General features: G+C 37.6%; 1 protein-coding gene across 2 annotated transcripts; it reads right to left on the bottom strand.

The window, feature by feature from the left end:
* Positions 1–7,428: 7,428 nt before the first annotated feature.
* On the bottom strand, positions 7,429–57,880 carry PPP4R2 (protein phosphatase 4 regulatory subunit 2). 2 transcript variants are annotated; one of them, XM_065933280.1, is made up of 9 exons: positions 57,629–57,880; positions 56,599–56,680; positions 23,027–23,197; positions 13,132–13,225; positions 11,604–11,641; positions 10,764–10,838; positions 10,390–10,527; positions 9,435–9,724; positions 7,429–9,179 (listed from the first exon to the last, which is right to left on the bottom strand). In XM_065933280.1, the coding sequence occupies exons 1-9, from the start codon at positions 57,660–57,662 to the stop codon at positions 8,863–8,865; spliced, it is 1,239 nt and encodes a 412-aa protein (XP_065789352.1). In that variant the 5' UTR covers positions 57,663–57,880; the 3' UTR covers positions 7,429–8,862. The 2 variants fall into 2 exon arrangements, with proteins under 2 accessions (XP_065789352.1, XP_065789351.1); XM_065933279.1 differs by lacking the exon at positions 57,629–57,880 and adding an exon at positions 57,266–57,545.
* Between the last annotated feature and the right edge of the window lie 3,068 nt (positions 57,881–60,948).

Raw genomic sequence — 60,948 nt, forward strand, 5'->3', positions numbered from 1 at the left:
CTTGACTATTTAAAAAAATCTAATTTAAAAAACATTTCCACTTGTTTATTTTTATTATTTTTTTTATTTTGGCAATGCTCTGCAACTTGCAGGATCTAGTTCACCAACCAGGGATTGAACCCAGGCCAAAGCTGTGAAAGCACCAAGTTCTAACTACTAGACCACCAGGGTACTCCGCACTTGCTAATTTTTAAAAACTTTGGGCAATGCCCCAGGCTCATATTAATACATGAGTGAGGGTGAGGGGTGGGGAGGTAAGTGAAGAATGTGATGCATCGTCATATTTTATCTATTTCCACATATTCAAAAAGGAATCTCTTTGATGCAAATGGAAAACAATTAAGTCCCATTATTGAGAAGACAGACCTGGTTATTAAGTGGAAGGGCATGAGTATGAGAAAGAACAAAGAATCCGAGAGATCTCACCAAATAGTGGCTGCCCTTTAGGAAGCAGAGCCCCTCTGTGGGGCATGACCACCACACTCAACACAAAATGTCATTTCAGAGACACCCCAATATAAGATAGAATTACTGCTGCCCACCCCCATCTGCCCGTCCTCCTCCCCTGCTTTACCTAAGTCCTTAGCGCTGATCACTGTCTTACATATATTTCTACTTATCTTGCTTATCTTCATTAACTGCTGTTCCCCAGGCCTAGGTTCATAAAGTGAAAGTGAAAGTCGCTCAGCTGTGTCCAACTCTTTGCAACCTCATGGACTATACAGTCCATGAAATTCTCCAGGCCAGAACACCGGAGTGGGTAGCCTTTCCCTTCTGCAGGGGATCCTCTTAACTCACGGATAGAACCCAGGTTTCCCGCATTGCAGGTGGATTCTTTACCGGCTGAGCCACAAGGGAAGCCCAGGAATACTGGAGTGGGTAGCCTATCCTTTCTCCAGTGGATTTTCCCGACCCAGGAATAGAACTGGGGTCTCCTGCATTGCAGGTGCATAAGTACCCTCTTAATAAATATGTTTGGATGAGCAAAGGAGCAAGTCAGTGCCTGGGTTGACTGATGGCCCTTTCAGAGATACTGGATTCCAGCATGCTGCTTTTAAATTCTCCCAAGTCTAGATGCATCTCAAATGCTGTGGGCCAGTGAAGGAAGCGATAGCAGCAGCCACTGTGAGAGCGTGTGCAAAGTGGCTGTCCTTCACACTTGAGCAATGTGCATTGCTTGTGCACGATGTGTGTTGAAATTAATTGCTAATGAAAATGTCTTTAAAAGGCTCTTGCTGTAGTCCTCCATCAAAAGTTTTCATGTCCCCCAGCTAAAAAAATAAAATCCTGTATTTTCTTGCCAACCAACCACCAAGACTTTGCTGAGTCTAAGAAAGAAAATATTGTATACTCACAAAGAGGTGAAGTTGTGTTTTCTTTCATCGCAGGACTACCACAAGCCCCCTCAGGGCAAACAACCAGCAACATTCGCCAGGAGGCTGTTGTGACTGATGCAAGCTCTGTGCAAGAATATCACTAAGCTTGTCCCATGCTTCAAGCCTGTCCCATGCTTCCACGGGCGACTTATTTTCTTACGACACAATTTCGATGGCTTGAAATAAGGTTTGCCTGACAGATAATTCCCCATTCTTCCTTCCACCACATTGCTAGGGGCAAGGATGTCTGTTTTACACATAATAATTCTTTAAAGATTGGGACCCAAATAGCTCGGTTACTTTTCGTTGTTTTCCGGAGAAGGGGGTTGGAGGGGCTGATTTTAATATCCCAGGGTCAAACCGCTCACACTGAGCAAACTGGCCACAAGACAAAGGTCACTTGAGGTCACCTGGTTAGATAAACTGTGGATCATCTACCACTGAAATACTATGTCCCAGTTAAAATGACTGCAGTGGCTTTCCAGGCATTGATAGAGAAGAATTACCACACAAATGTATTAAACAGGGAAGGGGAAAAAAAGGCCAAGGATATCTCACTGTGTGTAATGTACGACCACGATGAAAAGGGAAGCCGGGGAATAGGAAGGGACCAACACTGTGCTTGCAGTGGAATTGGGTTAACTTTGTAAAATTTCTTTACAATGCTGTTTTTGAACTCATAGTCACCAGGGAATATGCATGCAGTGCTTATTACTACATGTCAAGCTCTTCTAACGATTAAACCTCATTACAGCCTTGTGAGGTTGGGACCTCACCTTCCAGTCACACAGAGGCACACAGCCAGCAGAGGCAGAGCTGGGACTGAAACCCAGGGAATCGACCCCAGATCTCTGCTCTCCAGTCCTAAACTGGATGGTACTGGGCATCTCCCTTCCGGTTCAGGTGAGAATATAATGGAGGGATCTGGAAGCAACGGAACGGAAGTAGGACAATAACTGTCTGGTATATACTGTTCTATTTGAATTTTTGCCAGGTGTGTGTGCACTAACTTTTAAAATGCATTAAAAAACCACCACTGATCATGTACTCTGAATGTCTAGCTGGAAAAACAAGGGTGGTGAAAGAAAAAAACATGAAGTTAGATGGTGAAGTTCATGCAGTGTGAAACCAAGAGCTTGGGTTTGTGACTAATGAAGCCTTGGGTCTGTTCAGGTACATGGGCAACTCTGAGTGTCTCTGTGAATCTTCAGATATTCGGAATGGCATCCTCTCTGTTGCCCTCATCCTAAGTTTACAGGTCTCCCAAGACTAGGCATCGCCTAAGCATAATTGATAACAATCATTGGGCTTTGGACTTACCATCCACCTTCAAAGGGCTCCAGGGCCAATTGCCTTTAACTCAAGTATCTCATCTGTAAAATGGGGATAATGTTAAGCATCTCATAGGGTTGTTGGGGAGGTTAAATGTGACAATGCATGACACAGCTGACACACACAGACCATGAAGTCAGTGCTCAGTTGGAGCTTACTATTATTACCAGGTATTGACCAGGATTGAAACTTCGATTCCTGCAAAGTCGTATTCCCCAGGGACAATACCTGTCTCCCCATACACGACTCTCCTCTTTAAAAGAAACTTCAGGTCCTGAACTAGGTCTAGCTTTAAACCCATAATTACCTTGAATGCTCCCAATAACCCTACCAGGAAGACAGTTATTTCCCCCACTTTATAAATGAGAAAATTCGAACTTTCCCAAGGAACCTCAAGAGGGGACGCAAAGGTTAAGACTCTGTGACTTAACCCACACCTCTGTACTCCTGACCATTTATACCATGCGGCCTCCTCGGTTGTCCTACTCACCCCTCAAGGCCAAACCAAACCCCACCCAAACCGAGAGGACTTCCCAGACTGCCACAGCTGCACTCATGTCTGTCCTGTGCATCTCTTCAAGTCACAAGTTGCCCTTGCTAAAGCCCAGCACTTATTGTTCTCCAAACACAACTGAATGGACTGAGTCTACTCTTCTAGCTCTCCTAATACACAGCAATTCATACAAGTTTCCACCTAAAAATTTTAGGTGCCCAGATTGAAAGTGGGAGGTTGTATATACCCTTGAATGCATATGGGAATTCTCTTAGTCACCATCAACTAAGCTTGCCTTCCTGTTCTGTAGCATCACAAGCAATGGAGAGAAAAACAATACCTCAAAATGAAGACAGCCAAATAATGACCATGTGTTTATCCCTCAAAGTCTCAGCAAACACAGGCACTGTGAAGGCTTGCAAAACTACTCTAACAGTAAAGATTTCTTGAAGCAACGCATTCTTGACCAAATGTCAAGCCCCACCATAGATTAAAGCAGGACTTTGCTAATGACACAACCTGCCACTTAAATAAACACCTGACCCTACCAGGCAAGGGTGTGGTGTGATGACTTTGTATAGGTCAGACGGAGCTGGTCACACACTAACCTAAGTCTGTTTGTAGGAATCACGTTTCCTGGTGATTTGGTCTAACTGGCCCCACATTTCAAGAACATCAAATGGTGTATACTGATCCCAAACCTAACAGCAATGAAGGGCTTCAGGGATGAACCTAGAATTCTTTAAAAGCAGTCACTGCAATCTGAAGTGTGCCGCCAGTACCCGCAAAGCCCTTAACTTGAATTCTTACCACTTGCCAAGCACAGGACTAGCTTGCCAAGATTATAAAAATGAGTAAACCAGTGGAGTCTACCTTCTAGGACACAGGGAATTCCTGGTAGTTTTTATTTATTAAGAAAATGCACTGCCTTTTCTTTTTGAAGAAAAAGTTTTAAAGTGTACAAATAAATCCTAAGATCCCAGACTCAACTGATGAATTTTACACTGAAAGGAAAAAAACAAAACCAGGCTGCTGCTCTCATTCTGTCAAAATATGAGAGTAGTGCACTCTTCGTTCTAAATGGGCAGGTGGGCCAGAGATCATGCATCTTATTCCTCGTCAGGAGAAGAGTAAGTTTTCCTGCCAGTAACCCCAAAACTCTGTACTATCTATATTTAATACTGGAGTGGGTAGCCTACTCCTTCTCCAGCAGATCTTCTCTACCCAGAAATTGATCTGTGGTCTCCTGCATTGTAGCGGGACTCTTTACCAGCTGAGCTACCAGAGAAGCCCAAATAATAATGTTGGCAGAAGTGAGAGATTAAGTATGGATAAGCTGCAATTCAATATTTAAAATTCAAAAACATGCACATTTGTACTGTGTTCTGAGTTCAGAGTCACAGATGTCATTATTTCCTATCACCTACTATGCAGTACCAAGTATGAAGAAATGAGAACCCAGAACTGAAAATGGAATGCCTTTTCCCCTTACGGTGACTCTACACTCCTAAGTAGATGTCTAAAACTGACACTTCTAAAATGACTCTAATAAATATGTACATCTGTACATGCCAACGAGCACCAAATTACACCAAGAGAAATTTCTGCATGTTAAGTCTGGGTTTTTCTAGGTATCAGGTTTGAGTTGCTCAGATGAACCATCTCTGCAGAAATACCATTGTCACTTAAGCAACAAGAGCTGTAATGAAGCCATGCATTAAGCTCTTCTCCCTATGGATCAAGAAATGCTTGTGAAACTTGAAAACCACCTAAGGTAAGAGAAGACAGGGGGCTGGATGGAGGAGCAAAACAAATCTACACTAGCAAAACAAAATACTCTGAACCTCCATGATTTAACAGGCCACTCCTTCTTACCCAGAATTTCTGGGATGCCTTTCCAAGCCAGAGGGTTTCATAGCTCTGACAGGCAATTCTAATGCTCCACCCACACTTTTCAAAAGCATTTAATAAACCACAAAGGGGATTAAATCTAATAATCAACATTCAAAATAGCACATTTCCCACTGCTCATCTGTTCATATTTTCAGAACTGAAAATGTATTTTTATTAATTTCACACAATTATGGCAAATAAAGTAACTCCACACATAGATTAATTCTTCTAATTTATATTTTATTGCATTATGAAAATAATACATTTATTTGGCAAAGTAATCTAGGCTCCAAGTTGAAATAAAAGAAAACTCTGAAGAAAGTGTACTAATTATTTTTAAAATGTGAAATATTAGATGTATGCTAACCAATACATACTAGCATTCTTATTAGGCCAATAATCCAATAAACCTAATTATAATAATTCCATATGAAATTACAAGGTGTTTTTGCATTCAATCATTTTATGATTAGCACAAATCTCAAGAGAGAACTGAGATTTGATCATTTGATCAAAACCAATGTATTTAAGAAACTCCTGTTCAGAAGACATGTTGAAACACTATCCAGAATTTTTATTTCCTTTGGTTCTACAAGTTGCATTTTTGTCCTTACCACAAGTTACATTTCTCAAAATCAAACATCATAGCTTTAGATTCTGCCCCAAGTACCTTTATAAGTAAACTAGTATATTACATTACATTATCTGAAAAATTGCTGATTTTACAAATGCAAAAATGCACAAGTACATGCCTATCTACACCAGCAAAACAAAATACTCTGAACCTCCATGTTTTTAATAGGCCACAACTTCTTACCCAGAATTTCTGGGATGCCTTTCCAAGGCAGAGGGTTTTTATAGCTCTGATAGGCAATTCTAATGCTCCATCCACACTTTTCAAAGGCCTAGTTACAATAAACCCTAAGTGGATTAAATTTATCTAATAATCAACACTTAAAATAGGACACTTCCCATTGCTCATTTCTGTTTGCCAATATTTTCAGAACCAAAGATTTATTTTTAAAAATGTTCTAGGATGCTTTTACTTTTTTAAAAGGAAAGTGCTAAAAACATCACATGTATATTCTCAATCTCATCAGCTCAAATTATTTTACATGCTGGGTTCAGAGTCTAGAATCTAACAGGTAAACAATCTGCTCAAGACAAACAGAAAAAATATTTTTAATCAGAGGTCTTATTTCTTCATTTAGATCTTTTAATATGACTTTGCTGATGTGTGTTAAGAAAATGTTCCTAAAATTAGCCTTTTAAAAGTACACATCTGATTCAGTTACTATCAGAACTGACATTTTCATGAAGCAAAGTCTATGTAAGTGCATCTATGCATACATGAGGAAGTTTACTTCCCACCAGACATCAGTAACCAGCTGAACAAGGTTTCCCAGTTTAACTACAGAAGTATCCCATCTATCCTAAAGAAAATATTCCATGAGCATTCTACAATTATCTGTATAAACAGCAACAAGTTTGATCTATGATCAACATAAGAATATCTAATAAATATTAAAACTATTACACTATAGATTAAAATGCAGATCTCTCATAGAGTTGAGTGATGGCATTTTGGTACATTCACCATTATTGTACTTTATTTAATAAAGAAATACATTTGCCCTTGCAAAAATAGCAACTGCAAGTATACAAATAAAACCACAGACCTCAAAGTCATGATGCTAAATCTTCAACTTATATCCAACAGAAGTAATTCAGTTTACAAGTGGTCCATGGCACAATTAAAATAAAAAATATCAAAAGGTCACAGGATCTTAAAGAATAGGTTTATTGACAATGATTTCATAAATATTCTAAAGAAAATTTCAAAATTTCTAAACTTAAAATGTTTAAAATCTATTCTCATTGGCAAAATATCCCTTAACAAAATAAAGGTCACTACAAATGAATGTCACATTTAAAATTTGTTTTAACATTTTTGCAAAGTTCTTAAAAAAATTTACAATGTGTGATTTTTCTTCTCTCTTGGATACAGTAAATAAATCAGTACTCAGTTTTTATTTCAACTATGAGACATATTTCACAAATATATCATCTAGCTGCTGTGAATCTGACAGTCAAGTCAGTCAGTAGTATAATACCCTACAGACATAAACAGAGCCAACTCATTTTGGTATTTTTAGTCATAGCAATTGAAGTAGTCAAAATGCAAAACTTGTGGTGGCTGCCCAAGTCACCCCAGAGCATATGATACAGTGTGAGAAAATGTTTGCATCGGTTTTATAAGTTCATCTGTGTACTTCAGGTATCTGAAATTAAAAAAGGGATTCTTGTATATTTTGATAAAAATGTACTCGAGTATTTCGTAACATTAATATTTATTGCTTTATATGAATACTGTATTGAAAGCCCAAGCATTCAGTTTACACACAGAAATTATACAATTATATACCGCTTCACAAAGGCAGTGAACACATTACATTCTACAAAATCTACTTTACAGAAATTTAAAAATTCTAAATATCAAAAGGTACAGCTGAAGAAACAGGTATAAATTTGGCAGCCAGTAATTTAGACAGGGAAATTGCAGCTTGCACATGACTTTTAAATATGTGAATTTGAAAATATTGAGTTTAGAGTAACCATTGTGCTTTGTGTTGATCTGAAAAATATAACACTGGCTGTCGAAGAAGCATGTTCAAAAATATTTAATTCACTTCAAAATGTCATACAAATTACGGTGGCTTCTATGCACCCCTAAAGCTTCAGTCATTTAGCTCTGGTACATTACTAAAGTAATATATTAATTTTTCCAGTACAGTGGTGTTTCATACCATTGACATTTGTATACTCTAGAATAATTTAGAAAGAAATGTGTACTATTCACAATGTTCAGAAAAACAAGCAAAAAGTAAAGGAACCAGCCTGGTTCTTCTGAGATGGTCTCATGTCAGCTTTATAAGCATTCATTCTGCAAAATAGTAAGCTAATGTTTGAACACAATTTCCAAGATAAAGCACATTTTCTCATAAATAATGAAGTCTTTTTCTCAGGCACCTCAGAAGTATACAAAAGAATTTAGTTTGAACAGATCTCTTGGAATGTGTTTAACCTGGTATTTCAACAGACTTAAGATTTCCAGGGTTTCACAGGGGCCAGATTTTATCTGAATTACTCAGAAGAGAAAGAAACTGTCTTCTGAAAGAGGTGAACTCAATTATTACCAATAGAAAAAGTATCCACTGTATTCATCTCTTATAGAAACAGAAAAATATAACATTTCCCCCTTAGAATAATATATATATGTATATATGACTTAAAGTTCCATTGTACATAGTCAAACAATAAAATCTGGAAACCAGCATGAAACCCTATAGTTCACATGTTAAAATGCTGAAACTATGACCAAAATATGAAAACTACTAGAGCTGTCAGAAAGACAAGACAAAAGCTTTCTTGCATATGTAATAAACTAAATGTGATAATCTCCAAAAAAGTTTTCAAAATTATAATTATTTTCCAGTTTAAAATTTTTAACCCTAAAAAAAAAAAAATCTATACACAAACCACTGATTTGACCAGACCAAAAAAAAAGTCAGCGGTAAGCAGGACCCAGAGGAGCTGATATTCACAGTTCTTACATGAATAACTCTTTCAGGATTTATCCCATAAAGTATTTTATTTTACAACCTGCTTCTCTTGTAAAACTAAAGGTCCACTTTATTACATAAACGTTTTATACAGTGTAAAACCAGAACTGTATGTAAAATACTGCATCTAAATATTTCTAAATAGTTAGTCTTGTTCCATTGGTTCATCTGTGACTTCTGTGGCTTCATCATTCTCCATGGGTGATTCTGAGAGAACCTCTCCAGTTTTACTGGAATTAGATCCTACTAATTCTTCTGTTTCATGGCAATCAGAACCACTACTTACAGGGCCTGCATTTTCACTACCTTCTGAATGTAAACCTCTCTCAACTTGAGTCAGATCAGATTCTTCCATTTGATTATTTTCCTCAGAAGTCTCTTCATTCACAGTTAAGGCATCATCAGATTCTTTTTCTTGATTTTTTCTTTCTGCGATCATTTCTCTTGATGTCATAAAAGACTCTAAAAATAAGCAAATGTTGTTGTAGTTAAATTTGATTTTCAAAACACCTCCACAGTTAAGTTTCATGAATTCTGATATTCTACAGTTCAAATCATATCCCCTGAAACTCAGCAGCAACTACATACAGGTGGGAGAAAAAACCCAACATCAGCATTATAAGGAGTTCCATTATGTTAAATTCTTTCACGCAAAAATGAAGTACAAGTATTTGAGGATCTCCTTACTCCACCCTTTTACAGATGGTCTCTAAATACCTTCTTCTTCCTCTTCATCCTCTTCTTCATCCTCTTCTGTACAGTGCTGCCTGGTACAACTACTTTCTTTGTCTTTATTCTGAGATGAAGATGGAGCTTCTGTTTCTTCTACCATAACTGAAGAAATTTCACTGGAAGATGTCTGACTGGCCATCTCTCTGACTTCACTTTCTTTGTCGAACCTGAGTCTTTTTACCTCATGCCCTTCCGCCTCCACAGTATCTTCATCTGGATGTTTATTTTTTATAGGGCTCACCGAGGAACCTTCTGATTCAGATGTTGAAGAGTCACTGTAATAAAAGTATCATTAATAAAACTGTTCCTTCATCTTGTACATTCTATTTTTAAGTTCTAATAATATATAACTTTTACTGTGCAAGTTAAATTATAACATCTGGGCAAAGAAAAACAAAGAGAATAATTCCCAAGACACCTAAAATGTTAAACATTTCCCACTAGGACTACTCAATAAATTACATGACTTTTGTGTTCAATGCTTTAGCGAGTTAAATGTCCTCTTAAAATAAAACTACAGGTTCCCCCTTGAGACATACTCTTAATTCCTCTCACTCACATCTTTCCCTTAATGTGATAACAAAAAGATAGGATATCAACAAAAAGATTTCCTTTTATGATCTACAAAGAGAAATGATTCACAGAATTTGAACTCATTTACAATTATCTTCTCCTTCAAGTAATTTTCTAAAAGAAAATAATTTATCATTATCATTTTCTTAACACCCTATTACAAATAGAATCTTCCCAAACAAGCAATTAAAAGTCTTTTCTCTGCCCACTGTCAGCATATGCTAATGCCCTTTTTAAGTGCATTAAAATATCTTCTCCTCAAAACAACAGTAAACTGTAAATCATAAGTAAGGAGTGCTAAAATACCATCAATAAATGTAATTTTTTTGGGAAAACACTTGTTTTCAAAAATAAATCACATACAAACCTGTGATTTTTGTCTTCATTTTGCTTTGACTCTTTGCTGTCTGTGCTCTCAGGCAAGCCGTTTGTTGTCATGGGAACTGACAAAGGAACTTTTGGTCGATTAAGTGGCCTGGGTGTTCCAGGCCCATTTATATTAGACCTACGGTAAGAGAAATGAACATCATTTTTCCATTTTTGTAAAAAAATCAACCCTCCCAAGGTTTATATGCACACATCACAGAAATACTTTCAGAACCAAGGTCACCAAATTAATTCTTTTTGGTATATCATCCTATACCTGCCATAAAATTCCCAATTTTTAAAAAGTACATTGAGTTTCCTATTCAAAATTAAGAAACTGCAGCTCTTTGAATAAGAAAAAATCAATAATCTCACCTCTCAGTGTAACTTGGTGAATTTCCAGGAAACATAACACCATTCATTCGATTTAAACTATTGGAATTGTTCTTCCTATGAGAGGGAAAAAAATTTTTTATGGATAGTTCAGTTAACTTTGATAAGAATCAAGGGTCTAAAAAACCTTTTGTAAGACTTCAATGTCACAGAATCAAACAAGACTTCTCATAGAAATAACCAATACACAAATATATTCTTCAAGAGTTCTGAAACAAATTCACCATAATCGTTCTATGAAATCAGGTATTTTAACTATTAAACCAATGCTTCTCAACAGGGGGCAATATTTTCCTACAATCCCTCTTCCCTCACGCCATATCCTTAGCGAACACATTTAGCAATGAATAAATACATTTTTTGGTGGACGTAAGGGGGACATTACTGACATTCAGTGGAAGCCATGGACACTGCGCTAAACTTTCCGTAATCCCAGGACATCCACTCCTAATAAAATACCAGTGGTACCAAGGAATGTGCCCTACACTGCTACCTAAATTTACTATGTAACTCGTGACAATCGGAAATGATAGTCCATCATGAAGAGCAATGTCATCAAGATAGTACATAAATCCAACAATGTTAAGACTGCAGTAAATCATGAATCTATTTAACAGAAATCTTTTCACTGGGAAAACATACAGGTAACATTTATTGGTAATATTCTACTCTGGGAACTGGTTGGTAGTTTCATTAAGTATTTACAAATGTTACCATGCTTAATTATATATAAAATAATTACAACATATTTTTAAGACATATATTAAAAATGAAAGAACAGAATATAATATACCAGGAAAAAAGAAAAGCAGCTATACTTACTCTGAGGAAGGATAAACACAGCTAACAACCATCACATTCTGCAATAACAAAATTTACTGATTAATATGAGGAAATGTACAACATAAAGTTTACCTGTTTTTAATTTCCCAAAGTCACCCCGGTATCAAGTTTCCATGTATTACATTTTTACTAATAAAAAAAATGGCTAAAAACAAAACCTTCAATAAAAAAGTAAAAACTAGAACAGTAGCAACAGACCAAACTCTAATAACTTACTGAGCTGTCTGTTTCCACAGTCTCCTCTTTTTCCCAGTTGCTTTGGACATTGTTTTGCTTTTGACATTATGTATTTTATGTATTGTTATGTAACAGAACAGAACCATGTTCTCTTATTTTAGATAGAATCACACCAAGATATTTAGAGCTTGAAGTATTTAGGCCTTATAATAATAAATTTCCCTGTAAAGCAGTACCCACTCAAAAGCTTGATGTATAGCATGATACACCTCAGGGACAGAGACACAAACCTTTTTATAACCTTCCTGATAATCATAACTCTATCAATAATTTAATATTCATTGAAAGTTTGCTGAGCCGAAGTAAGTGCTTTATAATTTAATCCTCCTCACAGACCTATTATGGTCCACATTTTACAGATGGGGAAACGGAGACCTGGATACGTAACTGGCCCACAGCCACACAATTATGACTACTGTGACACCGCCTCTTCATCCAAAGATTGCCAAAATTTAAGTACTGACGTCTCTGAACTGGTAAGTACTGAAGAACCATCTCAGTTTCCTGCCCTCAGAGCTCAACAAACACATTAATCCAGTTAGACCCTAAGATCTATTTTAAATCACTAGGTAATGATTTTGGATTCCTGCTCCAAGGGTAAAATAAACAGATTTGAAAAGAAACTTAAAATGTATACTAGACTGTATTTTAGGATCAGTCACTATAGGAATTAGCAAAACCAATGGTCCACAATCTCAGTTCACATGTAGCTCCTTCATTCATTCTTCACTCCACACAAGCCCATCTCTTGCTTTTCATTCTCTCAAACACTTTGATGTAGTTGTCTCTCAGATTATTGCCTTTGTTCAGAATGCTCTGCCCTCTAACATCTCCTCACCCACAAAAAACCTAACTCTTCTCGTATTCTTAAATGTGACATAATCCTTCTCAACACCTAACTTAAATGCTTTGTATTAGTGATTTTTCCACATTGTGTACCTCTGAATTCTAGAACTAAAGAAACGAATTCTGTAGATAAGTTTGCAAAACCCTCTATCTTTAAGATATCAATTACAGAACTTCTCAGAACTATTAATATGTTAAGATTTACTAAGAATTTCCAAGAGACAATAATAAACTGCTTTCCCCAAGCATAAGCATTCTTCTGTCTTCCTCCTATTAAATCTTTCTCTGAAACCTAGAACATAATTTGGGAAAAACTTCAGGTAAGCTGAGAAACCTATTTCAAGACAAGATGCCTGAAGTAGAGCCTACTCAAAGAAAATCTATTATGCTACAGTTTAATATAATTCCATTATACAATACATACCTTTTCCACTCCTCTGAGAAATTTGTCTGTTCCCGTATAGTTTCTCCTTGGATCTGTTAGTAATTCACATAGTCGCTGAATAGTAAAAGGTATACTGCAATAGAATATAATTTTATATTTAAGATTATTAATTTTCAAGAAAATTAAAAACATTACTCTCGCTATTTCAAGCTTTATCTAGTCACCCATGTTAAGCTACAAAAGAAAATGCTACAAATGAATGGATGGCAAGACAAAAAGCACACCTGTTCTCTTTGAAAAATAAAACAATTTCCCCCCCTTCCCTTAAAAAGCAATAAAAAAGAACATCCAAAATGAACAGAAAGCTTCAAAACTGAGAAAAAATTTTAACACTCTTATTTTTGATAATTCAATTTTAAGTTTATAAGAGAGGCAACACAAATAAACAAGTGAGAGTTTATTTAATACATAAACTTTCTCAAGCATTCTTTTGCACACTAATTTTTTTTTTAGTGTTCAAATAAACTACAAATGCTTTGTTATCAGATAGAACATGAAGTGATTCCAATGAAAAAGTATTATACAGTTCTGCTCCATAATAAAATTTTATATACAACCTATATGTTTCATCAAACTTAAAATACATACAAACACACACACTCTATAGATCTGCTAAGTACCTTACTGACAACTTTACCAAATACTTACAACCACAATCAAATTTTCACCTGATCATAGAAAATACAAATTTGAGACATAAATTGGACCTAAACTGATTTTATAAATGAGTGAGTTTTTATCTCACACACTATTAGCATTCCTCAGAATTACAATATGAACAGCAAAATCTCACCAAAGATAATGATAAATGCAGTTAGAACGTGTGTATGTAAACTTCAGGCTTCAGTATCTGCCATATAAAATCTACTTATTCTCCTTATAAAGATAATTACAAAGCCTCAAATTAATAGTTATTATTTACGAAGTTGTTTCTTGTTTACAGGCAGTTCAACACAAAATTCTTCCTCTCCCACAATGGAAGGCAATTTAGTGATTAATAGTGCAGAACTCAAACTCAGGTTCTCGAACTTCAAATTCCATGTTCTCTCCTCCACTGTATCACACACACACAAAATAATAAATGAACATTTTCTAGCTAGCTGGACCAACAAAGTTTAGTTCTTATATTCTTAGCATCAGTACTATTCTTTTAGCAAAGTTCTTTGAGTTTCTGAGAAAGAGTAATATTTTTTTTTTTACATTTCAAAATCAGAGTAAAATACACTGTCAAAATAAAGCATCTTGTTTTTCCAAAATGTGTCTTTTTTTCATATTTGACTGAAAGTTTCTTAAAGGCAGGATCTCTTCACATACATAACATTCAATATATAATATATATATATATATATATATATATATATATATATATAAAACCATCATGGACTTCAGAATATTAGTGGCATACTAGCACGTTGCCCCTAGTTGAGCTCATTGCTTTCCAAATCCAAAACACCCACATACTCCCCCTCAACCCTATTCCCTCACTGACGATCTCAGACTGATACTATAATTAAAAGTTTTTATACATTTTACAAAATAAGCAAAGTAGGATCCAGTATTAAGGACACTCAAATACTATTTACCAAATACTTAAACAGTAATAAACTATTTTAATACTAGTTATGTCTATTCCTTCAGCTAAATTTCCTTCACATAGACAGCAGTGTTTTCTCTTAAATTAAAATTAACCATAAAACATGAGAATCTTTCAACTTCCTGCTTAATCGTGGTTGTAGACAAAAATGTTTTGGCTAATTTTCCCTAGAAAAGTAGTTAAAATGGGTAGTCAATTATTAACACTGTATTTGTGGGTAAATGTTAATACTGCTTTAGAAAGAAAAATGTATTATGTTTGCATAAACAAAATAAGTTTACAATTAAGACATTTTCAGAAGCTTTTAAAGTCATTTTACCAAGTGTCCAATAGATGGCACTAAGATGTTATACAACTCTCGCTCAAGTGAACAGTTTTAAAATACAAACACTTCCTGTAAATCAAAGTACCCACTGGAAACAATTATAATTTTGACAACTGCATTGAAGATCTCTTCATGAAGTTTGCACTTTTTAATCTTTTACATAAACGTGAGACTATAAAGCTAGTTTACTCAACAGCAGACTTGAAAGACACTTAAGGTAAACAATTATGACAGCAAATGCTAATAAAACTGTGTACACAGTGCTACAAAAAAAAGAATAAATTGTATGCCAGGGAATCGAGCATAAACATGGGAACACGTAATTTGAGGTGGGTCTTTAAAAGAAGGTATAAAAATAAACCAGGTAAATCCAAAATGAATGCTCAGTACGACTCTATGAAAGGTCTGCTTTCTGTTATTCTTCCACTACACATAAGCACACAAGACAGTTTATTCTAACTCCTGAAAACATTAACAATTTTTCTAATAAAAAATTATCACTAGCTAAATTAAGACATGTGCTAAGAACAAAAAAAGAGCAAAAATGAACACTACTAACTCTCAATGAAAAATATGAACCAGAATCCTGAAATTGGGAGAATGGGGAAAGGTATTTATTTATTAGTAAAGGTGCACTGTAAAACAATTAAGTAGAAAAATATTTTGAGTTATTTAAAATGCATTCAGTTTATTCTGCATTACCTATATGTTACTTGTCTACATCATAAGATGAAAACTAAGATTACGTAAGGAACTGGAAGAAAAAAACTTATTAAGGATATGATTAGTGTGCATTTTGTTAAGCAAAGCCCCCAAAAACTGTGTCTACAGTATCTGATAAAACACTAGTTACACATAAGGTAGCATGGCTTTAAAAAACCGATACTGGCTAACCCTCTGGGACGCTGAGCCCAGGCTGAATCTACCTCTTTCAGGTCTTCACCGCCTCTTCTGGCAAACAGAGATCTGAAAACACACTTCTTAAGTAGTTACCATTAGCGCTGATACATAATGCATATAAACCACTTGAAAGTGAAAGTCACTCAGTCGCGTCAAACTCTTTGCGAGCCACGGACTATATACAGCACACGGAATTCTCCAGGCCAGAATACTGGAAGCCAGTCCCTTCTCCAGGGGATCTTCCCAACCCAGGGATCGAACCCAGGCCTCCCACAGTGCAGGATGATTCTTTACCAGCTGAGCCACAAGGGAAGCCCAAGCATACGGGAGTGGGTAGTCTATCCCTTCTCCAGGGGATCTTTCTGACCCACGAATCAAACTGGGGCATCCTGCATTGCAGGCAGTCTTTACCAGCTGAGCTATGAGGGAAGCCCATAAATCACTCAGGGCCTGAAACACTTAATGAAGTGTTCAATAAATCTTAGTTCCTATCATTATCCCAATTTCATCTGATATTTACTGTATATTTTGAGAAGGCACAAACTCTCCAGAGACCAACTATGGTGAAACAAAACAAAAAATATTTTTAAAAATATTCCTTTTAATTCCAAAAAGTAACTAAATCTGATGAAACAGGATCACACGTTTTACATTACGTATACACCTTAATTTGCCTGCAATCTGTCTCCATCTACTGACTTAAAAAAAAAAAATCAAATCTTATGTACCTAAAAGCTATGGGAATTCAAATATCAAAAATGCTATTGGGATGGGGAACATATGTAAATCCATGGCTGATTCATGTCGATGTATGGCAAAAACCACTACAATGTTGTAAAGTAATTAGCCTCCAACTGATAAAAATAAATGAAAACGAATGCTGTTGAACAGAGAAAGACATCTAAGCATAAATTAGAAACTGTAAACACCAGGCTCTAAAGTTAGAATTTCCTGTCTTGTATTTTAACCTGAGAAAGATTCTAAGTGACTAAAATTAATATCTTTAAATTTATCTGTTTAAATGTTTGATCATCAAGATGTGCCAATATTTGGATATACACCAAGATATTCAGCTGGAAAGAAAGCACCCATCAAAAAAAAAAATCTTTCTTACTTCTACATAATATAATTATATGTATGCTATATAGTTATATACTGGGCTTCCCTGGTGGCTCGGCTGGTCAAGAATCCACCTGCAATGTGGGAGACCTGGGTTCGATCCCTGGATTGGGAGATCCCCTGGAGAAGGGAAAGGCTACCCACTTCAGTATTCTGGCCTAGAGAATTTCATGGACTGTATGGTCTGTGGGGTCACAAAGAGTCAGACACAACTGAGCGACTTTCACATGTTAGATAAGCAATGTTTCTCATTAAAAAAAGATAAAGGAAATTAAAACACAGAGACCATTAAAGTAAAAGGCTAAAGAGCTAACCATAAAATCAGACATCTGATTTAAAAAATGCTAAAATAGCCAATAACTTTTATGCATAAAGGTACAATTTTTACATCTTTATTTTCTATTAATGAATGCATTTATACTGTCTTAGTTAACAGAATTACTATCTAAGTGGAAATTAACAAGTATCTCTTAGATATCAAAGATTAAATGTACTGAGTTTTGTTTACTCTAAAGTCCTACCGAAGTTAGTAATCACCAGTGGATTTTGGTGGGAATGCAAACTAGTACAGCCACTATGGACAACAGTGTGGAGATTCCTTACAAAACTGGAAATAGAACTGCCATATGACCCAGCAATCCCACTGCTGGGCATACACACCGAGGAAACCAGAACTGAAAGAGACACGTGTACCCCAAAGTTCATCGCAGCACTGTTTATAATAGCCAGGACATGGAAGCAACCTAGATGTTCATCGGCAGACAAATGGATAAGAAAGTTGTGATACATATACACAATGGAATATTACTCAGCCATTAAAAAGAATACATTTGAATCAGTTCTAATGAGGTGGATGAAACTGGAGCCTATTATACAGAGTGAATTAAGCCAGAAAGAAAAACACCAATATAGTATACTAACACATATATATATGGAATTTAGAAGATGGTAACGATAACCATATATGCGAGACAGCAAAAGAGACACAGATATATAGAACAGTCTTTTGGACTCTGTGGGAGAAGGCGAGGGTGGGATGATCTGAGAGAATAGCATTGGAACATGTATATTACCATATATGAAACAGATCACCAGCCCAGGTTGGATGCATGAGACAGCTCAGGGCTGGTGCACTGGGATGACTCAGAGGGATGGGATGGGGAGGGAGGAAGGAGGGGGCTCAGGATGGGGAACACATGTACACCCATGGCTGATTCATGTCAATGTATGGCAAAACCACTACAATATTGTAAAGTAATTAGCCTCCAACTAAAATAAATAAATTAAAAAAAAAAAAAAACACAAAATCACTAGTGGAATCTTGTGATACAATCTTACTTAAAGCAATATGTTCTTTCTGGATCAGGCTTTAACATCTGTATAAATATATACATGTCATAAATATTCATGTGCATGTATTTTATACCTCAAATGTTAGAAATTGGGATTTATTGAAAACAGCATTGTAAGTTAAGAAAAAGAAGAATTTGGCCCTTTCAATAATGACAAATAACCATAAACTAGTATATATGTCATTTCCCACCCTAAAAGAAATTGGCAGCAACTGACAACACTCTTAACCAGTTAATCACCTTCTACAGTGCCTGAATTACTTTACTTGCTTCAAATAAAAATGTTAAGAAAAATTCATTAGGTTTCTGTTATTTCCTCTCTTTCAATTATAAGATTTGATTAAAGACAGCATCAGATCAAACCCTATTACCACCACACAAGCAAGGCAAGGCAGTCAGGGGAGTAAGGAGGGAAGGCTACTAAGCAATCCTGAGTCTCAACAAGTTATGCTAAAAAAGGTAATACAGAAAAATAAATAAATTTCTTCCAATAGATTCAATATGCTCAACAAATACTGACACAAATAATGAACATAAAATGCAATAACTCTATTTTCCCCAAGAGGAACAGGTACACCAGCAAGCAGTAATAGGTAAAAGGAGTAAAAGAATCTAGTAACAAAAGGCTAGAATCCATTCTCTCACCCTTGAATAACCTTAAGCTAACTATAAAGCAAACAATACAAAATCAGAAAAGGAGTAAATGTTTTACATCTACAATCCAGATTTTAAAGTACTGAAAATCTTGTATATAGACCTTTAAAAAAGTATGAAGAGGCAAACCCTCAGGTGCAGAAACTTACAAGGTACCTGCGCTGGTGCACATGAGCATATAGACAAGTCATTCGGTGCAAGAGGGAGGGGACGTGTGTACCCATGGCTGATTCATACTGATGGACACAGAAACCAGCAAATCATGGTAAAGTAATCATCCTCCAATTAAAAAAATAAATTTTAAAAAATAAAAAAAAATCATTTCAAAGTTTTCAGGACTAAGCGAACTCTAATTATGTACGTTAAAATAATTTTTAAAAAATAACTTCAGAGAAGAAATTTTATAGTCAGGCCATCATGCCAAAAGATAAGCACTCCTCAGTTACAACTGACACCTTAGCAGTGATATAACAAAGATTTCTAGGCATCAAATGGTTGTGCACTTTGCCTAAATGCTCTCATAAATACACAGCCATGCCTTTTCAGTCAACTACCCACAGCAAGAGACGCTTACTGCTAATTTAAGAGAAGTCTTAGGTCTAACAGATTGTCAAAAGCAGAGGAAGACTTAAGTAATTAAATTACATTCAATATTCTTCCACTTTAGTAATTAGAAGGATATAAAATGATCTTTTATAAACTACAAGAAATGTAAGTTATATTCTCTCGCCCTCTCAAAATCTCTCTTGTGTACCATTCATTATAGGAAAAGAACTACTGGCTATAAACTGTTTCTTAAAATTACATTCAGTTATCTATGGTAGGAAGCAGATTTTCATAAACGGCCTGCTTTGAGTAATCCCAGATACTCGTGTTCACTATAGTCCCACACTTAAGGCATAAAATGTCTTTTAATTGACCATTCATTGATGTCTCCAATTTCAATAATTTTTAATTTTTGGTGTTTCTCACCTAAGAAACTTTAACTTCAGTTCTGTAGAATAGCTATAGTCCATCTTCTATAAAATGTTAAAGTTCAAAAGTAATTTTAAAAGGGCAAGAAAATATGACTAAAATTTTTTTAAAAGTAACCTTGAGCATTCATTCAACCATGTAAATTCTACCATGCCCCATTAAACAAAGTATAGATACAGAAACATGCTTTTTTTATTCCCTTTGCTCATTCATTCAGTATCTGTTTGTCTGATAACCTATTATATTCAGGCAATTACTCTTCTAGGCCTTGGAATGCAAAGATAGCCACCCTTGGTGTCCAGAATCTTACAGTTCAGAAAATCCGGCCAACAAGTAAATGGGTAATTTCTGCTTAAAAGAGGAAAAATTTATATACTGACAATACTAGTTTTAGAAAATAATCTTTTCATGTCAAAACAATTTGAAGCATTTATTATAGAGCTTTCACTAATTAAAAACAAAAACAGCAAAACGAACTTACCAATAAGAAAACCACTGAAAGATAAGAAAAACCAAAAAAGATATGAAAGAAACCAATTCATAAAAGAGTCATTAAAGACATGCATGCTCCATTTCACTTGCAATCAGAGAGGCACAAATTCACGGACATACCCACAAAAATACTGAAAAAATAAACGGCATTTACATATAACACAGAAGCATAAATGAAAATATTTTGTGAGGTCAATCTGGCAATATTAACAAAAATTTTAAGTGTGCATACATGATAACCTAGTAATTTTTTCTACAAAATAAAAAAAGGAACAATAAATCTATATATAAATTCAACATACGCCATTCATCATACACAAAAATGTATGTACAAGGAAGCACACTACGAGTACTTTTAACAGCCAAAAAAATAAATGCCCACCAAGGGAACAGAAAAAATGAACTACATAACCTGTTAATAACAGAAAATAATGCAGCCATTTCAAATGAGGACAAACAGAACACACAGATCTAACTGTACTGACATAAAAGTTTCAAAGCTCTTCTAGAAGTAAAACACAAGCAGCATACAGTATGATCCTACTGTCTTTTCTTCACATACTCCTAGGACAACTGAGGATATTTTTAAAATTATGAAAACACTATTGTAACTTTTTTAATTTAAAAGATGATCTATTACATAGAGCAGAAGTATACTGGCAAAGACAAACCCTCCGACTAGGTGAAAAAGATGCTGGTTTTACTCACCACTGAGGAAAACAATTTTTAGAGCAAAACTAATCAATGTATATTCAAACACAGAAGTAAAACTGAAAACTATTACAAAGATGTCTCAATGCACCACATATCAATTTATTATGATATAGATAAAAATGGGTATTAAAAATGAAAAATACTAATGTATCACTGATTAAGACTTGGATTCTGCTTAACAAAAATAATTTGTTAACTGCCATTTTGAAATATCAAAGTAAAAATTATATTTACTTATGCTTAGGCATTTAATGACTATTCAGGTCATTTTCAGAGGTAGATCAATTACCTATTCAACAAATTATGGTGTGTGTGTGTGTATAAAACACCTTGGAGAAGGAAATGGGTACCCACTCCAGCACCTATTTAACAAATTAGGAAATGAGAAATATTTAATACCTACATAGCTGTGTTTCATCCAATTTCATGTGTTAAGAATTGAAAATGGTATTACTAATTTAGAATCACAAGTAGCTTCACATTCACAAAGCAGCGGTATAATTTGACCTGTTTGACCCTAACTCTTAATTTTAAATAAGCCATAACTTACTAAAATAAAAGATGAGTTACCATAATGTCTAAGTACTATCAAACCTCTGCACTATTTATAAACATCCCCAAGATGTATTCTTAACCACATTCAATAGTAAGCCTTATGTAACATACTTCCAGTACATAGCATGTGGCTTCATCTTGGTATATGCTTTAAAAAATTAGTAAGTAAATATATGCATACAGTTAAATAATTTTCACTAATACAACAAGGTACACAGTGAAAATAAGTCTCCCTCCAATCCCAAACCCCTAAGAGCAGCTTTAATTTCTCCCAAAATTATTTCAGCAACATACCCAAAACCAAAGTTTAAGAATTAGATAACTGAAGTTAAACTGCTAAGCAGTGAAACATGATATAAAATAAAGGTTTAAGTGAATTACACTATCTTGTTGCAAATCCCACGTGATTAAATATCTGAAGAAAAAATTGAGACCATTCATGCTACCTAAAAATACAAATGAAATCCCGTTAAAAACTGTCCCTAAATGTAAATTCATGGTTACCATACCCACAATTCACTAAATTAGGTATTGTCATTCCACACTCCAAATTATGCCAATTTAAACACAGAACAATTCAATGTCAAAAATATTTCTTGCCTTCACTAGAGAGAGCCCTAAAAATACAAAGTCCTGAAAAGGAAGCATTTAAAATAACAGACTATGACACACAATTTAAAAGTCAGCTTCATTTTTAGTGGAGAGTAACTTTTCAGTGCAATATTTTATAAGAGGCTAAAATGGTTCCTTACTAGAGGGAAAAGAGGAACTCTTACAAAAATATTTTTAATTAAAAAGTAGAATCTAAGTAGAATCCTTTCATAAACTACTTTTAATTTTAAAAGAAATGTTACTTACCTCAATGACAGACAGGTTCCAAAGTATAAAGATTTATAATATCAAATATAAAATAGAAAAAATTTTAAATATTTGATGTTTCCACTGTCACACATATTTGAAGTCTAAATGCCACTGAACCATATAAAGGTGGTTCAAGTTAAAAAAAAGCTGTCAAAATTTTAAACACTTGTAAAATGGAACTCAATAACATCTATCTATCTATATATCATGAGACATAGAGATCATTCGAATGAATAACCAGTTATCAAACAACTAGACACTTCAAAACTTACAGGAAAAAATGTTTAATGATCTGCTAAAAATTAAACCTTTAAAGTAGAATTAAATGCATACCCATTAAATCCAGTGACAATTTTCAGTATTCTTTCCTTCATTTCATCAAAGGGAATATATTCAACATTAGGGTTGGGAGGACCTCTTGGTTCAGGAGCTGAAGTTCTGAAATCATCCATCACCTTCTCCAGTTTGAAAATAAAATAGCCTTTAAACTGTGACCACTGAATCCTGTAAGTAAAAAATTTTAAAAATATATATAACACCACAGAGTCACAATTCTTGGACAAAAAGCACACATACAGAATACATCACAACACTAATACTAACAAAATTAAGATCAGGAAAAGTAGTTGCGAGAATGACTTTGTTCAGCAGCCTGCACCATGCCTGATCAATCTAATTCACAAGCTCCTCCTTGGTTCCATCCAATTCTCCCAAACTCCGTATCCAAACAAATCCTAAATCAGATTAAAATCTTCAAAATTAATTACTGGTATTTCTAGTTGAAAGCTTATTGTTTAAGTCCCACTTTCCACATTTTAAAAACATTACTTTGACTCCATCTCTTTACAACAAACCAGGGAGGTGTTACTGTCCCCACTTAAATTAAGTTATTAGAAGCTGTCCCAACCTTAAATTTACAATTGTAAGTGGACAAATAAGAATGACTCCCAAACCCTAAGCTCTTAACATCCAGGGTATAAATAACGCTTATGTGTGTGTGCTCAGTTGCTCAGCTGTGTCCAACTCTGTGACCCCATGGACTGTAGACTATCAGTATCTTCTGTCCATGGGATTATCCAGACAAGAATACTGGTGTGGGTTGCCATTTCTTCCTCCAGGGGATCTTTCCAACTCAGGGATTGAACCCACATTTCCAGCACCGGCAGGCGGATTCTTTACCACTGAGTTACCTTGAAAGCCCCCTATAATGCTTATATAGACGAGTAAATTTTCTTGTCTTGTTATCTGCTAAATAGTAAAATAAACTTCAATTTCTCCAAGTTCTTTTGCTTTCAACTAAAATTTTTTTATCTTATCATTGAAAAGGCATATAACACATGTTCTATACAAGACATATTTTTCAAAGTAAAAAGTTCATTAATATCTGTATGTAACTGTCACATATGTTCATGAAAATATAAACATCTTTTTATTCCTTGTCCCCTCACATTTTGCCACTAATGTAAGGAAATTCTGTGACAAAATCTGTCTGAACAACCTAAATTCTAAGAGATACAAGGGTCAGGAACGCCAACCAGTCCTCCAAACACTGTAACCATTAGTGGCAGCAGATAGATCTCATCCATTGGAGACTACCTAAGCAAGCTAAGACTGCCAGTCTGCAATCACTCTTCCAACCGGTTCAGCAACCCTAAGCCAGCAGCTCTCAAAGTGTGGCCCTAAGAGGCCAAAGCTATTTTCCTTAAGAGGAGAGTTGACTTTTTCATGGAGTTGACATTTGCAGTGACAGGAGGTGCAGAAGCAGCCGGGGGTAAAACGGCCGACACTTCAGCATGAATCAAAGTGGCAGGACCAAACCTCACTGGTTGTAGCTGTTACCTTCTTTATCAACACAAAGTCACAATTAAAAAAAGTAAAAAACTATTTGACTAAAAAGGTCAACAAAGCAAATTGACTAACTTAATTCTCAGTCTTTTGAGTACACATACGTCTTTTTAACATCCCAGTGGCACTAGAACCAGCCTGGCAGTGCAATAGACACAGAGATGCAGCTTTGATCCCTGGGTCGGGAAGTTTCCCTGGAGGGCGTGGCAACCCACTGCTGTATTCTTGCCTGCAGAATCCCATGGACAAAGGAGCCTGGTGGGCTACCGTCCACAGGGTTGCAAGAGTTGGATACGACTGAAGCGTCTTACACAGCACAGACAGCAACATGAAAAACATACATAAAGGACTTCTGCTGCCTAGCGAAGCACTGCAGACAGCTCAAGTAGCAAAAACTTAAATACTGGTGCCAGTTGAGTGAGTTATTCTACATAGAAAGCCTTTTTTACTTGAAAGGAATGTCAAATAAATAATGCTTATTAAAAACCAAAAGAAACCAGTAGACATGTCCTCAAAAAAAATCAAGAAAAATCAACTGAAATATTCGTGACCATTGATAAAATTTCAACTTCAAAATAAAAAATTTGAAGTCTAGAAAATGTGAGCTTCACTGTGGACTTGAAAGATTCCTGATACATTCCCAAGGCATTTCAAAACCTACCACTGTCAATATGAAAGATATTGTGACACCCTCCCACAAAACTACAGGCAACAAAAGAAATAATCTGAACTATATTAAAATAAAAAACTTGTGTAGCAAAGGACACTATCAGCAAACAGGCAATGAGTGAAGAGTCAACCCACAGAATGGGAGAAACTATATGCAAATTATCTTTCTGATAAGGTGTTAATATCCAGGGCATCACAATAAAACAGAACTCTACATCCATTAGATGCCTATCCAACAAAAACCACAACAAATCCAACCGGCACCCCCACGCCACACACATAACAAAGATAACTACTGCCTGGCAAGTATGTAAAGAAACTGAAACCTCTGTGGTACTGCCTGTGGGAATGTAGAACAGTGGAGTCACTGTGGAAAAGATGCTTTAAAAGAATCGAACAATTACTATATGATCCAGCAAATCCACTTTCAAAAGATATAAAAAAATGCAAAAGATATAAAAACAGAAAGTAAGATGAAACTCACTTACACACAATGGTAGAAACTACTTAAATGCATATCAACAGATGAAGAGATAAACAAAATGTGCATATACACACACATACATACATACAACGGGCTACAGCCTTAAAGAGGAAGAAAAATTTTGACATACTAAAACAATGATTAACCTTGAACACATCACACTAAGCAAAATAAGCCAGACACAAAAGAAGTAGTATTCTGATTCCACTTTTATGAGGTATCTAGAGTAGTCAAAGTGACAGCAGAAAGGCATATGCCAGGGCCTTAAGAGAAGGGATGGTCGACATGTTATTGTTTAAGGGGTACAGTTTCAGGAGACAGACTGCCAATAAGGGCATGAAAAGATGTGCATTAAGGAAATGCACATCAAAACCACAAGATGCCATTCCATACCCACTGAAACTGTTATATTAAAAATGATGTATTCAATAACAAGTGTTGGGGAGGATGGAGGACAAGTGGACACCTACACATTGCTGATGGGAATGCAAAATGGTATACAGCCATTCTGGAAAACAGCTTGACTTGGCAGTTCAGTTACTCAAAAAGTTAGAGAGAGTTGATGTGTGACCTCACAACTTCCTGTTAAATGGCTGGATTGGATTATTTGGTAGGTAAATTTTACTCACTACTAGCGTTTTTACTAGGCAATGCCAAAGAATGCTCAAACTACCGCACAACTGCACTCATCTCACACACTAGCAAAGTAATGCTCAAAATTCTTCAAGCCAGGCTTCAGCAATACGTGAACCGTGAAATTCCAGATATTCAAGCTGGTTTCAGAAAAGGCAGAGGAACCAGAGATCAAACTGCCAACATCCGCTGGATCATCGAAAACGCAAGGAAGTTCCAGAAAAAACATCTATCTCTGCTTTATTGACTATGCCAAAGCCTTTGTGTGGATCACAATAAGCTGGAAAATTCTGGAAAAGATGGGAATACCAGACCACCTGACCTGCCTCCTGAGAAATCTGTATGCAGGTCAAGAAGCAACAGTTAGAACTGGACATGGAACAATAGGCTGGTTCCAAATAGGAAAGGATTACATCAAGGCTGTATATCGTCACTTTGCTTATTTAACTTATATGCAGAGTACATCATGAGAAACGCTGGGCTGGAGGAAGCACAAGCTGGAATCAAGACTGCCGGGAGAAACATCAATAACCTCAGATATGCAGATGACACCACCCTTACAGCAGAAAGTGAAGAAGAACTAAAGAGCCTCTTGGTGAAAGTCAAAGAGGAGAGTGAAAAAGTTGGCTTTAAAGCTCAACATTCAAAAAATTAAGATCATGGCATCTGGTCCCATCACTTCATGGCAAACAGATTGGGAAACAGTGGCAGGCTTTATTTTTTTTTTGGCCTCCAAAATCACTGCATATGGTGACTGAAGCCGTGAAATTAAGACACTTACTCCTTGGCAGGAAAGCTATGACCAACCTAGACAGCATATTAAAAAGCCAAGACATTACTTTGACAACAAAGGTCCGTCTAGTCAAAGCTATGGTTTTCCCAGTAGTCATGTATGGATGTGAGAGTTGGACTATGAAGAAAGCTGAACAATGAAGAAACTCTTCAGAGTCTCTTGGAAAGCAAGGAGATCCAACCAGTCCATCCCAAAGGAAATCAGTCCTGAATATTCACTGGAACAACTGATGCTGAAGCTGAAACTCCAATACTTTGGCCACCTGATGCAAAGAACTGATTCGCTAGAAAAGACCCTGATGCTGGGAAAGACTGAAGGTGGGAGGAGAAGTGGACGACAGAGGGTGAGATGGTTTGATGGCATCACTGACTCAATGGACATGACTTTGGGTAAACTCCGGGAGTTGGTGATGGACAGGGAGGCCTGGCGTGCTGCAGTCCATGGGGTCAGAAAGAGTTGGACACGACTGAGCGACTGAACTGAGCGTTTTTAAAATTTGATCAGGGTGATTATTTAAAGCTACATGCACAATTAAGTTTTTCCTCCTTTCCCCAGAATTTTTTGGGGAAGGGGAATTTGAGGCTTAATAGGCAGATGCAGCACATTTTAATTTCTGACATGCCTAATATTAACTTCTGAGTACTATCCAATTGTCACTGGTTACTAAAATTTATCTTTAAATTTCACTAGACTCCCTATAGTCATTTAACTAAAACTTAAACATACTAGGGGAGGTTACTGAAATAAGAGTTGTATACTTTTCATTTCTTAAGAATTCTTTTCATAGTTTTAATAATCATTCCCTAAGTCACAACCTGTTTCATGAATTAGAATTTCCATGTACACATTTGAAAAAAAACAACAAAAAAACACTGCATCTTTCCATTAATTGCTTGAAAATCCATCTATGACATCTAAACAACAGTAACACATTAATGGAAAGAGCAAGACAAAAAGTGATGGGAGACCAGGTAAAGCAAACTATGGGGAGCTTCAACAACTCTAGGTCACTAGAGCAGACAGGAACTAAGTCCCATAAAATGAAATGAATGACTAAATTTGTATTTTAAGTTTCACATGTAACAAACAGAGTTACTCTATATATCATGTCCAACTGATACAACTCAAATTATGCCATATATAATTGAAAAAAAGAAAAAGCTTCTATTAAATGTGAAAGGTAATTTTTTAGATGCAATACAACAGATAAAAACAAAAGCAGAAACTGCTTCTCTGAAAATTATGCAATTTGAGCACAAAAACAAGCCATGAGTAAGTCAACTAAAAATTTGGCAACACAAATAATTTTCTTATGAATGTACTCATAGAACGAGAAACTAGAAAAGAAAAACAAAAAAAAGTCCTTAGTTTTCAAATGAAAATAAAATTATTCTGAACAGATGGCTCATGAAACACAAACACATTTTCAACTTCAGAATCAACTCCTCCACATAAAAATTTCCTCCGAAAATACATACTCAGAATTTTAATCTACTTTGCTCAAATTAACTCAAGAATCTACTGAAATACATTTCCCATTAAGGAACTTCCCCTCTGCTTCCTTTGTTCTCATTCCCCTTCATTTTTCCCTTTATGTAGTTGCTCCTCTATGAAGGAAAATGCTTCATACCACTAAAAATTGTATTCTCCTTCCAAACACTGCACTGATCTTTTCCTTCTATAGGAACTCCTAAGTATTAGAACAAATATGTTTCCCTCAAAATCTTCAGGTTAAAGCTATTTTTCAGAGCCCAAGGGTAGAAAATCCATCTCTTTATTTCCCAGCTAATTCTGGAACATTTAGTGGCCAGTAGCTACATCTTAATTTGTTGCCTCTTACAGTTCCAAGTATTAAGATCCCTCAGTCTCACTGCTTTCCATGCAGAGCCTGCGTGGGAAGCTAACAGCGGAGCACAGGAGAGCCCGCACGACCTCCAAGGACAGCGGACGCGGGACACTTGTAAACAGAGGGAGATACGGAAACAATGAATGAATGAAAACAAACAGAAATTAACGAGACTTATCACTGACTCAAGATGACGGCTTAAGCCGGGAGACTTCAAGTGGCATTAAGAATTCAGCTGTAACAATCTGACTGGAGCAAACAAAGACAAGTCAATTGAATCTGAATTTCATCAGGAGACAAAGTGTGATAAGAATTTAATCATAACTGTCTGACAAACACAGGTAAATCTAATCCAAATACTGAATTAATGCGTGGAAGATGGGCAAAAATAACGTAATTGCTTACACAAAATCCTGACATTTTTAAGAACTTTAAAATACAAATTACCAGCTCAGAAATCTCTACATGGAGCCCCAATCAAGAGAACATTCCTTTTGTATAATTGTACTTTTAGAATATATTTATCAACTATTTGAGCAAACATTAAAAATGTCAGTGGAACAGAGAGCCCAGAAATAGACTCAAACATAAATGGAAACAGCATATGGCAAAGGACAGATTTTTCAGTTAACAGTCTGAGAAATGTCTGAGAAATGACAGACCTACTACAGAACTGTACCAGAGATTAAAAATTAAAAGATATCTGTCCCCCCCCTTTCTGATTATATATATAGAATACGTGCATGTACATGTTCAGTCATGTCTTGATTCTTGTGGACTGTAGCCCACCAGACTCCTCTGTCCATGGGATTTCTCCACACAGGAATACTGAAGTGGGATGCCATTTCCTCCGCCAGGCTATCTTCCTGACCCAGGGATTGAACCCATGTTTCCTGCATTGGCAGGTGGATACCACTGAGCCACACGGGAAGCCCCATATAGACACAGAATGGTCATTGGAAAAAAATTTACAAAACATAAATTGAAAATTTGCCATAACATGCCCAGGAATCATTACTACAGAACATTTTTAGTGTATTTTTCTCTAATATATTTTTTAAAACCTAAGTTGGGCATCCTAAATTAGTATTCCTTTGATCCCCCACCTCATTCACTGTGGTATAGTCACCACTCAAGCAGTCTCTGAAAGTAAGATTTTTAATATGTATCATATTTGACGGTACCATTATGCAATAACCACCTTAGAGAAAAAATTTAAGGTCTGCTTCCAGCCCATTACAATTAAAAGTAATTGCGTTTAATATCCCAATAGTAAACTTTGTATGGCATCTGTTTAATACCTTAGGATAGATTCCTGTAAGTGGAATCAACAAGTCAAACGTATGAAAGACAAAGAACTTTGATATTTTCAAAGGCCCCTCAGAAATGTTGTACCACTTTACAGTGATACCAGTATAGAAACACTTATTTCATTCCAATATAACACACTTTCAGAACTCATATATTTAATAGTAGAAAAACACTATACTTTGCCTTTCATTCACTGCCAGTTAAGCAGTATGTTTACTGGCCACAAGACCTTTCTTTTGGGTTTGAATAAGTCCTTTCCAATCCCTTGTCCTGTAGTTCCTCAATCTTGGCACCAATGACATTGTAAGCCTGATAATTCTTTGTCAAAGGGGTATGTCCTGTGAATGTAGAATGGTGAACAGCATCCTTGATCTTTACCCACAAGAAGTCAGGAGCACCCAACCTTAAAATGACCCCCAAACTGTGACAGCAATAAATATCTATAAACATTGCTAAGTGCTTTCTGGGAGACAAAAAGTATCCTCAGTTAAAAACCACTACCCACTCCACCCCTTTAAAATTGCCTTTTTCTTATTCTCACGGTATTAATAGAAAAAGCAAAATCACTAAATATAATAATACAAGTATAAAGAAACTACAGAAGTATAAAAGTAATATAACTTTTGCACTTCATTTTCTACCAAATGGTTCAAATATAAAAATTGCTGTTTTCATATAAACATTAACGTGACTCTAAAATACTTATGTTTTCTATTTTTAAATTATCTCGGAAATGCTATACATTTCCTTGCTCAGAAACTCATATCTGCATATGGAATGGTACCATGTCAAATAAAATTATGACACAAATTCTGAAGGTAAAGTTATTTGCCACTAAAAGTGAAGTTTTCAAATTAAGAGTGTTAAATACCAAATGATAACTGTACATACAAAGGACGCAATCAGATGGAAAAGAAAGCTTCAACAGTTAACACTAACATTCAGATAATACCTCAGCGTAAGCTTGGGTTCCTTCTTTGATCACTTGTACATTCGAAACGATTTCGACATGTCTAAAGATTCAAGTTACTTTCCTCCACTCACCCATTTCTCCCTACCAATTAAAGCAATAAGTTCAAGAAATAGTCTATCTTGGTTAGCCTGATTTATGCTTAACTCTTGGCTAACCTTACTTTATCCTTTTTTAAAAAATTTTCTCAAATTTATTAATGTATCAACATGGACCGTCCCTTCCATATAGACAGCTGAACTAAACAAATATGAACCAAAGATAGATGTCCTCTAACAGTATCATTTAAGCTAAAGACGGCCAATTTAGAACTCAGAGGGTACTAGGTTTTTTAAAAAGTTGCACTAGTTTAATGGCTGGTGGATCTATTCTCCTCCTTGCTACCAGACAGTCACACTACTCAACAACATTCATCACATCCTCCATAATCCATTGATATCAAAGCCAATCTGCCATCAAGAGAGAGGAGTCCATTCTTTCCCCGCATTTCCCAGAGCCTAGGCAGGCCCTGAGCCCTTTTTTAATTCTACCAACTGACAATGTAACATCAAGTTCAAAAGCAGTTAGAAAGCCTAGAAACAATGAAAGACAATGATCCTTAAAATAGTACGAAGAACAAGATATACGGACAATAAACAAATAGAAATAAGACAGCATAAACTATCAGATGCAAAGAGTTTAAAGACGGTATAACAGAAGTAACAAAAAGGAGATGCTATGCTTAGAGCCATCAAGACAAGCCTCCAGGACAAAGTGGGACTAAGCATGGGAAAATGAAGTGGGAAAGTTTAGGACTTAAAGACAGAAGGAACTAAATACAGACAAGTGAATCTTTCAGTCTCAGCACCACTGATATTTTAGGCTTCAGAGTTCTGAATTGTGGTAGGCTGTCCTGCCCATTGTAGGATGCTTGGCAACATCCACAGCGGGCACACCTTGATGCCAGCAGTCCTCAGTACAGATGGCGACAAGCAAACACGGCTCTAGAGACTGCCAAATGAACCTGGGGCGGGGGGTGGGGGGAGGAGAGGCTTGGTCCCAGTGAAAACCACTGCGATATACAACCCCTTCTGTTGAGAATTATACTGGTTCCTCCTAAAAAACAGTAAGGTCAAGAAAATCAGAGATGCAACACAAATTTCTCAAAAAATCTAAAGAATAAAAAGGCATGAACATGTGTCCAAACATAATTTAAGAGACAGAGGAAGAATTCTAAAATATACACGATTCATTAAAAAAACTCATTAGCATTAATATCTATCTCATGAATCACTTCTAATCATACAGGAAAATGTGCTATGGAGATGTGATCTAGAATATGCTTCCTCAAGTTCATTGAGAAAGCTAAGAGGAAAAAAACAACAGGAAAAAGCCCTTCTACCTCGAACCAGAGATCAACTGATGCTGTGCAAATCAAAGGAAGAAATATTCAGCTTTTGTAAGGAGACTGAAATGAACATACATAAATGGCTTTATAATTTGTTACTGAAATATAGAATGAACTGACATGGCAGTGGTGGCAGATTACTGTACACTTTAGTACACAAGTTTCATCTCAGAGAATCCTTTTAGAATTTGAAGGTGAAGCTCAAAGTGTCTTAACAGTGTTTCCAACACTGGCTTTTTATAGTGTGGTATGTGTCTATTTTGTGCTATTCTGTTTACAGATGGAATTAGCCATAAGCATACAGAAAAGTAAATGAAGAAGACAGCGTTCACTAATACAATGTATGTAACAAATGTTGTTGGGCTAACCAAATTTCAATACACTTATACTAAAGAAATTGGGCAATGGAAGTCAGAAGTAAGTATGAACAGAGTAAGGGGGAGCAGCAGGTAAAGAAACTAAATCCTGTTATTATTATGAAATCAGTAATTATTCTAAAAATTTAAAGAAAAAAGTAACACTCTAAAACTGTAACTTAGAAACAGGCAGGTCAACACCCCTCCTCCTAAAAAAGCAATGGTTTTGAAGTGGTTACCTCTATGGGAATAGGAAATAAAGGAAAATCACATAGAAGATTTTTTGCTCCCTTTGTTGTACTAAATAAATTCCCTAAATCTTGTGCATGTAAAACTTCGTTGAAAGTAAAAACAACAGTGTAAAAAAAAAAAAAAATTAAAGTACTGGTGCTAGAATCTGAAAGCTTAGCTGGGTTCAAATTTTAGTTCAGCTACTTTTTCATTTGTATGACATAAGAGAGGTAACTCTAGCCTCCTTTTGTTTCCTATATCTAAAATGGAGATAAGTTATTTACCTCACAGAACTGCTGGAAGCATTACATTAGTGTAAGCAGAGTGCTTATTTTAGCAAAGTGGCTGACTCCTACGAAGCACTCAACAGCTGCTCATTCTCAAGAAACTCTGGATGTGGAGAACATCTGAGCAATACTGTCGAAATACAGAGAGGGCTTTCCAGGTATAAGACAGGATTGAGGCAACAAGAAAGGCTTCTGTTAGATCCTAAAATAGTTGGACTTATCTTACATACACTCACCTAAAGGATATTTAATAGAGGCAATCTCTCCAGCCTAAGAGCACTTCTAGGGGCTCTTTAACTATTACCTTCTATTAGAGAAAGGAGAAAATTTACCCAATACTCCTTCTTTATCCATTCACAAAACTGTTTCTTTTTAGAAGATAAATAAATGCAGTATTTTTGCTAACAAAAATATAAACAGGAAAAAACAATTACACATCATCCGGCTTCATCTACTAGAATTTACCAGAGTATAAATTCTGACTCTACAAGACCTCCAGTTCATTGATCTTACCACCTTTTTACTGTCCCTCACCACTTTATCAGATTAAATAATAATTAATCATTAAGCATTAGCCACCTGCCCCCCAGCATACAGTTGATTCTCTAGCCACTCTCTGGCTTCACTGTACTCAAAATCAACTTAAAAAAATGCAAATCCCACCAAATCTGTGCCTATGCAGCAGCACACATGGGCACTAACACAAAATGAAAGAAAAATGCATCGCCATACTAGCTTATCTCAAGTACAATATTAATGCTATCAGATTAGTATTTTATTTTCCTAGTTCATTCACTCCCAGACACTTCTAGGTAACTATTTCATATCTCCTCTAGTGGGTCAGACGGGAAAGAATGTGCCTGCAATGAGGGAGACCAGGGTTTGATCCCTGTGATAGGAAGATCCCCTGGAGAAGACAATGGCAATCCAGTCCGGAATTCTTGTCCTGAGAATTCCACGGACAGAGGAGCCTGGCGGGCTACAGTCTATGGGATTGCAAAGAGTCAGACACCACTGGGCGACTACACTTTCACTTCTCTTTTCTCTCCTCAAACCCCCATGGAGTTCTCTCTCACTCTCACACGTAACAACCTTGAATCTCCTGAGTCCCACCACATTGATCCACCTACTGCTAGAAGGTTCACCCAGAGCTGGAATTCCCACCTGTTATAATAAAAGTATCCCTGCTCTCATCTATTTACATGCAGATTCTCTATTTGTGCACCTACTCAGAGCATCACCTATGTAATCCTCCTTTCTTTCAATCAACCATAACAACTTTTTAATCTCTGATGGATCATTTTCACTACCATACAAATACATTAACATTTCTCCCACTTCAGAATTTTCTTCTTCCTCTACTTACCCTCTGAGCTCCTCCATCATTTATTTGCTCTCCTTTGAAGGAAAACGCCTTTAAAGGGTTGTCTCCCTTCCATTATCCCTCAAACGCACTTCAGACAAGCTACACCACTAAAACTAATCTGTGCTTATCAAGGTCATCAACTACCTCCATATCTCTAAAGCCAAAGATCATTTCTCACATCTCATCCTAACTGACCTACCCAGAGTATTTCACACACTTGACCACTCTTCCTTAATTACTTTCCGATACTGTTTTTTAGGACTTCCCTTATGGCCCAGCTGGTAAAGAATCCGCCTGCAATGCAGGAGACCTGGGTTCAACCCCTGAGTTGGGAAGATACCCTGGAGAAGGGAAAGGCTACCCACTCTGTTGTTCTGGTCTGGAGTATTCCATGAACTGTATAATCCATTGGGTAACAGAGAGTCTGACACAACTGAGTGACTTTCACTTCACTTCACTCCACTGTCTTTTAACTTGCTTATCTTTCCTACTCATTGGTCCTTTATGGTTTTACAAACTGCTTCAGCTTTGGATCACTTCTGTCTACACTTGGTAACCTTCTCCTGTCTGGAGATTTTAAATACTATCTGTCAATGCATTCACGCATCCAACCATCTGCTACACAACAAAATAGAAACTGAACTTCTAGTCTTTCCCAAAAATTGCTCCTCCCAAAGCCTTTCCCATTTCAGGTGTGAGGAAATTCCACCCTTTCAGCTGCCAAGGCAAACCGGAGTCATTTTTTATTTCATTCTTTCCCTCACACATCACACCATATCTTCAGGAAATCCTCCCAGTTTTACCTTCAAAATGTATTAAAAGTGTGACTAATTCTCATGACCTCCTGCTATGACTTAATCTATCTCTTCAAAAATATCATTATCTTCAATAATCCCTGCTTCTATCTTACTTTGTGGCCAGTGAGCGCTCAGCTGTGTTTGACTCTTTGTGACCACATGGACAGTAGCCAGTCAGGCTCCTCTGTCCATGGAATTTTCCAGGCAAGAATATGGGAGTGGGCTGCCATTTCCTTCTTCAGGGGATCTTCCTGATCCAGCAGTAGAATCTGTGTCTCCTGCATTAGCAGACAGATTCTTTATCACTGAGACACCTGGGTTTTACCTAACACCTATTTTCAGCACTGTCATTCAAACAATTCTCTTAATGCTGACATTAAAGTCTGACAATGTCACTTCTCAACTCAAAAAACTGCACACTGGCTCCTGATTTCACTCGGAGTAAAGGATAAAAGCTCCTTACCATGGTTCACATTGTCTTAAATGATTTGACCCCAACCCCCTCTGACCTCCTCTCCTTGATCAGTCTACTCCAGTCACAGTGGCCTCCTCTGTTAAGTCTGTGAAAAGGTGGAACACACTCCTCCTTAAGGGCCTTTGCACCAAAGTCTTCAGCCTGGAACGCTCTTCTACTAAGTATATGCATGGCCAACTTCCTATCTTGCTCACATATCACCTTCAAAATGAGGCTGACTCTGACCACTTTATTTAAAATTACAACTGCCTCTCTACCCTTAAACTCTCATTTCCCTTGCCATTTTTCTTATTCTTCTACTGCCCTGACAATTCAATAACATAATACATTATGTTATTGTATCTATCTGCTCACATATTTGTTCACCAGTGCATATATCACAAGTACCAATAATACATAAAACAAAAAGTAAGTGCTCGATAATTACTTGGTAAAAATATCCTGAAGTCTACTCTGAAATAACACTCACAACTACCTACAGTGGAAAAAAAGAAATCAGGAAGAAAAATACCACTTTCCAAGCAGATTTGGGAAGTATTACAGGTGCAACTGTTTTAGCAATAGGAGCAGAGAATGATTTCTGAACTTCAATACATAATAATAATAGCAGCAAACACATAATGACTAATTCAGACACTGTTCTAATAAGCACTTTGTACTATTCAATCCTCCCAACAACCCCATGAGTTAGGTAGTATTATTTCACCCATTTTATTATCAATAAAGCAACTAAGAAATAAAGTGACTAAACAACCTGCCCATGCTTGTATAGCTAGTTAACTAGTAGAGTCAAAATTTCAACCCAGGCATTTAGGCTTCAGAATCCATACTCTTGTTAATAAGTCAATACACCTAGTAATAGGAAAAGTATAAGCAAAACCAAAACAAACACACACAAAAACCTATGCAAACACGCATCTCTAAGCTACACTGTAGTGGGGAAAGATTATTAAAAAAAAAAGTGTACTTGCCTTCAGGGACTTCACAATGTAAACAAACAATAGCAAATTAACCAAATACACAAGGATAGAACCAATCATGAAGTACTGTAATGGACAAAGACACACCTAACCCAGGGTCAGGGAAAATTTTCCAACCCCTTAAACGATGAGCAAAAAGGGAGAAAGGTCTTATTCCAAGGAGAGGAAACAACATGGGCATAGGCACTAAGATGAGAAAGTGTGATCTACCACAGAACTGTGAGTAGTTAAGAAAGGGGGAAAAAATAGGAACAAAATGGGGGACAAGTAAAGACATAATCACATGCATTTTAAATATCATTATAACTATCTTGGGCTTCCCTGGTGGCTCAGACAATAAAGGATCTGCCTGTAATGCAGGAGACCTGGGTTGAATCCCTGGGTTGGAAAGATCCCCTGGAGGAGGAAATAGCAACTCAGTCCAGTATTCTTGCCTGGAAAAACCCAAAGACAGAAGAGCCTGGCAGGCTACAGGCCACCGGATTGCAAAGAGTCGGACATACTGAGCAACTAACACTAATAAAGATTTTAATTATGGGAAGAAGATATTTACACTGTAGCACAATCACTGCTACTAGCATAGATTAGATAGACTAGAAAGGGCAAACAAAAACTCCAGTTAGAAAACTAAAAGCCTATACAGAAATTCAAACAAGACAGGAATAATGGATAGACAATATCTAAAAAAACACAAAACCATAACCTGATGTGATCTGTGAATCCTCATGTCCATTCACACTAACACTATCCTATTTCAAGTTCTCACTTCCTCTAGCTTAAATTCCTGTAATAGCCACCTAAGTGACTGCCCCAACTTCCCTGAATTAAGACTTCAGCTCCACAAGGCAAAGCTCTCTCCCTTGCCCCAAAATCATCAGTAACTTGTGAATTCTTTCTAAATGCAAAATTCTATGTAACAGTGAGACACACTGATCTATGGGCTTCCCTGATAGCTCAGTTGGTAAAGAATCCACCTGCAATACAGGAGACTCTGGTTCGATTCCTGGGTTGGGACGATCTGCTGGAGAAGGGACAGGCTACCCATTCCAGTATTCCTGGGCTTCCCTTGTGGCTCAGCTGGTAAAGAATCCACCTGCAATGTGGGAGACCTGGGTTCGATCCCTGCATTGGGAACATCCCCTGGAGAAGAGAAAGGCTACCCACTCCAGTGGGTAGAGAATTCCATGGACTGTATATAGTCCACGGTGTCGCAAAGAGTTAAATACAACTTGAAAGTAAGCTTTCGTTTTCACCTTCTCCGATCGATCCCATATCTTCATAGCCCTGCACTTTTCCTGATTACTCCTTCATTCACCGTTCCTTTGAGCTGGACCAAGCCTGTCTCTCACACCATGAAGCCATTCCTAATTCTCCTTGCCAGAAGTCAACCTCTGACTCCACTGCTCCCAAACATTTATTATTCCCTTAAAATAACTATTATATTTTGCCTCAGACCATGATCTCTAGTTTTATGTCCTTACAAGATCAGGTTAGGAATCGTAGGAAGCTAAGAAACATGTAACACAATTTCTCTTTTGGGAGGGAACTGTCTTTATCATGAAAACACTTTGATACTAACTTAAGCTTAGCAAAAGCTACAGCTTTAAAGTATAATTATGCATTCCAGCAATTCAGATAGGTTATTAAGAATGTTGAATTTGTCAATAATAGAATAGGGGTTAGTGCAAACTCTACCTAAATCCTTACAAGTCAAAAATTTCCTGCTGACAAGTCAGTCAGTTATAACCTCACAACAGTGAGATAGTATTAGTCATACACTTCACCTGTATGGTGAATTTGGGGGTACTGTAGATAGGTATATGCTGGTTGCAGCATACATCAACAGGGACGTATACAGCATATACCAAGATACAAATACAAGGATGGACCTCCAGCTGTTTCCCTGACCACACCACCTGATCCCTTTCTAAAAGAGAATTTATCCTGGGGTAGGCCAACTGGATATTCTAGCGCAGGAATGTAAAACAGGGAGGAACAGGAATTTATTGGAACCAAATCATCCTTTAAGCTGGAAACTAAAAAAAAAGTGCCCAGCAACTTCCAGTGCTGATACCCTGAAGCACCCTATCTATCACACTGCCTTGGAGATATAGCTTAAGCTTTGATTCCAAGCGCTACCTCAATATTCTTCCAATAAATCTTCCCTTCTCTTCTTGCTTCCTTTTGGGCTTACATAAAACAAAATCACTCTGTGTTGCTGCCAAGCAGAAAGTTTTAATCACATTTATTTTAAAATGTGATACTTTCAAAAAGCTAAAGATCCCTTCGAAATTAACTCTTTAATACTCCAGTTTTAAGCAGAAATCTGAGCGGTGGAAAAAAGCCTCTTCCAAATTTTCAAATTACAATTTTATTTAACATTTTGTTATTTAAATAGTGTGACACTAGTAAATTAATTTAAGCCTGCTAGTGCGTTCCCCAATGAGCCATTAACATGCAGTCTAGCAGAATACCCACAGGATTCAGAGAAGTGGGGTTTTAAATTTCTCTGTAACTCCAGAATGTCAAAGATCTGGCATGTCTTATACACACTGATACTCTCCTTATGATACATCACTTTATGGCTGTTTTCTTCTTTATGAGAACTTCAACACTGACTACAGTTTGGTGAATTTTCTCTTTTCTTCAGTACAATATCGTAGAACTTCAAAATATATAGATGCTCCTGTATCAGCCCTGAAGCTTGATTCTCCTACATAAGAAATTAGATCTGAATTTATAAATGTATGTATTTATGAATTTGAAAGACTAAAGATCACACATGTCAGCCAAACATATCTACAAAGCTTTTTTTCAATGTGAACTTTTCACCTTTTAAAAGTATAAAAAGTATAATTGCTTACAGTCAATGAAATTACAAATTTAGAAAAATTAAATGATGAACGGTGAAACTCATTCTGGGAATTCAGAAATAAAAACATTCAAACTGAAAACTAAAAAGCAATGCTGATCCACTTATATTTGTTAAAGGCTACTGGCATTTCTTTTTCAAGTATGCCTGAAAATTTTGATTTGAATTCCTCAGAATACAAAGGTCTGCTCAAGTATACCGTAACTTTTTCTGATGACTATTTTTTCCATTTTTTGGAAACTACTTGTTAAATTCTTTCTTTTTTGTTTTACTGAGAGCATATAAATAGTGAGCATATTTAGGGTCATAGGATGAGGATGACTTTCACTTCTTTTATCAAAGACTGCATTGTTCAAATTGTTTTAAATAAGGTACACTTCCCTCATTTTATCATTTAAAAAAAACCAAAAAACCACATTTTAAATATTCAGCCACATTTCTCAAAACCATGCCTCACATTAACACCAAATTCACTAATTTTAAAAATTAGCACATTTGGAAAACTTCATTCCAGTTATGTGTTTCTATAATTTGAAGATTTTTATACAGTTCAATTATAAATGTTTTAAAAACAATCACCAACAATTTTATCCACAAATCCTCATAGCAACCTGAACTTTAAAGACTACCAACCAAATTAAAAAAGCTATGCTTAAAATGTTTAAAACCTTTTCTTACTTGAAACATGCCAACACTTAAATCAGTCTACTAACATGTAAACTTAGAAGCCTTTCTTTCAAAATAATTCTTCCAACTGTCTGTACTACTGGTCCAAAACATTTAAATATATGCTTTTTCTAAACCTTCAAAGAGCTAACAACACTGTATTATTCAGATATAAATCAGGAGCAACTGTAAGACTGTTATTTTAAGAAATCTAGGACACTACTAATGTTTGAAAGAATCAATTTCTGAGATATTTAAAATGTGGGAAAAAACATGCTGATGAGAAATATTTAAAGAAATTTAATTTTAAGATGTCTTTCTAGGGAGCAAAGAGATTCTAGGATTAAACCTTTATTTTCAAAAATTTATAATTATGTCAAAATTTTGAGGACTATCTGGAATTAGCATGCTGATACATAGCAGAAAAAGTTTAAAAAGCAAAAACTTGAAGCAATTTCTATTTTATTCCCATCTAATCTAATCAAGCTCTTCAGCACCTCATACATTATGAAGCTAGTATTATTTGACCCTAAAGTTTTCACTTCTCCAAAATTTAAAAATAGAAATGTGTATCAAACATAATTATTTTTGGTTGAACTCTTTGGTATTAGATTAGTCTTAAGCTTATATATAGCATATGCTGACTTAAGGGTCAACTGAAAAAAATTACTCTCTTAAAGGACTACATTTATAAGCTTCGCCAGTCCTAATTTTAAAGATGAAGTTCACATAGTTGATACAGGAAATACAGATAGTATTGACAGTAGTGAGCAAAACACTAAATGAGGGACTTCCCTGGTGGTCCAGTGGCTGAGACTCCGAGCTTCCAGTGCAGAGGGCCCAGGTTTGTCCCCTGGTCAGGGAACTAGATCCCGTATGCCACAACTAAGAGCCAGCACAGCCAAACTAAATGTTTTTTAAAAATATTAAAAGAATATAACACTAAAATAATAAATATTACAAGGGACTATGGTTTGTGTACTCACCAGTACAGTCTAAGGTACCCAGCACAGGTATATGCTCAATAATTATTTGCTGACACCTCGGTAAAGATGTGAAGGAACTTAAGCAAACCCAATACACAGAAATTAAACAAACACTAACTTGGAGAATAGTACATAACAAGGCAACCTCTTCATTCCGAAAACTTCATACCATCATTTTTTACATAAAATGTCACATAAAATGCAGTTACTCTCACATAGTATGCATTCAATAAATCCCAACCCCTTTTCCTTCCCACTTGTTAGCAGTGTACACCTAAAATATTTACTTCATAAAACTCAATTAACATCAAAACCAAGAAAATAACTGCATAAAACAATCCACACCTGAATGTAATCAGTAAATATAAAAAGACATACAAAGCACTGACAAGTCTTATGGACTGTGTTTGTGTCCACCCAGATTCTTATACTGAAGCCTCTAGTCCACAATGTGATGGTATTTGAGGATGAGACCTCTGGGAGACAATTAAGCATAAATGAGGTCCTGAGAGTCAGACTCTCCTGATGAGACTACTACTTTTATTAGAAGACATGGGGGGGAAGGAGGTTACAGAGGGCAGGCAGGAGAGTAGCCCTCCCCAGGTCCCACCCCATCTCTGCGAGGACTCAGCAAGACAGGAAGAGAGGTTCTCACGAGAACCCAACCATGCCGGCACTGTAATCTCAAACTTCCAGCCTCCATAACTGTAAGAAAATAATTTCTCTTCTTTACATCACCCAGTCTATGGTATTTTCTTACAGTAGTCCAAGCTAAAACAGCAAAGCTACTATTTTGAATGAAACATGATACTGAAAGATATAATGATCAAAAACAAATTATGGCCTCCAAGGGCCTAGCTTGGTAGAAAAAATATTTATATTAAAATTCCCATACAGAGTAGAAAGTGGTACAACAGAGACTTTAGAAAAGCAAGATTACTATCTTGTTTAACATTTAGGGAGCGGTGGGATGGGGAGAGGGAGGAAGGCTCAAGATTGAGGGGACACATATGTAATTATGACTGACTCACGCTGATGCGTGGCAGAGGTCACCAGAACATTGTGAAGCAATTGTCCTCCAGCGAAAACAAAAACGAAACAAAACAAAAAAACTAGGGAGGCTTAGAAACAAGCAAAGCGGACCAAGGATAAACAGAATCTGGACACAGAAAAACTGAAAGGGAAGAAACCAAGCAAGCAGTCTCAGAATTTCCCCACGCCCAACACTCAAAATTCTGACACCAGCAATGTTTTCTAAATGTTTTTAAAATATTTCTCTAATAGATGAAGACAAAGTTTAATTTTTCTATTCACATATTTAATCCAGCTCTACACTGCACCACATTTTGAGAAAGGCAATTTCAGCCCCATCAAAGCCTACAGAACCACAAACAGAAACAAACTAATAGAAAATATGATCAATGCATGTCAGAAATATGGTAGTTTCTACGAAGAAAAGGAGATCCAGACAGCTTTTCAATAGATTCGTATGCACTTGAATGACGCTGGCTTAACAGTCTTAAAGGACAAGTTGAAGTTATCCCATGAAGAAAAATGTCAGAGGCAAAGATGACAGAAAGATGTTAGAATGTAATGCAAGCAGAATACAGCACTGCATACCTGGTGAACTGCTCATCACTCGGCAAAGTTATATACAGTGGCAAGAGGCAAGACTGGGAAGGTAAACAGAGCTCAGATCAGGAAAACAATTTTAAAGACAAAAACAGTATCAATCAAACTAACCGGATAAAAGTTTAAGAAAGAATGATACAAACTAGTAATACTATACAAGGGAGGCTTCAAATGAAACAGAAGAGAGTGACCGCATATCCTAGTTAGAACAGTCCTGGTCTCCATCTGTACATCCGGTGTTCTGCCCAGTTCAACATGTACACGTATTTACATTTACGTGATATGTACACATATTCATATTTAATGAAGTATTGTTAATAATTACACTAAAATGCACAGTTTTGGTAGACCTCTCAAATTTGTACTTCCAATTTCTACGACCTCGTCAGACTGTTTGTGAAAACCATGTGTAATAAAGAATGCTTCCACCTCAACACAGTTAAATCTGGAAAATGACAGAAACAGCCAGTCTCTCTCAACTGTCTCAGGCTCAATTTAATCCTTCCGTTTCAAAGACAGTAAGCAAGGGTGGCTAGGGCAGCTAACTCCTTTGGAGGGAGAGAAGTGGTCACCACTGTTACCACTAATGCTCCACTGGGGTACCGGCCGGCTGTGTAGTGGCCTGTGACTCGGTGAGATACACAGAGCAGCCACACTACCAGTCAGCAGAGGTCATGGATAAACACAGATTAGGTACATACAGAGCAATTAATTAAGATACCAAGCTGTTACTCCATCCACAAAGTAGAAATTAAAGGTTCTTTCTCTTCCCTACACATATAAGAATGGTCCAATGAAGCTAGTTAATGGATGTATTTGTGAAGTAATAAGAGATACGCATACTGGTCTCTGCTCCCTAGATCCTAAGAGCTCCTAAAACCCTTGAAAATAAAGGTTCTAGGAGAATCTTTTGTTCTAATATTTCGTCTCTGGTCCCGGTTCCTCACACAGAGCTACTAAATTCCTTGGAACTTCCTGGGTGATAAAAAAAAGTCTTTAATTCTCATGAGGTGACTCTGACTCTTGGTAGGTTCCTAGATGGGGGCTGGTCACCAGAAACATTGAGTCATGATTAGAAGCTTGAAACTTTCAGTCCACTTCCCACTGTCATTCTCTGGAGAGGGGCTAAAAGTGGAATCAATCGTCAATCATACCCAGTTGATAAAACCTCAATAAACATCTGTATGGGGTTCAGAGAGCTGAATTGGTGAATCTCGGTCTGGACTGGCGAACAAAATGTATCCACATGCTGGGAGGGTGGTGCACCCCAAACTCCACAGGCGTCTCATCTTCTGCTCAGAAGCTTTCTGGACTTCACCGCATGTATCTCTTCATCTGGCTATTCATTCATAACCTTTAATATCCTGTGTAGTAGTAATAAACCAGTAACCTAGATAGTAAATGGTTTTCCTGAATTCTGTGAGCCACTCGAGCTAATTAACAGAATCCGAGGAATGGGTTACAGAAACCTCTGAATTTTAGCCTGCTGTTCAGAAACACAGATATAACAACCTGGAGTTGTGACTGGTCTGAAGGTGGTGGGGGTGGGGGGCAGCACTGTGGGACTAAGCCCTTAATATGTGAGATCTGATGCTAACTCTGAGTACAATATGTAACAACTGAATTGTAGGAGACTTAGAATTGCTTGGTGTGGGAAAACCCTCCCAACAAATCTAATGTCAAGACTGTTGTAATTATAACCAGCAAGGAAAAAGAGTTCCAGACAATATTTGATTAGATAAAAGGCAAAGTATTTTGGACTTTCTTGACTGAAAATCAGGAAAGAGAACACTTTATAATTAAACTGTCAAATCTTGGATAAGTGTATTTCTTTCTCAAAATTAGAGTTTTCTAAGTTTCTCAAGTATCAACAGAATCCTGAAAGATAAAACTAAGAAGCCTTGGTTGAAGATCTTGATGGTCTTATCATACACATCAATATTTTTATCTCACAGGTCAGAGAACAAAACTATCAGAGACTTTTTAAAGCTTAACGTATGCTTTTTCCTATGAAGCAAAATCCTTCATCCTCAGCACTACTGATATTTTGGGTTTGATAACCCTTTGATGTTGGGTGTATCCTATGCACTGGAGCACTCTTGGCACATACTATATCCTGATGCCAGCTGCACCCTGTATTTATAACAACCAAAAATGTCTCCAGATGTTGTTACCCCTGGCTGAGAACAGTTATGACGTATTGAAAAGCAAAGTGAAATAAATTACATCATAGCCTGGAGATAAATCCCACATCTCAAAAATCTCACACATCTTCAATTATTTTTACTTAAACACTATAAGTATTTTACTTACATTTAAATAAAAGTATGTATTTATTCAAAATTACTTTTAAGATAGTAGGAAACAATCTTTAAGGTATGGCCACTTTGGGTTGGGGAGCATTTTCACTTCTGCTTGACCAGGACTCATGACATTCTGAGGTCCCAGCATGCGCTCAGTATTCAGTCAACCCAAGGGCAGAATGTAGCTTTTTCTAACTGGTTGTTTAAGATTATTTACAAATAAGTAAACATGGACCACACTGGGGGGCGGGGGGTTAGGCTGGATTTACTATGACAAAATTTCAAATACAGTCATAAAAATTAAAGACATTGCTCATACCTTTGTATTTGAGGTTTCTTTTACTGATAAATAAATATGACTACCTGTCTCAGGAATGGGAGAAAAAGAAAGATACATGCCAAAAATAACAATTCCATCTACCCATTATAACAAAGACCACCTTTTCCATAAAGTTTAGACTATCATAAGACTGTTTTAAACTCAAATTATTCCTAATAGAAGCATACCTTATTTAAAAGCAACTTAATCAAGTTACTCTATTATTTTAAAAATAAAAATCTAGCAAAAAAACTGAAAACAAAGGAAAAAAATCACAGTTCAATAAATGAGGGAAACAGAAAACCACAAAAAGCAATAAACAAATGGAAAGAACCTGGAGTAAAACAAAAGAAAAGCACATTAAAATGAGGTAACATTTCTCATCTCAGATTTTCAGACTTAAAAGTCTAATAATGCTCAGTACTGACACTGGACGGGTAACTTGGATATATTGTTTGTATACAGTTCAGTTCAGCTGCTCAGTCATATCCGATTCTGTGACCCCATCGACTGCAGCACGCCAGGCCTCCCTGTCCATCACCAACTCCCGGAGTCTACCCAAACCCATGTCCATAGAGCCGGTGATGCCATCCAACCATCTCATCCTCTGTCGTCCCCTTCTCCTCCTTCCTTCAATCTTTCCCAGCATCAGGGTCTTTTCAAATGCATCAGTTCTTTGCATCAGGTGGCCAAAGAATTGGAGTTTCGGCTTCAGCATCAGTCCTTCCAATGGATAGTTAGGACTGATTTCCTTTAGGATGGACTGGTTGGATCTCCTTGCAGTCCAAGGGACTCTCAAGAGTCTTCTCCAACACCACAGTTCAAAAGCATCAATTCTTCGGCGCTCAGCTTTCTTTATAGTCCAACTCTCACATCCATATATGACTACAGGAAAAACGACAGCTTTGACTAGACGGACCTTTGTTGGCAAAGTAACGTCTCTGATTTTTAATATGCTGTCTAGGTTGGTCACAGCTTTTCTTCTAAGGAACAAGCAACTTTTAATTTCATGGCTACAGTCACCATCTGCAGTGATTTTGGAGCCCTCAAAAATAAACCCTCTCACTATTTCCACTGTTTCCCCATCTATTTGCCATGAACTGATGGGACTGGATGCCAGGATCTTCGGTTTCTAAATGTTGAGCTTTAAGCCAACCTTTTCACTTTCTTTCACTTTCATCAAGAGGATCTTTAGTTCTTTGCTTTCTGCCACAAGGATGGTGTCATCTGCATATGTGAAGTTACTGGTATTTCTTCCAGCAATCTTGTATCCAGCTTGTGCTTCATCCAGTCCAGCATTTCTCCTGATGTACTCTGCATGTAAGTTAAATAAGCACGGTGATAATATATAGCCTTGACGTACTCCTTTCTCAATTTGGAACCAATCTGTTGTTCCATGTCCAGTTCTAACTGTTGCTTCTTGACCTGCATACAGATTTCTCAGGAGGCAGGTAAGGTGGTCTGGTATTCCCATCTCTTTAAGAATTTTCCATAGTTTGTTGTGATCCACACAGTCAAAGGCTTTGACTTTATAGTCAATAAAGCAGAAGTAGATGTTTTTCTGGTATTCTCTTGCTTTTTCGATGATCCAACAGATGTTGGCAATTTGATCTCTGGTTCCTTTGCCTTTTCTAAATCCAGCGTGAACATCTGGAAGTTCACGGCTCACGCACTGTGGAAGCCTGGCTTGGAGAATTTTGAGCATTACTTTGCTAGCGTGTGAGGTGAGTGCAATTATGTGGTAGTTTGAGCATTCTTTGGCATTACCTTTCTTTGGGATTGGAAAAAAAAAATTTTTTTTGAAGGCCAGCTGGCATTATCTATCAAGACAATAATGCACATAAACTCCAATCCATAAACCCCATTCTTGCATCTGTGCCAACATAATTAGGCTCACTTAAGCATCATTTGAATTGTTGTAACTGTAAACAACCCTTTAAGACCATCAAAAAGGAGGTTAAATAGAGTCAAAGAATGGAATACTATGCGACCCAAAAAAAGTCAGTGATGTGTTTTGATAAAAGATATATAAATACAGCAAGGAGGAGGAGGAAATGGCAACCACTCCAGTATTCTTGCCTGAGAAACCCCATGGACAGAGGAACCTGCAGGCCCTAGTCCCTGAGGTTCTAAGAGCTGGACACAACTTGTGACCAAACCACCACCTTACCCATGCTTGCCACAATCCCCTTCCCCAGGCAACTATCTGTAGTGTCCGTGCCTTAGGTGATCGTACCACAATAGAGCACAAGGAAAGCAGGGCTGGACAGGTATGCGGGGTCTGGCTTGGGTAAACAGCATAAAAGCCTCAGAAATTACAAGAGTAACAGTGGTAACAGATTCCTACCAAATGCGCAACTTCGAATTCTAAGTAGTTCTGTAAGGCTTCTCAGATGTGAGAAGACTCCTGAAAAAGTGCCGAGTGGTATAAAGTACTGGTTATGGGAGGATCTGCAGTCAGAATGTGCTGGGCTGCGCACAGTCCCTCAGTCGTGTCTGACTCTGAGACCCCATGGACTGTAGGCCGCCAGGCTCCTCTGTCCACGGGGATTCTCCAGGCAAGAATACTGGAGTGGGTTGCCATGCCTCCTCCAGGACATCTTCCCAACCCAGGGATCAAACCCAGGCCTCACACGTTGCAGGCGGATTCTTTACCACCTGAAATCAGAATGCCTGCGTTTAAATCCCAATTCTGTCACTCACCAGCTGCACCATCATACAGCTATTTAAGTTCTGCAACCCTTGGTATCCTTATTTTAAAAAGGAGATACCTACTTCAGAGAGTAATAGTGAAGATTAAATTAGGGTAAGCATTTTAAACATTTGATAGTGTCTGGCACAAAATAAATGTTCTTTAAAGGTACGCCTTTAAGGAAACAAACAAACAAAAAAACACCCCAAAACCTGAAACAGAAGTTCTTATGTGAAAATTCTAGTCCCTTAAAGATTTCTGACTCACCACCTCAAAATCAATGAACGACTCTAACTAGGTAGGAGTACTAACCAGCACCACATACAACAAAAAATAACATTAGCAGAATCGGACTTAAAGAGTCAAAATACTAAAAAGGCCTCACCTCCTGCAGGTAGCTCAGACAAATAAGGAGATAGTACAAGTACAGGTATTCATATCTGAGAGAGTCTAAGTCAGATCTGGCTATAGGAAGGAAGAAAAATGTGTAATAGCTGAAGCCAAGTTCTGACAAGCAAAATGAACAGTTAGTTCAGTCACAAGTATAAAGAAGCTTAATGAGATTAGAGAACTGAGATCATATTACTAGTCAGTATGTTTTCATTCTTAGGATTTCATTTCAGTAAGCTACAAAAATTTTTAGGTATCAAAATTAGTAGTAAGTAACTGTCACTTTTTACTGCTCATTTTTTATTTTTTATATCAGTATATAAACAATCTATGATTTGTTGAATGCCTCGTTTAGTTGTTAAGTCGTGTCCAACTCTTGCAACCCCACAGACAGAGAAGCCTGGCAGGCTACCGTCCATAGGATTCTCCAGGCAAGAATACTGGAGTGAGTTGCCATTTCCTTCTCCAGGGGATCTTCCCAACCCAGGAATCAAACCTGGGTCTCCTGCATTGTAGGCAGATTCTTTACCATCTGAGCTACAAGGGAAGCCCCAATTGTTCCTTATGTTGGTACTGGACCTCGTGGTTGTTGAACGCCTGGTATTTCATAAAAACTATGACCTAAGTGTTATTAATCATATTTTCATCTGAGGAACAGAGGAAAAGAGGGCTTAGGTGACTGATTTACTCCATCACGGTCATTGAAACAGTTTATAATGAAACCAGAACAGCCTGCTAACCTACAATCAAGGAGATTTAAGCAGAGAGACAAGAGAGATATCGTGACATAAACAGCTCCAAGTTTATCTTTCACTCTACAGTAGATCGTCTCAATAAAGCTATCCACCCCCCCACCTTGCCATAAAGTCAAACTGCTAAGGTGTAGCAAAAAAAGTCCTACTTGAACTACCACATATATGACATGTTATTTACTATATGGCACACTATTACTATTATTTATATATATATATATTTTTTTTTTTTAAACTAGCTCATACACTTTACAATCAATGGCATATGTTCTCAATAATACTCAATCTATTTTGGTAGGAATAGTTAGGAGGGTGGTTATAAAGACTGTCAAACCCAGACAGCCTGATTATATAAAAAGGACTGCTTTTTATATAAATAGCATATATAAAATGGGTGAAACCAAAGAAAACAAAAATGAGCAACTGAACACATCCGAAGGCCTAGCAAAAATGAAGATCTAACAGTTCTCACATTCACCAAATATTTTAAAATATAAAGTTTTCACAGGCATAAGTATTAAATTAAATAACAGCTGACATTCTCCTCCTCAACTGTCTACACTCTGTTTTAGTAAGTGCTTTACATTTTTCTGCTATTGATACTGAAAACTGATTTAGGTAGGCAGACACAAACACGAACACTCACTCACCCTTCCACCCCAATAAACTACCGTATCAAAAAGGCAAGAGACCAACAGTCCACAAAACAGAGGGAAATTATTGTGGGCTGTGGACCATAAATTCCTTATCTTCTTACTGAACCATAAATTCCTTATCTCCTTACTAAGATGATGTTTTGAAACCACATGAGGTTGGTGACAGGCTTCCCAATAATCCATAAGCATTATGAATTCACGTTCACTGGCAGGCACAAAGAAGATCTCTGGATGCAGACAAAAGGCACCCTCGTAAGCAACACTAAGATAGACATTATGGGAACCCCTTTATGGCTCTCATGAGCTAGTGGTAACACTGACTGATGTCTCTCATCCAAGTTCAGACAAGTGATTCTCATTCTTTTTTTTTTAATTGTCTCCAAACTACTAACCTATGCAACATACCCCCAACAGTTAACATCTTCACCACTGGCAGACATTTAACAGCAACCACTATGATTATACCCCACCCTTAATCACTGTTACTGCAATACCACCCCAGTAACTACTGCCATAATATAAACTCCTACAAGGCTTCTGAAATGGAAGGAAACTTGGAAATCACCTTTCTAAGCTCCTCATTCAATGTCTGAGGGAAATGTGGCTCATTGTATTTAACTTATTGGAAACGAAAACAGTAGTGGAAGGGAGGAGAGGGTTGTCACTGTGCAATAGGGACCATGTTAAACACTTAAGAAGTATAAACCCAGTGAATCACCACAACATCCCCTGAGGTAGATTTACTTCATTACCTATATTTACTATAAGGAAATTAAGGCATCAAGTAGTCAGTCAGCCTGCCTTGGTGACAGACTAAGTGATATAGCTGGGAATTCAAACCCAGGTCTGTCTGTTGCTCTCCTGACTCTCAAACCAGAGCTTTTCCCACAAGATTAATTACCTAGGACTTGTTTCATGAGCCAAATGCACTCTATTTAAGCTCAACACATAGACAATAGTAATTTTTATTCTTTCCCCAATTTTACTATCTATAGCTACATATTTTCATTTATTCACATCCTCACAATACCTGAGGCAACTACACGGTATAAATTCCATTTTTCAAGTGCAGAAACAGGTTCACAAATGATCAGTCCTAATTCACACAGACACGCTACTAACCTAAATTCAGAATCAAGCCAATGCTCCTTCCAAGAATGACATTACCACTTGCTAACTCTTATGAAATTAGGGGGCTAGCCAACTACTAGTAAAAATTTGGACTCAACATGGAAAATATGAACTCACTGGTACACCCAAACGATTGAAGAGTTGAAGTTAATTCCAGTCAGAAAACAAAGTTGGCACATCTAGCTTCTAGGACATCATGCAATAGATTCTGTGCAGTGTACATCACACACTGGGTTTACAGGTTTGATGTGATGAAACAAGTGAGAACAACTATAATTTTCTTCATGTTCCTATCTTAATCACTGCAGTTACTAAAATATTTAAATGCAAAAAGGCATCCACTTAACTTTATTTACTGAAAATCTACTGTGCTTCCTCTGTGTACCATTGTGATGAAGGCACAAGAGGGGAATTTAGATGGCACATGGGTAATCAATACTAATCAACACTTTATTATTTATAGATTTTAAAAAGATGCAGAAAGATGTAACTCATTCAACAAACCACTGGTTTCAGACTTTATTCTCAGTAGATTAGTAGGAAGAAATTAACATATTGATTATACTCCTGGGGAGGGGCAAAATGAGGGCTTAACCTCTATCTGTAGTATTTTTCCATCTTAAAAAAATCTGAAGAAAAAAGTAACCTAACCTAAAAATAAATAATTATACAGTTGATAGGATGTGGCAAAAATCCCAAGGGTAGTATGTGAAACTGACATTTTAGAAATAACATTCAAGTGTCCAACACTATGCTAGACAAAATTCCCTCCTAAAGAAAGCCAGAGAAGGATTTGGCAGTTTCATGGACTTAAGGAGATTTTACTTATAATAATGTACATCTCAGTTATTGGTTACTACCACTTTAAAGTAACTTAACTGCAATCTTCTTAGTGATATGTCAAAATTAATAAACACAAAGAGCCTGAAACTGCAAGGAGGGAAAAAAGCAGACTCAATATAAGCACTATCAACACAATTAACAACTACTATTTATTGGGGAAATAAATAATGTTAACACTTTATCAAGCAGTATTCAGTTTTCTAAGTTTTCCATGTATGATGTACTCATGCTATGCGGTACTATTATCATCCTCATCTTACAGATGAAGAAACTAACTTAACAGGGACTGACTTAGAAAGTTCTCCTAAATAGCGTAATTCTAAAAGGATGACAGAGGTGCTACAATTTTTCATCTCTCCAAAACCCCTTAGGTCAGACACTAAGTAGACAGCAAAACCCAAAACCAATAAGCAAAAACATTTGCATCAAATCTACCTGAACAAAGTTATCTCACAACCCCCCAAAAATAAGTTAATTAGGAAAAACTCACTGTCAGAAACCTGTACATTCTAAGAATCTATTGTACAAGAGGAAACAAGTCATAGCATATCTGAAAGGGCTACAAATAGGAGAAACACAAAATAGACAACAGCTGTTCACAAGAAATCACGGCAGGTCAAACTGAGAACTGCTGAAACTGAGGTACGTTTTGCCCACTCCAGTAATAAATAAATAGAAAAACCTCCAACAAGGGCCGAAAAGTCTTGTTCCCATGAGCTCTTGAAAGTGACCCACCAGAGCTCCCATCTGGAGAAGACCCCACACACAAGAGAAACAGACAAGATAAAAGACCCAAATAAAAGCAAAACAAAACCTAGAAATTTCAGAAAGCAAGCTCCGTGCTCTAACACTTCACAAAAACAATGAGAGAGCTCTGTGAAGTTACAACAGCTACTCTGAACCGTGACTCCTACTCAAAGTTCAGGAAAACTACTTTTACATAAAAATGCAAGACAGAAAAATATCAAGGTCAAGTCAGACATGAAACTGTTGTTAGAGAAAAGGAGAATAAGGAGCAAATTAACATCCCTTAAGACAGTGAAGCAGAGCTAGACAGACTTGATCAAAACCTTATACTATTTCAAAACGAGCTAAAAACAAGAGAAAAATGATGCAAGTCAGTCAGAACAACTCAGAAAATGAAGCAACAGAATACGGCAAAGATCCAGAACAAACTACTTCAGGAAACAACGACTAAACTACAAAGCACAGAACAAATGATCACAACAAATAATGCAGTAAGAATCCTTCAAGAGAGGAAATTTTTAAAAAATCAAAATGGAATTAAACTTAAAATTTCACTTTGAAAGACACTGTTAAGAGAATAAAGACAAGCCACACAGTGAAGTATTTGCAAACCACATAAGACAAAGAATTTGTATCCATATATATAAAGAACTCTCAAAATCCAGTAAGAAGTCAAAGAACTCCATTTTAAAATGGGCAAAGACGTGAAGAATCAACTTACAACTTACTAAAGACAACAAACAGCAAATAAACACTTGAGAAGACGCTCAATTTCATTAGTCATTAGGCAAATACAAATTACAATCACTATACGATAAGGCACCTACTAGAATACATGACCTGAGAAAGACTGATCATAGTAAGTATTGGAAAGGATGTGGAGAAGCTGATCTGAACTCCCGTAATGCTAGCAGAAAAGTAAACTGGTACAATCACTCTAGGAAACAGTTTAGCAGTTTCTAAAGTTAAACATACACATACCATATGACCCAACCATTCCACTGGAGGATGGATTGTCGTCCAAGAGGAAAGAATGCATACAAAGACACATACACAAATGTTCATAGAGCTTTTTTTTAAAAAATAAAAAACCTGGAAATACTGCGAATGTCCATCGACAAGTGAATGAACCAAAATCTGTAGGACATCCATGTAAAGACTACTACTCAAAAATAAAAAGGAATGAATTATTGATTTCTGGACATGGAGTAATTTTAAGTTACTCTGAGTAAAAAAAAGGCAGACATAAAGCAATTATCCTCCAATTTAAAAAAAAATTTGTTAAAAGGCAAAGAATACATTGTATGATTCCATTTACATACAATTTCAGAATATGCTAACTAATCTACCTGAGGGGATAAGAGCACACACATGGAAGAAAGGTGACAAAGGGCAAGAGGAAACTTCTGGGAGTAATGTTTATATGGTCTCCATCTGGAGTGCAGTGATAAGTTTCTTAAATACAATGTAAAAATTTACCAAAATACATAGTTCAATAAATGAAGCTGTTTTCAATAAATGAAGAGTTTAAAAAAAACCAAAAAGGCACTACTGAATAAACTTATTTTCTAAAATCAGAAATGAGGGAGAAAAAAACCCAGGCATTCTTATCTTAAGAAATCCACCTACACTAAAACATCAAAAAGATTTGACCTGTTATCCTTTAGATTTTCATTCTATTTACAATCTTAGAAGTTAGACAAAGCTCAGTTTAACCATAAATGACAGAAAACTGCAAATTTCCATATCAAAAGTTAAGGCATGCTCAAATTGATTAAAAAACCAAAGGCTAAATAAAACGAAATGTAAAAACAGTCTGAATCATAAATTTAAAAATATCTTCCAAAATCCATAAACAATCTACCACCACCAGTCATTTTAATACAAAATAGTAAGACCTATAGTAAGACCTCGAGATTGTGGGCGGGGGGAGAGGAGTGTGGACACGGATGGGACAACTGATGATCTTGTAAAGTCTTCTATTAGATAAATAACTGCCCAGAAAAATCAGGCTAAATTTCTCTAGCAACTTGGTGATCCAGTCAAACAGGATATTAAAAAGCTTCCTTGAAGAAACTTTCAACTACTTATACATTTATGGCCAATGCACTGTATCAAAAAGGGAAGGCAATCTGCACAGGCCTAGAAAGAGGTTTTAAGTATTTAACTCCAAACAATCTTGTTTATTAAAACTCTAAAGTAAAACGCTTCTCCTCCTGTTATTGTAGAGGTATAAGTTAGGACCAACTAACAATTTATACAAATTAGTTATTCAGCATCAATTGTTTTAAAATCAAGATAATTAAGACTATAATTCAGAAGCAAAAATTACTTTTTTTTTTATTCTGAAGGGTTCCACTTTTTTTAAGGCAGTAAGTATAAACTTAAGATCGAACGCATCAGTCAAATTCCTAAGGTGACTGATAATTTTAATAAGCACCAAGGAGTTCCAGCTGTTGGCTGACCATTAGAAGTTCCCCCTGCCCCTTTTAAAAGCAGGCTAGTTATCAGGAAACTATGCTACAACCATAAGCAAATCTTTTAAGAAATGAACATTTGCTAATAAAGTCAAACAAAGGATACATTACACAATTGCTGAAGCTTACACTCTTTTTATTAGGCCTCAAAAATAATTTTTAAAAAACCCACTTTTTAACACTACACCTTCCAAAACCTCTCCCCTTTCTGCTCCCTACCCCTACACAAAGACAAGACTACAAGTCAGTCACCAAATCTGCACTGCTCTCCACAAATAAACAGCCCGAGAAGGAAAACAACTCCTGCAAAACACACTACACACAATGAAATGATACGTTCCTTTGAAAACGGTCTTAACTTCACAGTGTAAGTTTCTGATTCATAAATGTTCCTCTGAAAACAGTCTTAACTTCACAGTATAAGTTTCAGATTCACAACATTTGGAATCAAGCCTAATAAAATGCTGAGCATATGCTAACAAGTTAGCTATCCTAGAAAGTTTACAGGACAGTCAAGACTGTAGCATCTGGAATTTGTCAGATAATCACCCTGAGTGCCCAAGAGAATAAATAGAAGTGATACTTCCAGCACCCACATATACAAATGACAACAAAAGGTTGGATACAGGACAATATGAGAAAATACCACCCCCCCCAAAAAAAGAATCTGAAAGAGAATCAAAACCACAAAATTCTGGAAATAAACCCGCTTGTTATGGCCAAAAAGAGTCACAATGGAACATGCATTCTTCCTTTCTCTGGCTGTTCTAGACTAATACATTCTAAACATGCAAAAGCATAAAGAAAAATTTTAATGAAGTTTCAAAATTCATTACAGAGCACGGTGTGAGGTGAATGAAGCATATACACTGAGTAAATGCTTTAAATATGGGGCTTGTATTTAGACAGATGGATTATTCAATGCTTTTGAAATACACTTATGTCCCTTTCCTAAGCGATTCTGTAGGACACACAGGTTTATGAATACGATTACATGTTTTCAACTCACATTGTTTCTCCAGTCTTGGCTACATGACAAAGAAACTGATCCAGGACGGGACAAACTTCCTTTTTCCCCCTCTTCTCAAAATCTAGATAAGGGAAGAAACAAAAGTTATTAGTATTTTTTCAAAGTACACCAACCATATCCAATGCCCTTTAAAAACAAACTTTCCTCTCCAGTCATTCCTCATATGAAGAAATTAATTTTTTAATTCAAAAAGCCTCTCAAACAAATTCCACCTGACTCTCCAACTTCAAATGTCACTCTTCACAGATAACGAGACCCTTCCTAAAGGGGGCACTTAACTTCTCCACCAACCATCCTTAATGCAGTCCGGGGGATTCATCTCAAAGACCTGTTAAAATAAAAACCCCAGATCCCAACTCCCCCAAAACTGTTTACGTGAGGTTCATAAATCTGCGTTATATGAAACACCAGCTCCCTTTTGCAGTAATCAACCAATGATCCTGGGTATCAAAGTCTAATTCTCAAAACGCTGAAATCACGGTATTCTAAGTTCTCAAGCCTGTTGCTCGGATGGCGAGCAATTCGGAGCGGGGAAGGCGACCACTTCAGAATTGGGGCGCGTGGAAGATGACTCCAGAAGCCCTGAAAAAAGGGCCTCCAGAGACACTTGAAAGTTGCTTTGCCGCCCCCTCTACCCCCCCGAAACCTTTCACTTTTTCTCTCCCTTCGATGTCCGGTGTGCAGGGGGCTGATAGAGAACGAAGCCTGCCTGCGAGGGGGCTGCGGGCCCACGAAACGTTCGCGGGGAGTGGGAGAGGGGCCGGGGCCCCCTCGAGAGCTTCCCGACTCCCCTCCCCCAGCCCAGACGCCGGCGGCCGACACAAAGCCCAGAGCGGGGCGGGAGGGAGCTGCCCACGGGGCTCCCCGCCCCCGGGAAAGCGGGAGGGGGGATGGGAGCCGGGGAAGCGCCCTCCCCCCCGCCTGGCCCCGCGGAGTCACTCGCCCAGAAAGGAGCGGAGAGGCGGCCACGGCGGGTGAGGAGGAAGGGAGAGGGGGCAGCTACCCCCACCTTTCAGCGCCTCCTGCAGCCTCTCGACGTCCATGGCTTCCCGGAGTCCCTCGCAGCCTCCGCCTCCTTCCGCGGGTCTCCCGGGGACCGGAAGGCCTCCCCCCACCCCCCCGACGCCCTCCCCCTCCCTCGCACACACTCCGGCACGCAGGCGATTCGGGGGGGGCACCGAAGGGAGCTGGGGGAAGCCAGCGAGAGAGCGAGACCGACAGAGCGAGCACCTCCCCGAGCCGCTACCACCAGCCCTCCAACATGGCGCCCGGCACGTCACCGCGCGCACGCTCCTCGCCGCCGTCCTCGCGCCCGCGGCGCGTCCGGACCCGGAGCCCGAGAGCGCGTGCGCGGCGGAGGCGTGCGGCCGCGGCCAGCCCGCAGCCCCAGCAGGGCCGCCCCGCCTATCCCTTGGGTTGGCCGGAGCTGCCTGCACCTAGCTGGAGACGGAGGGGTCTAGGCGGCGGGGTGGGCGCACACAGGATGACTGTGGATCCCTGCTGTTTGCTGGCTGTGTGACCTTGAGCAATTTGATGAGTCCCTCTGAGCCTCCCTTTCCCCATCTGTACTATGATGGGAGTAATATGAACCACTCTTTACGGTTGCTGTGAAAATTAAGTGAGACTGTATACACACAGAACACGCCTTAAAAAAAAACACAACTCGGTATTACTAATAATCATGACAAGATTAACTCCCTGCCTGAACCCAAAGCACCTCAATGGCCCAGCCTTGAAAAGAAGGAGTGAACACAGCAAAAGCGTGAGAAGTTTAAGCAATGGAACCAGCTGAATTTAAAGTCCAACGCAACTATTTATTAATACTACTTGTGTGGCTAGTTGCTTAAACTCACATAACTTCTGTTTTCTCATCCACAAAATGGAAGTTTGTGAAACTGCGACGATAAAGCATTGTGCGCATGTGGCGCCTGGAGCATAAGCACTCAAAATTCATGTGGCTGCTGTTTTTATTATCATTATGGTTTTGATTACATTACATAAGCACCCAGGAAGTTAGGGCGGAGACCTCAGAAGTCCTCTCCCAGCCCTGACATCTTACAAATGGGATAGCTGAGGCGAAGAGAGGTAGTCTAGCAAAACAGTAGAACCTAGAACCTCTGGCAACCAGCTAGTGTGTGAACATCTTTATTACTCTCCCTTGTCTGCGAATTTTTCAAGAAAAGTTACTGAATTGTTCCACCATCGCTTCTCAAAGCCTAACACAAACCCAAGGAAGGAAGGGAGAGAGGGAGGCAGGGAGGACAGAAAGCTAATTCTTGACTGGTGTTAGAAAGTGCAAATTTGGACACAGCCATCACAAGTGCTGACCCTCTTAAAAGATAGCGGCTCTGACCCTGACCCTAGGTGGCAGACCCTAGGTGGCAGGGAAAAGCCCCACTACAAAAAAATTTCTTCAATTTTGCCATCAGAGAACTAGTCCCTAGTATCTTTAGACCCTTTCTAAGCATCCTGCTCAGTTACAAAGAGCCTTGTAGGAGACGTATTAGGTTGGTGTCCTCACAGTGGGCCAGTGCTTTAAATGCACCCATGCTTGTGTTGGTCACTTCAGTCTTGTCCGACTCTGTGACACTCTGAACTAAAGCCCGCCAGGCTCCTCTGCCCATGGGATTTTCCCAGCAAAAATATTGGAATAGGTTGCCACGCCCTTCTCCAGAGGACCTTCCCCACCCAGGGATCAAACTCACATCTCCGGCATTGCAGGGAGGTTGTTTATGGCTGAGCCACCAGGGAAGTCCGTTAAATACACTGAATTTAGTTTATTGTCCCCTGGAGAAGGAAATGGCAACCCACTCCAGTATTCTTGCCAGCAGAATTCCAAGGACAGAGGAGCCCTTCCAGTCTGAAGGGGCTTGTCCTCTACACAGCAAAGCTTAGCCTCCCTCTCTGCCACCCTGGACTGTCTTTAAGCAGGGGTCTTCTGGTAAGACCTGCGTGGAACCATACAGTCACCACTAGCCACGTGTAGGTATTTAAATTTAAATTAAATAAAATTTAAATTCAACTCCTGAGTTCCTCAATACAATTCCTCAGTCACGCCAGCCACATTTCCTGTGTTCAGAAGCCCCTTGAGGCTAGTGACTTTTGCATTGTACAGCAGAGAAAGAAAATTCCATGATCACCTCAAGTTCTTCTGGAACTTTCTGTTAGAGAACATACCGTGCTAATTTCTTACACCTTGCTTTCTCTCTTTGCATCAGCTGTTCCCCTCAGTTGGAGATGCCTCCAAAGTGACTTCCAAAAACTGGATAAGGTCCATGAAAGGAGATAAAGTACACACAGCAGCCACAGCCTAAGGGAATCAGGGAAACTTTCCTTAGAAGAAGTAGTTGTGTTTAAGCTGAGAGCTGAATTCTGAAAGGAAAGTAGCTGAAGTGAAGCAGAGAGGAGAAGCTCTCAAAGGGAAAAACTGTAGATATGCACGGGCTTTGAAATGAGATCAAGGAGTGAGGTGGTTTCAGTCTGGCTTAAGCTGAGAGTGCAAGGGAGGAAGAGGCAAGGGGTAAGGTTGAAGAAATATTTGATTTGTTTCCTTCCTTCCTTCTTCCTGGGAACTTTTCTCTAGCCAGTACTCATCTCACTGTCTGTGATTGCTAGAACCTCCTATTGGTACTCACCCACTTAGAGCAAAACAAAATGTGATGTCCAGCCTCTACGATTGCCCCCAAGATGCTTGCCTCCTGGGGTTCATGCCCAGTGTAGTCCCCTCCCAGGTGAATCAGAGCAAGTCTGTGTGAACAATAAGCGTGGTGGGAGGGATGGCATTTGACTTCTGAGGCTAGGTCATAAACAATGCCGAAGCTTCTGCTCTGGGCACTTGTATTGTTCTCTCTAGAGGAAGCCAGCTGCCATGTCACCAGAACATCAGAGCAGCCTGTGGAAATGCCCAAATGGAGAAGACTGATGCCTTTAACTTGAGTCTTCCCACCCCAGGTAATCTGCAGCCCCAGCTGGGGTCTGGGCCACAGCCTTGTGAAGGATCCCAAGCCAGAACCATCCATCTAAGCTGTGCCTCAAGTCCTGATCCACAGAAACTATGAACGATGAAAAATGTTTATAATTGTTCTCAGCTTCTAAATTCTGAGATAATTTAATTACATAGCACTTAAAGGTCCATCTAGTCAAGGCTATGGTTTTTTCAGTGATCATGTATGGATGTGAGAGTTGGACTGTGAAGAAAGCTGAGCGCCGAAAAATTGATACTTTTGAACTGGGGTGTTGGAGAAGACTCTTGAGAGTCCCTTGGACTGCAAGGAGATCCAACCAGTCCATCCTAAAGATCAGTCGTGGGTGTTCATTGGAAGGACTGAT

The sequence above is a fragment of the Muntiacus reevesi genome, chromosome 4, assembly GCF_963930625.1.
Source record: "Muntiacus reevesi chromosome 4, mMunRee1.1, whole genome shotgun sequence".
NCBI classification, from domain to species: Eukaryota; Metazoa; Chordata; class Mammalia; order Artiodactyla; family Cervidae; genus Muntiacus; species Muntiacus reevesi.

What these genes read in the sequence shown, in the direction of transcription:
- PPP4R2 (XM_065933280.1), bottom strand. Translation starts at nt 57,662, where the DNA reads ATGGACGTCGAGAGGCTGCAGGAGGCGCTGAAAG. An exon ending in GCTGCAGGAGGCGCTGAAAG is followed by an intron (nt 56,681 to 57,628) that starts GTGGGGGTAGCT and finishes TCCCTTATCTAG; the next exon opens with ATTTTGAGAAGAGGGGGAAA. An exon ending in TGTGTTTATCCTTCCTCAGA is followed by an intron (nt 10,839 to 11,603) that starts GTAAGTATAGCT and finishes TCCCTCTCATAG; the next exon opens with GAAGAACAATTCCAATAGTT.